Source organism: Aquarana catesbeiana, linkage group LG10, assembly GCF_042186555.1.
Source record: "Aquarana catesbeiana isolate 2022-GZ linkage group LG10, ASM4218655v1, whole genome shotgun sequence".
NCBI lineage: Eukaryota > Metazoa > Chordata > Amphibia > Anura > Ranidae > Aquarana > Aquarana catesbeiana.
The window spans coordinates 254,568,202-254,640,290 of record NC_133333.1 but is presented as its reverse complement, the minus strand read 5'-3'; the positions used below and the strand labels follow the sequence as shown (position 1 = coordinate 254,640,290).

At 44.8% G+C, this 72,089-nt stretch overlaps 2 protein-coding genes and 1 pseudogene across 2 annotated transcripts in view; 1 reads left to right on the top strand and 2 right to left on the bottom strand.

Moving 5' to 3' along the window:
• Positions 1 to 301: 301 nt before the first annotated feature.
• Positions 302 to 6,919, top strand: LOC141109926 (uncharacterized). Its single transcript, XM_073601179.1, has 4 exons — positions 302 to 533; positions 3,471 to 3,586; positions 4,460 to 4,917; positions 5,310 to 6,919. Exons 1-4 carry the CDS (start codon positions 302 to 304, stop codon positions 5,947 to 5,949), a joined length of 1,446 nt encoding a protein of 481 aa, XP_073457280.1. The 3' UTR covers positions 5,950 to 6,919.
• Positions 6,920 to 29,831: 22,912 nt separating this feature from the next.
• LOC141109925 (polynucleotide 5'-hydroxyl-kinase NOL9-like) lies at positions 29,832 to 53,312 on the bottom strand (annotated as a pseudogene).
• Positions 53,313 to 68,529: 15,217 nt separating this feature from the next.
• Positions 68,530 to 72,089, bottom strand: part of LOC141111397 (polynucleotide 5'-hydroxyl-kinase NOL9-like) — a gene marked incomplete in the record, with an annotated part of 14,092 nt that continues 10,532 nt past the window's right edge. Inside the window, 1 exon segment of the mRNA XM_073603656.1 lies at positions 68,530 to 69,778. Within this exon segment, the coding sequence (XP_073459757.1) occupies positions 69,668 to 69,778 (111 nt within the window).

The window sequence follows — 72,089 nt, the reverse complement described above, 5'->3', positions numbered from 1 at the left end:
CAATTTGCTAAGCAAATATTCAGATTTTTTCTGATTAGCTAAGCGAATACTTATAGATAAGATAAAAATCGAATTCTTTGTCACTTTTCTCTATTCTTTGTGACAAATTTGGAAAATGAGCCTTTTTAAAGCGTTTGTAGTTTTTTTCTGCTGTGTGTACCTGGCATGTGGTGTAGAATACGCTCATGCCCGACCAATATACACCCGTCTGGATGCTACAGCCGGCTCTAAAGTGGTGATCCCATGTGTGGTCACCACCAATCATCTCTCTGGTGCAAGTAGTGTTAGGATCGAGTGGGGAATGACTCCGGAAGGAGACGGTCCCTTCTCACCTATCCTGTACCAAGATATTATCAACCTGCAGGAGGACCAAAGTGAAAGGTTTCATCTGGGTCTGACCCGCTCAGATGAAGAGGATTGTTCCTTGGTCATCAGCCCGGTCCTGCAAAGAGACAGCGGAACCTACGAGGTCCGCCTCACCGTGGACAACGTCCCGCATCACCCATTCAAGAAAGTCATCATTCACGTGACTGGTAAGTGTTACAGGTTTTGGTTTATTGTTCATTCTATGGGGGTCTTCTCCTGCTTTGGGGGGAGGGGGATCTACTGAGGACCAGGCTGGGCAGGTACAGCTCAGAGTACTTTTGGGCTGCTGGGTAATATGATAACCCTTTCCCTGCCAGTTTTCTCCCCAAAACACACATCTTATACCTAAAAATCATCAACACAGGAGATGTCTGGTCATTACAATCTGATGTATTGTATCTCATCATCACTTCTCACACTATACAAATATAGGGACCATCACACTATACCACCTATAGGGACCAATACACTGTACACCTATAGGGACCAATACACTGTACACCTATAGGGATCATTACACTATACACCTATAGGGATCATCACACTATACACCTATAAGGATCATTACACTATACGCCTATAGGAACCATCACACTATACACCTATAGGGATCATTACACTATACACCTATAGGGACCATCACACTATACACCTATAAGGATCATTACACTATACACCTATAGGGACCATTACACTATACACCTATAAGGATCATTACACTATACGCCCATAGGAACCATTACACTATACACCTATAGGGATCATTACACTATACACCTATAGGGATCATTACACTATACACCTATAGGGATCATTACATTATACACCTATAGGGGCCATCACACTATACACCTATAGGGATCATTACACTATACGCCTATAGGAACCATTACACTATACACCTATAGGGATCATTACACTATACACCTATAGGGATCATTACATTATACGCCTATAGGGATCATTACACTATACACCTATAGGGATCATTACACTATACACCTATAGGGATCATTACATTATACACCTATAGGGATCATTACACTATACACCTATAGGGACCATCACACTATACACCTATAGGGATCATTACACTATACACCTATAGGGACCATTACACTATACGCCTATAGGAACCATTACACTATACACCTATAGGGACACTGACACTACGACCAAAAATGTCATCTATGGTCCAGTCTGCCACTATCAGTAATGCAGCAGTCTTTGTTTTCCTGAGTCCCCCATCCCCCATAATAGCTTATTACCTGTCAGGAAGTCTGTTTACTAAAACAAGCTCTCCAGCAAAAGTGACAGTTACAACGGTCAGCTGGTATTTATTTCTGAAAAAACCTTTATCGCAAAGGACACATACACACAAATTAACAGTGCTGCTGTCCAATGGTTGCTACATTGCTCCTCTATAGTTACAGTGGCAGAGTGAATGTAGCCACCGGTGGCAGCCCGTGCATTGTGGGCGCCCCCCTCTCTGACACCTCCGCCGCCCTCCCTATTCATGTGCCCGGCCCCTTTCAAGACAGCGGACACATGAAATACTACGACGGCGATAGGCGGGGGGTGTATTTTGAAGTATGTGATTAGAGCCAGAGGCTCTAATAGGCTTCAAAATAAGGTGGGCTCGGGGCGCAGAGCACTGTGTCCCGATCCCACCCTGTTGTGTGGCATTGCAAATTAATTTACGGTTCAGTATTTTTCAGTTTGTTTGCGCCCCCCCAAAAAATTATTTTTCGAGCACCAACCGCCACTGGTAGCCACCCTAGGACAGGAGGAGTGTTACTGGCCAATCACTGGCTGAAAATAAAGGAATAGTCTGTAAAAAGATAACTAATGCACCCACCACACCTAATGACTGTAAGCCCGGGTTCACACCTATGCGAATTAGATGCGGCTTACACCGCATCTAATTCGCAGGACATTTTAAAATACATTCATATGAATGTATCTGGTTCACATATGTGCGTTGTATTCGCATTGCGCATTGCACAAAAAACATGTGCGTTTTTTGGGCATTGCGGTGCGAACTACAAGCCTATTATCTCCTATGGGAACGCATCTGATTCGCAGATGCATTGCGTTCTGAACAAGGATTTTCTCTTTCTCCTCACTACACCTCCCCCTCTCCCCCCCCCCCTCCCTCCCCCTCTCCCCCCCCCCCCCTCCCTCCCCCTCTCCCTCTCCCCCCCCCCCCTCCCTCCCCCTCTCCCTCCCCCTCTCCCTGCTCTCTAATCCTGAGCAAAAACGCAATGAATCCGTTGAACAGGAGATTGTTATCTCCCCAGTGAAACCTGAGCTTCAATTCGCACCGCACATGTGTGAAACCAGGCTAAAGCTGTATGATACCTGACATTTTTGTTTGTATAACAGATTGTAATGACAAGTAGATGTATTGTTATATTAAAATGGGACCTGAATACACTTGAATATAATAAATAAAAAAAAACAAAACAAAACAAAAAAAAAACTATATATACCCTAACTGATTTGTAAATATATGAAAGATGATTTTATGTTGTGTAGATACCCAACATGGCATGTCAAACTACAATACTTAAAAAATCTCCATAGGCAATACAAGTTACAGAGGACAAAGGAGATCTATATTACCCTCGCTCTGACATTCATGGCGATATCTCACAAGTGTGAACACCGCTTACATATGTGGGCGCGACCTACGTATGCGTTCACCACTGCACATAAACACATAAACAGGGGGGGGGGGGGGGAGGGGGGACTTTATGTATATTATTATTGATATTACATTTTTTCGATTTTTATACTATTCCTTTACAAAAAAAGTGATCCCTTTCACAAGGAATGTAAACATCCCTTGTGATACAAATAAGCAGTGACAGGTCCTCTTTATGGAAAGATCTGGGGGTCAATAAGACTCTCCTCTACAATGGAAAGCATTAGATAAAAATAAAAAAATAATAAATAAAAAGACCTGATTTGTCCTTGTCATAGCCAATTGGATCAGGGACATTTGGAATAGATTTATAGTCATGAATGGAAACTGGTTTGTTGAACATTATAGCTCATTATTTGGACATTTAAGTGAATTTCCTTTGTTTTTATTTCATCAGATCCCATGTCCACTGAGACCGCTGATACCGAGACGGTCAGGGAGGACCAAAGAAACGTGAGAATACAATGGGAGACCCCTCCAGTCACTTCAACTGAGACCGCTGATACCGAGACGGTCAGGGAGGACCAAAGATACCTGGAAACACAATGGGAGACCCCTCCAGTCGCCTCCTCTGAGACCGCTGATACCGAGACGGTCAGGGAGGACCAAACCAACCTGGAAACACAATGGGAGACCCCTCCAGTCGCCTCCTCTGAGACCGCTGATACAGAGATGGTCAGGGAGGACCAAAGATACCTGGAAAAACAATGGGAGACCCCTCCAGTCGCCTCCTCTGAGACCGCTGATACCGAGACGGTCAGGGAGGACCAAACCAACCTGGAAACACAATGGGAGACCCCTCCAGTCGCCTCCTCTGAGACCGCTGATACAGAGATGGTCAGGGAGGACCAAAGATACCTGGAAAAACAATGGGAGACCCCTCCAGTCGCCTCCTCTGAGACCGCTGATACCGAGACGGTCAGGGAGGACCAAACCAACCTGGAAACACAATGGGAGACCCCTCCAGACGCTTCCTCTGAGACCGCTGATACAGAGACGGTCAGGGAGGACCAAACCAACCTGGAAACACAATGGGAGACCCCTCCAGTCGCCTCCTCTGAGACCGCTGATACCGAGATGGTCAGAAAGCACCAAAGAAACCTGGAAACACAATGGGAGACCCCTCCAGTCGCCTCCTCTGAGACCGCTGATACAGAGATGGTCAGGGAGGACCAAAGATACCTGGAAAAACAATGGGAGACCACTCCAGTCGCCTCCTCTGAGACCGCTGATACCGAGACGGTCAGGGAGGACCAAACCAACCTGGAAAAACAATGGGAGACCCCTCCAGACGCTTCCTCTGAGACCGCTGACACCGAGACGGTCAGGGAGGACCAAACCAACCTGGAAAAACAATGGGAGACCCCTCCAGACGCTTCCTCTGAGACTGCTGATACCGAGACGGTCAGGAAGCACCAAAGAAACCTGGAGATACAGAGGGAGACCCCTTCAGTCACTTCCACCGAGACCGCTGATACCGAGACGGTCAGGGAGGACCAAAGTGATGTGGAGATACAGAGGGAGACCCCTCCAGACACTTCCTCTGAGACCGCTGATACCGAGACGGTCAAGGAGGGACAAAGAAACCTGGAGATACAGAGGGAGACCCCTCCAGTCACTTCTACTGAGGAGGTCCCCATGATGTCTCCAACAATGACAGTGACAACGACAACAACAATGGAGACTACTACTACAGGAAAACTAGTCATTGATCCCGATGTGAAATTTATCACCAAGATCATCGATCAACTGCAGAGAAATAACCTCTCTCCATTAGTGTGGACCTTTGTTGGAGTCGGTGTTCTACTGCTAATCGTCTTCGTTGCAGTAGGACTTTACTTCAGGTAAGTTATTGCACATTCTTCATAGGTTTTCTCCATTACACGTCTTCATGCTATCACCCACTTTATCTGAGCCCTCCCCCCTCCCAATATTTACCACTTTTCCTATAGGTGGGCAGTTGATCAGACCGAGGCGGTGTGTTTTCTGTGATTATTGCCCGGGGTTTAGCAGCACAAGCCCCTCACTGGTCATCATGAGATTAAAGCACCTCTAACATTTGTTCTATGGGGGAGGGGTGAATGAACTGAGGCTGCTGGTAACAGTAACAAATGGGGTGATGGCGTGTGACTATTTGTTTTCTATCAAACACAGATTTAAGTGGCGTCAGCTATTAATTCTGAACATTTTTGCTGGTTTATGGACACATTCTTATAACATTTCTTTATCTCCACAGAATTTGTTGCTGCTGCAGAGCAAAAAAGGGGGACAGTCTAAAGACAATGGAAGAAGGACTCCTAGAGATGGGAGGCGCAGAGGAAAAAGATGTCCCGGCGGTGATGGAAGAAAGATGCACAGCAAAGGATGAAGTATGCATCGTGATGGAAGAAGAAGATGAAAGAAGCGGAGATATGGAAGGAGGAATCACTGAGAGGAACAAAATGCACACACAGCTGACTGAAGTGTGCACAATAATGGAAAAAAAACACACATCGACGGAAGAAGTTGCAGCGATGGAAGAAGAACTCTCAGTGACTAAACAAAAACTTGCAGAGGCGCAAGAACTGGTAGTGAGGGTACAAGAACTTGCAAAGATGCAAGAAAAATTAGCAGAAACTAGAAAAGAAGAACTGGCAGTGAAGGAAAATGAACTTACGGCAACGCAAAAAAGATTGGCAGACAAAGAAAAAGAGTATATAGAAATACTCATAGAGGTTGAAGAAGGAGTCACTGCAATGAAAGAAGAACTATCAGTGACTAAAAGAGAACTGGCGGCGAGGGAACAAGAACTCGCAGCGGCGCAAGAAGAACTTGCAAAGATGCAAGCTAAATCTGCAGAGAAAAAGAAGAGCCGGTGGTCACTAAGAAAGAAGTGAGGGAAGAAGACTTAGACTAAAGAGGAGGTCTGCCAAATTTTTTTTTTTTTAAAAGTCAGCAGCTACAAACACTGCATCTGCTGAGTTTTAAAATAAGGACACTTACCTGTCCAGGGCGCCCGCGATGTCAGCACCAGAAGCCGATCGATCCCTCGGCCCTCGGCTCTCGCCATCTTCGGTAAGGGATTCAGGCAGTGAAGCCTTGAGGCTTCACTTCCTGGTTACCTACTGCGCATGCGCGACTCGCGCTGCGCGATGTCACTGGTCCCTGCTGTCTTCTGGGACCTGAGTGTCTCCCAGAAGACAGCAGGTGGGGGGGGACGGACGGAAGGGGCGTAGATACCGGCGGCTGGCTCGGGTATCTATGCCCGGAAGTGAGAGCAAAATACCTGTATTAGACAGGTATCTGCTCCCCCCCTGAATGGTGCCTAATGTGAGACCGGAGGAGGGGAGGGTTCAGAAAAGCGGAAGTTCCATTTTTGGGTGGAACTCCGCATAAAGACTAAAAAAGAACTTGCAGAGAAAGAAGAAATGTATCAAAAAACAATCAAAATAATTGAACAAGGAGTCGCAGCAATAGAAGTAAACGTCGCAATGACAAAAGAACTAGTAGCCGTGACGAAAGAAGAACTTGGGGTTACAGAGGAAATGAATTACGAACGCATAATAATGGAACGAAGAGTTGCAGCGATGGAAGGACCAGAAGAGGAGTAAGGGAGGCCGTACATTATACTCATCAGCAGTCGGCGGCTTTCCCGCTGACAGCTGAATGAAAACCAAAGAATTGCCAGCTATAAAATTTTAAGATAAGATAAATCAGTGTGGGGGTCAATCCATACCAGGCCCTTAGGGTCTGGTATGGATTTTAAGGGGAACCTCACGCCAAAATTAAAAAAAATAATGCTTTGGAGGCCCAAAATCCATATCAGACCTTTATCCGAGTATGCAGCCTGGTAGTCCAGGAAAGGGGGGGGAGGGGGACGAGTGAGCGTCCTTTCCCCCCTACCTCCTGAACCACACCAGGCCACATGCCCTCAACATGGGGGGTGCTTTGGAGTATGGGGCTCCCCTCCCCCAAAGTACCCTGTCCCCATCAACATGGGGACAAGGTGCTTTCGGGGTGGGGGAGGGGAGCCCCTCTACCCCAAAGCACCCCCCATGTTGAGGACATGTGGCCTGGTATTGTTGGGGGTGGGGGACTGGGCGCTCGCTCGCCCCTCCCTTTCCTAGCCTGCCAAGTTGCATGCTTTGATAAATCTCTGGTATTCATTTTGGTAGAACCCACATAATTATTTTTTTAATTTTTGGAGTGAGGTTTCCCTTAAAATCCATACCAGACCTGATGGGCATTGTATGGATTGGGGGAAACCCCATGCTGATTTATCTTCAAATTTTAATGCTGGCAATTCTTTTGTTTACATTCAGTTAGGGATGCACCAATACCATTTTTTAAATACCGAGTACCAATACTTTTTCTCAAATACTCACCGATACCACATACCAATAGCTATCACCTAGGAAGAGTAGGTAGAGGGGTGGTTTGGTGGACAGTATTTTGGGGACTTTGTGTTTTACATTGTGTGGGGACATTGGGCCGGTGATCAGTGTGTAAAAAGCTGTAAAAAAACAGCTCATAATCACTGATCACCGGCCGGCTGCAGAGATCCACGGATGTTGTCAGTGAGGAGAGGAGAGCCGATCTCCTAGCAACCAGCTCTCTATTTACATCACATGACGTCATGTGATCAGGAGGGCCAATCACAGAGCCCTCCTGCCGATCAGAGATGCGCCGTGTCCAGGTGGCACGAGCGCATCAGGATCGCGCCACGAACGGCTTGCTATGGGTGGCAGATGCAGAAGAGGAGGAGCTGAAGAGTGCCAGTCGGTGACCCCAGAAGAGGAGGAGCTGAGGGTGCAAGATGAACTCCAAATGACTCCATGCTTTAGATAGATGTACACACACACACAACCAAATTAGGAGAGAGTAGATCGCACACACAGATTATAGGATGAGGCCGTACTACAAACATACATCCAACATTAGAAAAAGGATGACTAGCATCCAGTAGGGTAGCTTAGTGTAGTTAGTGTAGGTCCTGCCCTAGAAGAGTCTACCTTGCCGTGGTGGGCAGGCTTGGAATCTCTTGGTCAAAAGTGTGTCAGCGAATGGGGCGATCACTAGATCTTCACTTCTGGCCAATTGATTCTACCAAAGGACTCTTGGTTTAATCCGAGTATATAAAGTTGGAAAAGGAAAAAAAATGTGTACAGGTCCATAATTATACTTTCATAAACACACAATAAAAATTTGTTATATTTACATTTGAATTGCTTCCTCTTTTATTTAATCCTTTCATGACCGGGGTGGGGGGGGAGGGGTCATTACCACTTGGATGCACAGGCCACATTTGCAAGGCTGGAAGGGGCTCTATGGCTACTTCTTCCTCTTCTGGTGAGTGTAGGGATGTGTAATAGGCGTTTATGTATTAACATTAGGGGTGCGCATCTTCACTGGTCTCACCATTTAATTTCGATTATCCTGTCCACGATTCGATTAGATTCCGCGATGCACCACGATTAATACCCAAGTGCCCATGGTTTTCAACTTGTCATCAAAAAATTAATTCAAGCAGTCAGAAGCTGAAGAAATATATTTATTTTTATCTGCTATTTAAAAAAAAAAATTACACAATGTTTGTGAAAAGATCACCAAGACAAGACATAAACCAATAATGAAATAATAATAATTATAAAAAAGGTATTGTAATGTAAAATCATTTTTATAGAATGAAATATTATTATAATTGCACTTACTGAATAAAATATATGTGCGACTGACTGTATGGCCTGCGCTGCCGCCAGCCTGAGCCAATCTATTATTGACACAAATGAAATGACAACGTATTCCATTAATTATGGTTTTATGACTACAAGTCATTGTCTTAGTGATAGATTCACATCACACAACTTCATTGATACCTTTTTGTATGATTTTAGTTATGGTTTTGCTCATCGTCACACTACCTCACACATGCAATGCGTGGCATCATGGCTGCATACCATGCGTAACCACGATGCCATGCATTGCATGTGCGGGGCGGTGATGATGAGAAAAACCATAAATCATCAAAGGAAGCAATGAAGTTGCGATGTGAATCAAATCAATCACTATAATAAGACCTACCATAAACCATCATTAATTACATGGCACGGTCACTTTTATGTTTAGGTCCACCATCATTATTATTTCAAATTACTAGTCATAATTTGGCATTTTTTTTCACTGCAATGAAGTCCACATGAATGGTGGTGCATCAGATACAATATATATACTACTAGTAGAGTTATATATACTCAGGGCTTTTTTTTTTAGGTGCAGGAACTCAACCACGACCCCCAAAAAACCCTTCTCACCCCCCCCCACTGGATGATCACACCCACAATTTGATGCGATTTGGAGGTCAAATTCCACTAGCAGTGAGAGGGTCTTAAAGGGGCAGGATCATCCAGTGGGGGTGTTGGGATCTGCACTGTACCCTGGGCACCTGCATCTCTCTTGCCCCCATCTTGCACTCATTGGAAGACAAACTGTCACTTGTAAACAGAGAAGCCGGACTTCTGTGTTTACAAGCAAAAGAGGTGAACAGGAAGAAGAGGGCCTGAGCCAGAGGTGATGGAACTGAGTAGGCGCGCGCAAGGGGTGTGCCAGGTGTGCCTGGGCACACCCTAATCCTTGGGTTGGCAACCTGTCAATGGTGGGCAGGTGACTGGTAAACCAAAGTCCTTCCTTGCCAACTCTCAGAACCTTGACTGGAGAGGTGGCGGGGGTGGAATTTAGTGAAACCAATCTGTATTTTCCTCCTGCAGCATCTGAAGCTAGGCTTCTCCTCCTCTCCCTTTTGTCAACATTCAGCTGCCACAGGAGGAATATATAGGAGATCGGTACTAATACATGCCACCCCTCCTTTTCCTGTTCCTCTTCCTTCTGTTGCCCTGGTCCCCCATGTGCTCCCATGCTCCCCCTTCTTCCCGTTGTTTCAGGCTGGAGAGCGGGGAAGAGGCCGGTAAATATGTCAAACGCATATGTGTTGGAGCTTTGGGGTGCACACCCTAATGCAATAGGCTGCGCACACCTATGGCCCTGTATATACTACTAGTAGAGTTAGTTATGTCAAGACCGGACAGTGAGTGTCTGTTCTAGTAGAAGTGTACCTGATGAAGATGATGATTGATGATGATGCTGGCACTGCTGCCTGCTGGACATGGACGGTCTATCTCCTGCTGCCCACGGCAGCCTATGAGGACTCTGAGGAGGACAGTATTCTTCTGGGACTTGGCTTGGGTAGGAGGACGGAGGCTCGGGTCTCCCCCGTAGCAAGACACTGTGAGCCGAGGAGGAAGGCTCTGGGGACCGGGACTCGCCTGAAGTCAGGGACACTAGCTCGGCGCGCCGCTCCGGCTCCACGTGTCTCAGCCAGCGCAGTCCGTACACAACGCGACACAAGGAAGCAGGGGATGACGTCAGCGGGAGGCGGGCAAAGCCGGGGCGGCTTACTTCCACAGGTCTTCGGCGGCTTTCGGCTCCGTTCAGTCTCAGAGGCGGGGCATAGCACGGCACGAGTGTGACGTCATCCGAACATCGATTATTCCAGTCGTAGCATCGATGCTGCATCGTATATGGCCGAATCGCGATGCATCGATTAATTTCAACAGCCCTAATTACCATGTGTCTTAACCATGTGTGTACTGACAAGCCCCTTATGTGACAGTAGTGACAAGGTCCTCTCAATGGAGACATCAGGGGTCTTCTAGCTTCCCCCCAAGAAGAGGATATATGATTAAATCCTGTAATGAAACATTCCCCTTAAGGGCCGGTGCGGGAACCCTGCGAATCCACTGCCGATTCCCGCATCGCATGTTTCCCGGCAGTAGTTCACACTGCCCTATGCAAACTCCTGGAAGTGTCAGTTAAAAGTTAATGACACCCCCAAATCAGTTCGCATATCGCAGTGCGATCTGCAAACTCGGACAGGAATCAGATCGCAGGGGGGGGGTGTGAACACCCCCCCCTGCGATCCGATTCTGCTGCAGACAAAAAAAAAAGGGTCCTGTGCGAGTTTGATGCAAATTCAGCCATACGATCTTTATGTCTGAAATCGCATCGCACAGAGATCGCATGTGATTTTCACTGCAGTGCGGTGCGAATCGCATCCGATCTCTGACATCGCACCAGAGTGAACCTGCCCTAACTAGGAAAAGATATAAAGTTCTCAGGGAATTTTATATTAATATATATTCCTACACATTCCCCTCACAAAATATATAGGGAATTCCTTCTTGTTATCCAGGGCTAGAGGATCTGCTCTATTCAGAAGAAGTGTTTTTTTCAATTTTAAAATCTCTTGCTTCTTAAAGAGGAAGTAAATCCTAAAAAAAAAAATACACCCTGCAAGGCAAAGTCATAATGAGCTAGTATGCATAGCATACTAGCTCATTATGAATAACTTACCTCAGATCCCGGAGTGACTTCCGGGTATCAGGGCTCCGGCGCTGTGACTGGTGCGACTCCGGCGCATGCGCGCGGGTGCCGTCAGTGACGGCATGTTCGCCTTCACTAACGACATGCTCAGTGCACCTGCGCCGTTGTCTACGGCACGCATGCGGTTTTTGTAAAATGTCTCCTTAACCATGCAGGTTAAGGAGATATTTCTTGCCCCTACAGGTAAGCCTTAATCTAGGCTTACCTGCAGGTTAAAGTGGTCCCAGAGGGTTTCCAACCACTTTAAAGTGACTGTAAAGCTTTACATTTTTTTCATCAAAATAAACATGTTATTCTTATCTGCTCTGTGTAATGGTTTTGCACAGAGCAGCTCTGATCCTCCTTTTCTCAGGTCCCCCCCGTCGGCGCTCCTGGCTCCTCCCCTTGCCTGCTATGGGGCACTTGTGCATGCTCGATCCGGAGCCTCACTGTCTTTGTCAATTGTGTAAAAAAACTTCTGCACTTGGTGACTATTAAATGACACAGTGAAAAGAATTGTGACTCTCAGACAAAGCAACGCTCTAAAATGTGTTTAACCATTTAAGGACCGAGCCTCTTTCTGAGATTTGGTGTTTACAAGTTAAAAACTGTTTTGTTTTTTTTGCTAGAAAGTTACTTAGAACCCCCAAAAATTATATATATTTTTTGCTAACACCCTAGAGAATAAAACGGCAGTCTTTGCAATACTTTTTGTCAAACCGTATTTGCGCAGCGGTCTTAAAAGCTTTTTTGAATGAAAAAATAAGACAACAGTGAAGTTAGCCCAATTTTTTTTTTATATTGTGAAAGATAATGTTACGCCGAGTAAATTGATACCCAACATGTCACGCTTCAAAGTTGCGCCCGCTCGTGGAATGGCGACAAACTTTTACCCTTAAAAATCTCCATAGGTGACGTTTAACCACTTGCCGATCGCCTCACGCTGATATACGTCAGCAGAATGGCACGAGCAGACAGAATCACGAGGCGGTCGGCGTTTGTCCCCCGGCGATCGGAGGTGAGGGGGAGGCCATCCATTCGTGCCCTCCCCCCTCACGATCACTCCCAGCCAATGGGATCATTCCCCTGCCTCTGTATAGTACACAGAGGCAGAGGAAATGATGTCATCTCTCCTCGGCTCGGTATTTTCTGTTCCGGCGCCGAGGAGAGAAGACTGCAATGTGAGTGCACAACACACTACACACACAGTAGAACACGCCAGGCACACAATACACCCTCTTTTACCCCCCGATCACCCCTCCCCCCCCCCCCCGTCACACTGACACCAAGCAGTTTTTTTTTTCTGATTACTGCATTGGTGTCAGTTTGTGACAGTTAGAAGTGGTAGGACAGTTAGTGTTAGGCCCCCTTTAGGTCTAGGATACCCCCCTAATAAAGTTTTAACCCCTTGATCACCCCCCGTCACCAGTGTCACTAAGCGATCATTTTTCTGATCGCTGTATTAGTGTCGCTAGTTAGGGAGGTAAATATTTAGGTTCGCTGTCAGCATTTTATAGCGACAGGGACCCCCATATACTATCTAATAAATGTTTTAACCCCTTGATTGCCCCCTAGTTAACCCTTTCACCACTGATCACCGTACAACCGTTACGGGTGACGCTGGTTAGTTCGTTTATTTTTTATAGTGTCAGGGCACCCGCCGTTTATTACCGAATAAAGGTTTAGCCCCCTGATCACCCGGCGGTGATATGCGTCGCCCCAGGCAGCGTCAGATTAGCGCCAGTACCGCTAACACCCACGCACGCAGCATACGCCTCCCTTAGTGGTATAGTATCTGATCGGATCAATATCTGTTCTGATCAGATCTATACTGGCGTCCCCAGCAGTTTAGGGTTCCCGAAAACGCAGTGTTAGCGGGATCAGCCCAGATACCTGCTAGCACCTGCGTTTTGCCCCTCCGCCCGGCCCAGCCCACCCAAGTGCAGTATCGATCGATTGCTGTAACTTACAAAACACTAAACACATAACTGCAGCGTTCGCAGAGTCAGGCCTGATCCCTGCGATCGCTAACAGTTTTTTTGGTAGCATTTTGGTGAACTGGCAAGCACCAGCCCCAGGCAGCGTCAGGTTAGCGCCAGTACCGCTAACAACCACGCACGCACCGTACACCTTCCTTAGTGGTATAGTATCTGAACGGATCAATATCTGATCCGATCAGATCTATACTCAGATCTATATCAGCCCAGATACCTGCTAGCACCCGCGTTTTGCCCCTCCACCCGGCCCAGCCCAGCCCACCCAAGTGCAGTATCGATCGATCACTGTCACTTACAAAACACTAAACGCATAACTGCAGCGTTCGCAGAGTCAGGCCTGATCCCTGCGATCACTAACGTTGGTAGCGTTTTGGTGAACTGGCAAGCGCCAGCGGCCTAGTACACCCCGGTCGTAGTCAAACCAGCACTGCAGTAACACTTGGTGACGTGGCGAGTCCCATAAGTGCAGTTCAAGCTGGTGAGGTGGCAAGCACAAGTAGTGTCCCGCTGCCACCAAGAAGACGAACACAGGCCCGTCATGCCCATAATGCCCTTCCTGCTGCATTCGCCAATCCTAATTGGGAACCCACCACTTCTGCAGCGCCCGTACTTCCCCCATTCACATCCCCAACCAAATGCAGTCGGCTGCATGAGAGGCATTTTCTTTATATCCTCCCGAGTACCCCTACCCAACGAACCCCCCCAAAAAAGATGTTGTGTCTGCAGCAAGCGCGGATATAGGCGTGACACCCGCTATTACTGTCCCTCCTGTCCTGACAATCCTGGTCTTTGCATTTGAATGTTTTGAACGCTACTATTCACTAGTTGAGTTTTAGCGTAGGGTACAGCATTGCACAGACTAGGCACACTTTCACAGGGTCTCCCAAGATGCCATCGTATTTTGAGAGACCCGAACCTGGAACCGGTTACATTTATAAAAGTTACAGTTACAAAAAAAAGTGTAAAAAAAGAATAAAAACACAAAAAAATATATAAAATTAAAAAAAAATAGTTGTCGTTTTATTGTTCTCTCTCTCTCTATTCTCTCTCTATTGTTCTGCAGGTACAGGTTGTCTTCAGGTACGCCATTCACGACTTTGAGTGGTTATACCAGAATGATGCCTGCAGGTTTAGGTATCATCTTGGTATCATTCTTTTCAGCCAGCGGTCGGCTTTCATGTAAAAGCAATCCTAGCGGCTAATTAGCCTCTAGACTGCTTTTACAAGCAGGGGGAGGGAATGCCCCCCCCACTCTCTTCTGTGTTTTTCTCTGGCTCTCCTGTCTCAACAGGGAACCTGAGAATGCAGCCGGTGATTCAGCCAGCTGACCATAGTGCTGATCAGAGACCAGAGTGGCTCCAAACATCTCTATGGCCTAAGAAACCGGAAGCTACGAGCATTTCATGACTTAGATTTCGCCGGATGTAAACAGCGCCATTGGGAAAGCATTTTATCACACCGATCTTGGTGTGGTCAGATGCTTTGAGGGCAGAGGAGAGATCTAGGGTCTAATAGACCCCAATTTTTTCAAAAAAAGATTACCTGTCACTACCTATTGCTATCATAGGGGATACATTCCCTGAGATAACAATAAAAATGATTTAAAAAATAAAAAGGAAAGGAACAGTTTAAAAATAAGATAAAAAAAGAAAAAAAAAATGGAAAAAGCACCCCTGTCACCCCTGCTCTCGCGCAAAGGCGAACGCAAGCGTCGGTCTGGCGTCAAATGTAAACAGCAATTGCACCATGCATGTGAGGTGTCACCACGAACGTCAGATCGAGGGCAGTAATTTTAGCAGTAGACCTCCTCTGTAAATCTAAAGTGGTAACCTGTAAAGGCTTTTAAAGGCTTTTAAAAATGTATTTAGTTTGTCGCCACTGCACGTTTGTGCGCAATTTTAAAGCATGTCATGTTTGGTATCCATATACTCGGCCTAAGATCATCTTTTTTATTTCATCAAACATTTGGCCACTATAGTGTGTTTTAGTGCATTAAAATTTAAAAAAGTGTGTTTTTTCCCCAAAAAATGCGTTTGAAAAATCGCTGCGCAAATACTGTGTGAAAAAAAAAAATTAAACACCCACCATTTGAATTTTAATCTGTAGGGCATTTGCTTTAAAAAAATATATAATGTTTGGGGGTTCAAAGTAATTTTCTTGCAAAAAAAATAATTTTTTCATGTAAACAAAAAGTGTCAGTAAGGGCTTTGTCTTCAAGTGGTTAGAAGAGTGGGTGATGTGTGACAGAAGCCTCTAAATGTTGTGCATAAAATGCCAGGACAGTTCAAACCCCCCCCCCCATGACCCCATTTTGGAAAGTAGACACCCCAAGCTATTTGCTGAGAGGCATGTCGAGTCCATGGAATATTTTATATTGTGACACAAGTTGCGGGAAAAAGAAAAACATTTTTTTTTTTTGAACAAAGTTGTCATGAAATGATATATTGCTCAAAGATGCCATGGGAATATGTGAAATTACACCCCAAAATACATTCTGTTGTTTCTCCTGAGTATGGGGATACCACATGTGTGAGACTTTTTGGGAGCCTAGCCGCGTACGGGACCCCGAAAACCAAGCACCGCCTTCAGGTTTTCTAAGGGCGTAAATTTTTGATTTCACTCTTCACTGCCTATCACAGTTTCGGAGGCCATGGAATGTGGCCAGGTGGCACAAACCCCCCCAAAATGACCCCATTTTGGAAAGTAGACACTCCAAGCTATTTGCTGAGAGGTATAGTGAGTATTTTGCAGACCCCATTTTTTGTCACAAAGTTTTAAAAATTGAAAAAATAAAAAATAAATTTATTTTCTTGTCTTTCTTCATTTTCAAAAACAAATGAGAGCTGCAAAATACTCACCATGCCTCTCAGCAAATAGCTTGGGGTGTCTACTTTCCAAAATGGGGTCATTTGGAGGGGGGGGGGTTGTGCCACCTGGGCATTCCATGGCCTCCGAAACGGTGATAGTCAGTGAAGAGTGAAATCAAACACCCTTCGAAATCCTGAAGGCGGTGATTGGTTTTCGGGGCCCCGTACGTGGCTAGGTTCCCAAAAAGTATCCTCATACTCAGGAGAAGAAGCTGAATGTATTTTGGGGTGAAATTCCACATATGCCCATGGCCTGTGTGAGCAATATATCATTTAGTGACAACTTTTTGTAATTTTTTTTTTTTTTTCATTATTCAATCACTTGGGACAAAAAAAATGAATATTCAATGGGCTCAACATGCCTCTCAGCAATTTCCTTGGGGTGCCTACTTTCCAAAATGGGGTCATTTGGGGGGGGGTTTGTACTGCCCTGCCATTTTAGCACCTCAAGAAATGACATAGGCAGTCATAAATTAAAGGCTGTGTAAATTCCAGAAAATGTACCCTAGTTTGTAGACGCTATAACTTTTGCGCAAACCAATAAATATACACGTATTGAAATTTTTTTTACCAAAGACATGTGGCCGAATACATTTTGGCCTAAATGTATGACTAAAATTGAGTTTATTGGATTTTTTTTATAACAAAAAGTAGAAAATATCATTTTTTTTTCAAAATTTTCGTTCTTTTTCCGTTTATAGCGCAAAAAATAAAAATGGCAGAGGTGATCAAATAACATCAAAAGAAAGCTCTATTTGTCGGAAGAAAAGGACGCAAATTTTGTTTGGGTACGGCATTGCATGACCGCGCAATTAGCAGTTAAAGCGACGCAGTGCCAAATTGTAAAAAGTGCTCTGGTCAGGAAGGGGGTAAATTCTTCCGGGGCTGAAGTGGTTAAGTGTGAAAAATATGCAAAAAAAAAAAAAAATCGGAAAGGGGTAAATACTTTTTCAAAGCATTGTATATGACCATTCAGAAAAAAAAAGTCAAGTTCTTGTAATTCTATATTAGGAGGTATTTCTGATACACATCTGGAGTTGTCTTAAGACATTTTCTTATAGGCTCCCTTGGATGTTTTTACTGGACTGTCTCTCTGCGCCCATAGACAGTCCTGGGCTAGAACTCACCAAGTATTCATTGCATCACACGAGAGAAATGGAACTGAACAACATGTGCCTCCATATCTGGAAGTACTGAGTGTTTTCCAAGACTTCTGGAAATGTTGGATTCCTAGTTCCCCCTGCTCAAAGTGGATACTCCTGCCAGCTGCTACATAACTAGAGGACACAGTAGTGATGAAGGCATGAGAAGAAAAGAACTAACTGTGCTCCACCAGGTAGATCCGGTATAAGTGTGTAGGTGACGGTGCTGCGGCTAAGGCCCCTGTAATCCTTTCCAACAAATTGTATGCAAAAGCTGGCACTCAGCTTTAGGCTGAACAGTCTTTATTAGATCACAGGATAAAAACACCACAGGACAGTGCTAATGAGTTTAAGCCAGAAAAGGCATTAGTCTGGCAGAAACGCGTTAGCACTGTCCTCTGGCGCTTTAATCCCGTGATCGAATAAAGAAGATTGTAGAGCCCATAGACGAGTGCCGGCTTTTACATACAAGTAGTGACGAAGGGGCTAGAGGACTGTACCAGTGACCACAGCGGGGGGGAGCCACTCCTGGAAATGTGTCCATTTCTACAAATGGCAGTTAATGATCTTTACAGCAGGAATTGCCCTCATGGGTGGCGGGAGAGGTGAGAAGTTCAGGGTACATTCTCGGCATGGAGTCTTGGTGCCAGAATGAATGAACTCCTGTGCATGTGCAGGAGTTACGTCTTCCTGTCAAAATGGCAAAAGACCTGGCAACTTGAAGAGATAGGAGAGAAGGTACTAGGCACCAACAAGGGATTTTTGTGGATGTAGGTCTGTTGCTAGGGAGGTATTTTTAGACTTTAGTTCAGCGAACTTTAATGGTGCTTGGGTGCCGAACCCAAATCCCATTGAAATCAATGGGAGCCAAATCTGTCAAATCAAAAATGAACATTTTCTGGGCTAAAAGGGTTTTGCAAAAAAATAGCAGGGGGATGGGCACTGTACTGGGAAACATATGCCAGCACAAAAAGAAATTTCTTTTGGCAGGGAGCGTTAAGTCTGGTATGGATTTGAGGGGGGTGCCCCATGCAAAAAAAAACCCTGTGAGGTTCCCCAGGAATCCTTGTGCAAAAAAACTAAATAAAAAATGCCTCTAAAAATCCATACCAGATCCTTAATCCGAGCATGCAGCCTGGCTGGTCAGGAAAAGGAGGAACGGGGGGGGGGAGCAGGCGGCTTCCCCATCCTGAACCATACTAAGCCAAATGCCCTCAACATAGGCAAAATGCTTTCCCAGTGAGAACTCGCCTGGTAAAACACCTTGTCCCCATATTTATGAGGACAAAGGCCTCATCCCCATAACCCTGGCCTGGGGCTTATGGGAATTGGAAGCCCTCTTTATAAATAAGATACCGATACAAAGTGAATGAGTAAGGAGGTACATAGAAACAAAAAATGCATACAAAAAAATTGAACCTAGAAATAACACCCAAATATTTGCCAAGAAAAAAAATTGTCCCTCATTGTTAATCCATCATCAATAACGATGCCGGCTGACAACTAAATTAAAAACTCAACAAACCCGGTACACACAGCCAATCTGGAGGGTTCAGCTTGTCTTATAAAGGAAGAGGTGGGGATAGTAGTGACGGTGTTGAACAAATATGGCCATGGCCATGACTTAGGTTTGGAAGGAATCACTGGCTCGTCCCTAATCGAGACTGGCCATACAAAATTAAAATCTCCTGGCAGTAAAAACAGAAAGTTTATGCACTGATCCTATATGTTTAGCTGTGTGGCTGAAGTTCTGCTTTAAAATTCTTGTAAGTCCCAAAAAGAAGATTCCATAGGAATCCAAAAAAGTATAGGAAGAAATAACTGCTGCCACGGAACACCACTACTGTAGATCAGTAGCTGTTCTGGTGGAGAACAGGTTGGGAAAAGTGGACAGAGGAAAGTTGTATGGAAGGAACTGTACATATCGAGATCACTTCAAGTGAATACATTTCCTGGTGTCTATGAGGAAATTAGTTTTGGGTCGGCTTTGGGGCTTTTTATTTACAATATAACTTTATTTAAGTAAACAAAATCAACATTTATGTTCTCCAGATCTTTATTCGTGTCAACCTTGTGGAACTGACCAGTGGTCACCAATGAAAAGTGAAATCTGTTACAACCGAACCGTGGAATACCTACCTTGGACTGACTCATTTTCCCTCGTTCTTCTGACTCTTGTTACATTGTTGCTCTTAGTGACCATAGCAATAGCCGTTCTATTCATGATCAATCTAAACACTCCGGTAGTGAAATCGGCAGGAGGGAAGATGTGTCTGGGGATGTTAACGTCTTTAGCGCTCTCTCTTTGCACCTTATACTGCTATTTTGGCAAGCCTGGAATTATCACATGTATGGTGAGGCAACCCGTCTTTGCCGTGAGTTTCACCATCTGCTTTGCTTGCATCGTGGTCCATGCCTTTCAGATCGTGTGTATTTTCAAGATGGCTTCCCATATGCCAAGAGTATACGACATCTGGGTGAAGAAGAATGGCTCGGGCGTCTTCATTGCTGTCAGTTCCGCCATTCAGGTTGTGATCTCCGTTGTGTGGATCGTGGTGAAGCCTCCAAGGCCTGTAGCAGATTATTCCACCTTCCCGGATCAGATCATACTAAAATGTTCCGAGGCCGTATCTGTCGGCTCCATCGCTGAAATAATTTTTATTGCTTTCCTCAGCATGATATGTTTTATCTTCTGCTACATGGGGAAAGATTTACCGGCAAACTACAACGAGGCCAAGTGTATCTCATTCAGTTTACTGGTCTACTTCATCTCCTGGATTGGGTTCTTCACCACGTACATCGTCTATCAAGGGAAGTACCTTGCCGTGGTCAACGTTGGCGCCGTGCTCCTCAGCGTTTTTGGAATCCTAGCTGGATACTTTACTCCGAAATGCTACGTCATTCTGTTCAGACCAGGAATGAACACTACGGCACATTTCCAGAGTGCCATCCAAGATTACACCAAGAAACAGTCCGCACATGAGTAATGATCAGAGGAGCATTACTAAGTTCATTGGGCTGATGATTATGGAACTATGTAGACCAGGGGTAGGCAACCTGGGGGCCCTCAAGCTGTTGCAGAACTACAAGTTCCATCATGCCTCTGGGAGTAATTGAACTGCCAGCCTTGCAATGCCTCCTGGGAAATGTAGTTCTACAACAGCTGGAGGGCCCCAGGTTGCCTACCCCTGATGTAGACTGACTACCTAGAAAAGCATTTTTTTTTTAAATAAAATGTGATTGCAATACTCCATTGCCCGCTCCCGGGCCTCTCCTCTCATCAGCAGAAACTAGCTACATACTTATTCATCGCTGCCAAGCGAACAATAGCGAGGGCTTGGAAAAAAACCTTCTATCTCATTCGCAGAGGTAAAGAATACCTTGACGAACCTTATGATCCACGAAAAAATGTCCAGCGTCCTCCATGACTCCCATGCAAAATTTCTTAAGGTGTGGGCCCCGTGGTGGTCCTACGCACTCCCTAATCTAAATCCGACTAGTCTAGGACTGTGAATTCAACTTTATCTTGTCTCCAGCCTGGGGGACCCCCTTTTCTCCCTCCCACTTCCTCTCTGTCTCTGGGCTCTTCGCCCGCCGCTCTGTTATACACTTACCACCCTTCATCCCCCCTGCTGTGGTGTATGGGGTTTTTTTTTTTTTTCTCTCGTGTTTGTTCTGTCTTCCTCTTCCCCGTTCTGCTCCCCCTTGTCTGCCTTAGCCCCTGGGTCTCAAGGCTCGGGCATAGCGCACTGACCCCCGGCCCTGGCTGGCAGGTCGATGTCAGTTGATAATCAACACCCTCATAATATATGTTTTATTATGTACATTTATATCAACCTTTTTCTTATGTTTTATGTCCATTTCCCCTGCGTGGGAATTTGTTATCTGGTTTTCCCTTTTACATATTTCAATAAAAATATTGTACCAGAAAATAACATTTGAAAACTGGGGCTGGAGGAAACTGTGTCATAGAGCAACCAATCACATTCCAGCTGTAGTGTTTTTTGTTTTTTTAGCTTTATTGAATAGCCCAGTATTACATATTAGGGTGGAAAGTGCAAAATCTGGCGCAGCTCTACATGGTAGCCAATCAGCTTCTAACTTCAGCTTGCTCAATTAACTTGCAGTTTACAACGTTCATTGCTGAAGGCCCCCGTTCTCTCAGGGCTGCTTCCCTGAACTTCTGGTGGTCACAGGAATGTGGACAAGGCAGTTTCCAGTAAGTCTCTTAGTTTGGAGAAAGGGAGTGGGAGGAGCAGGAGATTGCCTTGCCATTCTAGTCTATCAGGCTGTGTGTTTCTACTGATGCACACAGTGTAGGGAGGCAGATCTTTAGTCGGAGTTGCTCCATACGATTCTGCGAGAGAAAGGAGCCACCCTGAAACAGGCAGTGGTCATGGCACCAGCCTAAACAGGAGCATAAACAAGGAACAATATGATAAAGACACTGCATATTCAGTGATTAAATCAGCCGCTGCAAGTGTCTAAAAACATAGGGTGTAAACCTGAATAGGGATAATGATATTTTCTGCATACTTACATTGGTCCAGCTTGGCACAATGCAAGTATACATACTGTATGCAGGGCTGCTGTTAGAAATCATGGGGCCCCGTACAGCCTTACCTGACAGGGCCCACGCCTTTGGTAAAATATCAGGGGTCTATTTGAGACAGAGTGGTACTGAGGATGGAGATTCCTCTGTCTCTTTCTCTCCCTGTCTCTTTCTCTGGAGATAAATGAATAGGGAGCCTCTGTGGCTTTCTGTTCATTCACAAACTGAAGTATAGTAAACACAAGTGACTATGCTTCAGTGATGAATGGATACAGGAGCGATTGGTACCGATAGCTCATTATGTTGATTCAGGAAAGGAAGAGGCCAGTAAATAGGGCATATTTACCTCTCCCCACTCTCCATCCTGAAACAATCCCCCCCCCCCGTGTGCCTGCAGCCGCAGCTAGCAGACGAGGAGAGGAGGGAAGCTGGCAGCGCTGCAAGGAAGGGGGGCCCAGACAGCAGGGTCGTAGGGGAACAAATACTGATCTCCCCGCAGGGCTGCCAGAGGGAGAAAAAGAAGGCGAAGCTGACAGCGCTGCAGGAGTAGCCACAACTATTGGCAATAAGGCAGTACAGCCGGCCCTTCTGCTCTACAGGTGCCCGGGCCCAGTACAGGAGAGCTGGCTGTACTGCCTTATCAGCGGCCCTGTACATGTGGGTTAACCAGTTGGCCTCTGTGGAAGCTGTAAATCACTATAGTAGCTCAAGCTACTACAGTGATGATCAAAATCTTCTTGGTGCCATGCCGAGCAGCTGTAAATGTTACTTATTAATAGGAAACCTTAACCTGGGATGATGAACACAATCGCTTAGATAAAATTAATTTCATATCAGAGGTCCTCCCCATTAGATCAGAGTTCACCCCTTCATGTCAGAGGTTTCCCATCTTATCAGAGGTCTCCCCCCCCCCCATCAGATAAGAGTTCACCCCTTCACATCAGAGGTCTCCCAATCTTATCAGAACCCCCCACCTTTTACAGCAGAAGTCCCCCATCATGTCAGAGGTCCCCCCCCCAACAGATCAGAGTTTACCCCTTCATGTCAGAGGTTCCCCCCCATCAGATAAGAGTTCACACCTTCACGTCAGAGGTTTCCCATCTTATCAGAGGTCTCCCAATCTTATCAGAACCCCCACCTTTCACATCAGAAGTCTCTCATCATGTCAGAGGTGCCCCTCAACAGATCAGAGGTTACCCCTTCATGTCAGAGGTTCCTCCATCTTATCAACTTATCAGAGGGCTCCCAATCTTATCATTTTGTGCATTGAGGTTGATAATCACATCATAGCCCCCCACTTCACACCAGAGGTTCCCCCATCATGTCAGAGCTTCTTCCATCACATCAGGGTCCTCTCATCCATCTCTGATCTGAAACGAATGCCCTGCTCACGGCTCCCCGGGGGAAACCCAAATAGTGTTTGCGAGGGAACAAACAAAATCAACAGAAATTTTTTAAATCGATTGCTAAGTTAAAAGGTTGAAGGTTGGACCCGGATCGAGCCAATTTGCTGAGATAGATTTTTATACATTTTTGGCCATAGTGACAAAAAAATAAAATAAAAAAAAACTACAGATTTTCTTGCATCTTGTGTATCAGTGCTACTCAATCACCCACACAACCTTTTCACTGTTTTTTTAACCTATTTAGAGTTACTTTGCTGTTGTTGTTCTGCACTAAATACAGTCTGTGTTGTGTACGATTTCTGAGTATATTGTGTGTTTGATGTGTTTGTATTGACTTTAATGCTGGATAGTTTTTGGCCAGTCCTAAACAACAACATATCTGTTAATCAGACACTTGCTTATCAACCTCAATGCACAAAAAAATTGTAAAAAGTTAATCTGTGGTCATAATGTTTATTGGAATTCCACCCAGTAGAATCTTGACTATCGCAATGAGCAAAGGGATCAGGGAAACCTTCTTAAACTCAGTATTCTGACCTTATCTGCTGGGCCATCACCTCTGGCAAGGTCTGGGAGCCTTAGCTGTGACAGCTCAAGTGTCCTGGTCCCCATGATGAACGATGTTGGAGTGTGCTATGCTTGACTAGACTGTTGTCCTTACAGACAAGACATCTCCACCTGTCTCTTACTGGTGGGCTCCACATAGGAAAAGGAGGATGTGTCACCTGGGCACGCCTCTTCTGCATGGCAGAAAGTACCCTTTGCCAGGTGGCCCTGTGCTCCCCTGGTTTGTCAGCAGGCTGAACACACTGGGGGGGGGGGGGGATATAGTACATCCAGAAGCCTTTATGAGATTCAGGCGATAGGTCCTCCTGCTGTGGCTGGTGTTTATTGAGGCAGTTCCTCCAGATACCTTCCTCGCTCCTATTCTTAATCACTTCAATACCGGGCACTTTCATCCCCTCCTTCCCAGGCCAATTTTCAGCACTGTCACACTTTGAATGATAGTTGCACGGTCGTGCAACACTGTACCCATATGACATTTACAGTATCTCACAAAAGTGAGTACACCCCTCACATTTTTGTAAATCTTTTCTTCTATCTTTTCATGTGACAACACTGAAAAAATGACACTTCGCTACAATGTAAAGTAGTGAGTGTACAGCTTGTATAACAGTGTAAATTTGCTGTTCCCTCAAATTAACTCAACACACAGCCATTAATGTCTAAACCGCTGGCAACAAAAGTCAGTACACCCCTAAGTGAAAATTTCCAAATTGGGCCCAATTAGCCATTTCCCCTCCCCCGGTGTCATGTGACTTGTTAATGTTACAAGGTCTCAGGTGTGAATGGGGAGCAGGTGTGTTAAATTTGGTGTTATCGCTCTCCCTCTCTCATACTGGTCACTGGAAGTTCAACATGGCACCTCATGGCAAAGAACTCTATGAGGATCTGAAAAAAACAATTGTTGCTCTACATAAAGATGGCCTAGGCTATAAGAAGATTGCAAAGACCCTGAAACTGAGCTGCAGCACGGTGGCCAAGACCATACAGCGGTATAACAGGACAGGTTCCACTCAGAACAGGCCTCCCCATGGTCGACCACGAAGTTGAGGTCACGTGCTCAGCGTCATATCCAGAGGTTGTCTTTGGCAAATAGACATATGAGTGCTGCCAGCATTGCTGCAGAGGTTGAAGGGGTGGGGGGTCAGCCTGTCAGTGCTCAGACCATACGCCGCACACTGCATCAAATTGGTCTGCATGGCTGTCATCCCAGAAGGAAGCCTCTTCTAAAGATGATGCACAAGAAAGCCCGTAAACAGTTTGCTAAATACAGAGTAAGGACATGGATTACTGGAACCATGTCCTGTGGTTTGATAAGACCAAGATAAATTTTTTTTGGTTTAGATGGTGTCAAGTGTGTGCGGCGACAACCAGGTGAGGAGTACAAAGACAAGTGTGTCTTGCCTGCAGTCAAGCATGGTGGTGGGAGTGTCATGGTCAGGGTATGCATGAGTGCTGCCGGCACTGGAGAGCTACAGATCATTGAGGAAACCATGAATGCCAACATGTACTGTGACATACTGAAGCAGAGCATGATCCTTCCCTTCAGAGACTGGGCCGCAGGGCAGTATTCCAACATGATAACGACCCCAAACACACCTCCAAGACCACCACTGCCTTGCTAAAGAAGCTGACGGTAAAGGTGATAGACTGGCCAAGCATGTCTCCAGATCTAAACCCTATTGATCATCTGTGGAACATCCTCAAATTGAAGGTGGAGGAGCGCAAGGTCTCTAACATCCACCAGCTCCGTGATGTCATCATGGAGGAGTGGAAGAGGACTCCAGTGACAACCTGTGAAGCTCTGGTGACCTCCATGCCCAAGAGGGTTAAGGCAGTGCTGGAAAATAATGGTGGCCACACAAAATATTGACACTTTGGGCTCAATTTGGACATTTTCACTTAGGGGTGTACTGTATTTTGGTAGTATTTAATCACCCCTGTTTTTTTTTTACTTCTTGCTTAATAAATGAAAAAAATACATTAAAAAAAGACTGAAAATTGTGAAAAAAAATGCGTTTTTCTTAATTTCTGTTATACAATTTTGCAAATAAATAATCTTTCTTCATAAAATTTAGGCCAAACTGTATTCTGCTCCATTTCTTTAGGGGAAAATAACCCAAATCAGTGTATATTATTTAGTCTGTAGTAAAGTTTTAGAGTCCACAAACTATGGTATATATATATATATATATATATCTGAAAATTGATTAGTACGGCGTCATCATATAACGTGTGGTGGTGATCAGGGACACTGACTGGTGACAGTATTGAGGGGAAAAAAATACGGGTGTCTTTTTTTATCAATCCCTTTCTTCGGTCAGTTTGAAGGGCTACTCTTACATTTTCTTTTTCTACTAATCCTAAGGGTTATTTGGCGATCTGTTGGTATAGCATGCTTTTATTGGCATCTTGCTGAGAGATTGTTTGCCTGACTTAGCATTATCTGCTCGACCATGGAAACTTCTTTCTCTTGTTCCAAAGTGTAGGAGTGATGAGGTTTGGTCCTTCTCCTGTAGATCAGATGGTCTGGTCTTTGCTTTTTTTTTTTTTGGACCTGTTCTTTGATTGTCCAAATACCCCATTTTGTTATTTTGAGAATTGTCGTAGTAGTCTTTTTTTTGTCGACCACACCTCGTTGTTACTCTTTTTTCAGGTTATGTTGTTCCAACTATTTTGGTGGATTGCTGATGGGTTCCCAGAGCCTTGTACCGAGTCAGGCTCAATATTCCTTAGGTAGCGTCATTATCTTTAGTGGTAGCATCTCTATCACGGTCTGAAGCACCAGGCTTGATCCTCTGGTCTCCCCTTATTCTTGCCAGCTCCCAGTTTGGGCATTGGTCCTTTAGGTACCTTTGTGTTACATACCATTTCCAATACCTTGTCAAAGGCTGTTGCCCAGTCCTCCATTGGACCAGTTTAGGACACTCCTATTCTTTCTGAATTCCTGTGTCTATTGATGGATGATGGAGAAAATAAGATTTTTGTACTTCCTGCAAAATCTTTTTCTTCAAGTTTATTGAGGGACACAGGTCTCACCTTTCTGATCCAATGTATTGCGTTCTCACTCTCCTGTTGAGTAGAGGAGGGTTTATACAGGGGCTGGCTTACAACTTTTGTTTGCCAGTGTCCCAGCCTCCTGGAGGCAGCAGTATAAACCTGTTTCAGAATTCCAGCGTCTCTCAAAATATTTAAAGAAAAAGATCTTACGCCAAGTACAAAAATCTTATATAACCACTTCCATACCGAGCCTATTCTGGCACTCCTCTCCTACATGTAAAAATCATCATTTTTTTGCTATAAAATTACTCAGAACCCCCAAACATTATATATGTTTTTTTGTTAGCAGACACCCTAGGGCAGTGATGGCGAACCTTGGCACCCCAGATGTTTTGGAACTACATTTCCCATGATGCTCAACTACACTGCAGAGTGCATGAGCATCATAGGAAATGCAGTTCCAAAACATCTGGAGTGCCAAGGTTCGCCATCACTGGCCTAGGGAATAAAATGGCGGTCGTTGCAACTTTTTATATCACACAGTATTTGCGCAAACAATATTCAAATGCTTTTTTTGGAAAAAAATAAATGTTTCATGAACTAAAAAAAAAAAAAAAAAAAAAAAACAGTACAGTTAGCCCAATTTATTTGTATAATGTGAAAGATGTTACTCCAAGTAAATAGATACAAAACATTTCACACTTTAAAATTGCACACACACTCGTGCAATGGCACCAAACTTTGTAACTCAAAAATCTCCATAGGCGATGCTTTAAAAACGTTTACAGGTTACCAGTTTAGAGTTACAGAGGAGGTCTAGCACTAGAATTGTTGCTCACGCTCTAACGCACGTGGCGATACCTCACGTTTGGTTTGAGCAGCGTTTACATATGTGGAGGACTTGCATGTAACGTAAACATCCCTTGTAATAGGAATGGCACGTGACCGGTCCTCTTTATGGAGAGATGTGGAGTCTATAAGACCCCACTTCTCTGCTCCAGGCTGGAAAGCATCAGATATAAAAAAAAATAAAAGACAAGCCTGACCTGATGCTTTCCAGCCGAGATCATCCGCGGCCTGTGCCTCCGACGCTCATAGATATGACTGGTGACCATCCGGCGGCAGCAGTTTCCTTCTCCGGGTCCCTGATGGCATGGGAGAGCCGGAAAAGCACCAGAGGGTGGGGGGGGGGAATGTCTCCTCCCGCTGCCTGCAAGAACGATTAATCGGCTGAACTGCCACTATGATAGTTCTTAGGTGCACAGAATCGCCAGCTGCAAAAGATATTTGAATGATGCCTGCAGCTATCATTCAGATATCACCACTGAAAGTCAAGGACGTCATGTGACCTCCTTGGGCTGAAAGTGGTTAAAATAGAAAAGCCAATTGTTTATGATGCATGGGGATTACATCTTCAAGTACTGAGGAGAAAAAAAAAAAAGACAGCTTTATTGAATTTAAATCTACAGCTAATCATGTATGTGTACAGCCAAATGTCCCTTTAATTTACTCTTAAGGCTCTGTTCACATCTAGGCGTTTTTCTGCTCTAAGCCTCAGCCCTTTAAATGCCCAACAAAACAAATCCCATTCATTTCAGTGGCCCCTGTTCACATCTGAGCAGTTTGTCGTCTAAAACAAAACGCCCATCGCTCAAAAAAGTACATGAGCTTCTTTTCTGGCAGATTACAGGCATTTTACATTGGTGACCTTTTAACTTTGAAGCCGCCTGTAAAATAGCAACACCTAGATGTGAACAGAGCCTTAACGTCTAAATTTGAAAACCTACGCCGTGTTTTAGGATGCCATTTGCCTCTGTGGAACACCTCCCTATTCCTGCTGCTATGGAACCCAAAAGCTTGCGCATATTCACATACATTATGTGGATTTTGTGGAAAGAGGTACAACATATATGGATTTGTCATCTACAGCAGTGGACTACAAACTGCGGCCCTTTGCTTGTCTCTATCTGGCCCTTGGGACACTATTCCTCCTACTGACATCAATGATGAGGCACCACTCCTCCCACTGACACCATTAATAGGGCACAATTCTTCTCACCGACACCATAGATGGGGCACTATTCCTCCTGCTAAGACTAATGATGGGGCATTCTTCCTCCCACTGACAACAGGGCACTATTCCTCCCATTGATGCCAACCATGGGGCACTATTCCTCCCATTGACGCCAACCATGGGGTATTCCTCCTATTGAGGCCAACCATGCGGCACCATTCCTCCTGTTAAAACCAGCGATAGAGCAGTGTTTACTACCAGGGATGCTGGAACATTTTCTATTCACACTGACCACATTTCAGCTCCCCAAAAGCCTGAAGGACAGTAAACTGGCCCTTTGGTTAAGTCTTGAGACCTCTGATCTACAGCAATGCAAATTGGCCTATAAAATAGACCACGGTGTCCAGAAATTCTTCAGCATCAGAAGATGCGATGCCGACCACCTTGAAGGAAAATACGATGTTGGGTATGCACTGTTTTCATGCATCCGATTATGGAAAAATGATGTGGAATTTAGTTCACCTGGAGATTTCATCCTCAGATGTTTATTCACGGTCCATGAAGCAGACGTCTCCATAAAGATCCACGTTTCTCTGACATTTGTTAAAGTTTAGAACATTATCACTTCTAATCTTTTGTTTCTAAATGCAAGGCTGCGTTTGAATTACACCGACACCCAATCGCAGCACCCACTGTGTTTTGAACACGATGCGGTAAAAGCTCACAAAACAAGGCTTCCCCGCACTGCGTTCTGACGTGAAAGGGCCCTTATTGTTTAGGCAAAGGTCACACAACGGGTAAATGAAATACACGTACCACTGCTCTGTTCCAGTTTTCCTTGTTTATTAACTCTTGAAACTACATTGTAGAAAGTCTTATTATTGTGGTCATTTCTTTATTACATGAAACATTTTATAAACATACACAGTAAACAGAAAAAATCTGAAAGGAGATTGTGACATTTACTGCTTTGATGATAGTGCGTTCGATGGACATATTGCAGGGACACTGCATAATCCATGACTGCTTTCTCTTCTATGTTATTACTATTACAATGCACTAAGTCTGGAGCACATTGGAGGACGCCTTCCTTGAATATTAGTCTGGGACACATGGGAAGAGTGCGCATTCTATGACTATTAGTCTGGAACACATTGGTTAAGTGCGCATTCTATGACTGTATTAGTGTGCCTCGTTAACTGTATAAGAATCTGGAACACTGGCTGAGTGCGCCTTCTTGACTGTATTAGTCTGGGACATATTGGACGAGTGTGCTTTCCTTGACTGGAATAGAATCTGGGACACATTGGACAAGTGCACTTTCCATGACTATTAGTCTGGGACAAATTGGATGAATGCACCTTCCTTGGCGGGGATAGAATCTGGGACACATGGGATGACTGCGCCCTCCATGACCGTACGTCTGGGACACATTGGTTGAGCGCGCCTTCCTTGACCCTACGTCTGGGACACACTGGTTGAGAGCGCCTTCCTTGATCCTACGTCTGGGACACATTGCTTGAGCGCGCCTTCCTTGACCCTACGTCTGGGACACACTGGTTGAGAGCGCCTTCCTTTGACCCTACGTCTGGGACACATTGGTTTAGCGCGCCTTCCTTGACCCTACGTCTGGGGCACATTGGTTGGGAGCGCCTTCCTTGACCCTACGTCTGGGGCACATTGATTGAGAGCGCCTTCCTTGACCCTATGTCTGGGACACATTGGTTGAGTGAGTCTTTCACTGTATTTAGTTTGAGACAATTTGACACCTCGTTGACTATTAGAATCTGGAACACTGGCTGAGTGTGCCTTCCTAGTGTGGGACACATTGGCTGGGTGCCCTTTCTTGACCGTATTTTCTCTATTTGTAACACTGATGCAATCTGAAGGCCTGATTTTTTTTTTAATCATTTTGTATATATTATTTTTTTTGGTAAGAGCCAGCTGTTTGGGCTCTATTTTAAGTGTTTTATAAGCTTTTTCAAAAACAGTCTAAAATGTAACAAAAAAATAAATTTAATCAAACAAAACAAAAGGGGTAAGACAAAAAAAAAAAACTTAGAGATGTTCGCGCCGTTTGAGGCGTTTCTCTTCATCTTCCCCGAGCCGTAGATTGTGAAGTCATAGTCTGAGGTGACGTAGGGAATCTCCCAATTAATTCCAGGCTGGAAAACAAGAGAGAAGAGAAATGCTTAGATAAGAAATCTTAAAGCGGCTACTGAACAATGAAAAAAAAAAAAAAGAGCTGATGTAACAGGTTCCAGCTCCAGAAAGACAACTATTACAGAGAAAGCTGTCAAAATACCTGTGTGAGAAGCCTCAGGCTAAAGCTGGCATTCTTCAATTCCTGAGCAGCACACTAATCTGACCTCTAGGTTTCGCTGAAGGTCCCGCCCTGGAACTAGCACAGGCAGTGTGATTGCCAAATAGCACAAGCATAGTCCTATGGATTCCGGAAAAACAACGCCAACTCTCAAACATGAACATAGGGTCTTACTTCGTAAACTTCGTATTGCTCTGGGACCCTTTCCATACTCATTTGGGATGGTCATACAACTCGCCAATTATTTCTTTACTTGGTCATACCTACTATTTTTTTTTCTTCTATATTAGATCAGGGTTCTCCAAACGTTCTAAACAAAAAGGGCCACTTTACTGTCCGTCAGACTTTAGAGGGGCCAGACGACTATGCTTGAAAGTAGAAAAGGCCCCATTGAGGGCGGGAAGGACGAGGTACCCCCCCCATCATAATGTGCACTAGCGGGCGGAACAGGGCACCCCCCCAATGGGGGCGTTGGCGGGAGAACAAGGTGCCCCCCCATCATGGTTGTCAGCAGGAACAAAGCACCCCCCCTCCCGAGCGTCAGCGGGATTAACAAGGCCACCCCCCCTCCCGAGCGTCAGCGGGAAGAACAACCTGCGCACCCTCCCCCCCATCGTGGATGTCAGCGGGAGGAAGCAAGCAGCAAAGAGCTGAATCTGGCCCCTGGGCCACAGTTTGGAGATGAGTGATATACACCATCAATGTCATGATAGTCACCTGACTGCACTTTTACTATATTACATTACTAAGCACTCTGATAATTTCCTTAGAGGAGACCATGGATTGCAGAAGAATATCAATCAGGAATAAATGGAGACACGCTCGTTTACTTAGCTCTCCCAAAACACATCCATTCATTTAAGGATTTGAACTCGGTTGAATGTGACTTTGCCTCAAAAGAACGCAATCTACAAGATGTCTCCTGTAAATGTATAAAGCCCTAAACATCGCAAGTCTGTTTTCCGGATATTTTCTACAGTGGGAAAAAGATTTCAGCACAAATATTACTGATGACCAAAAAAAACAATTATACTACAGCTATCACATGCTTCCTCTAAAAAATATATTTTTTTAAATTCCATACATTATGGCACTGCACTTTACTCCAGGCTTATTGGGATATATTCTTCCCATCATCGAAAAAGATTCAGGGCTCAACAGACCCCAGGAATTCTTGGTGCATGTTTCATTGTACAGGTGAACCAATAGGCCAACGTAAAACATTATACTCGGTCTACCATCCTCCACCTCGTCGTCTTTACAATATACTGAATACTTTTTGTCACAATAAGTTATTATTTATTAAGGTACTTATATAGCGCCGTCAATTTACGCAGCGCTTTACATATAAATTGTACATTCACATCGGTCCCTACCCTGAAGGAGCTTACAATCTAAGGTCCCTAACTCACATTCATATACTGGGGCCAATTTTTAGACAGAAGCCAATTAACCTCCCAGCATGTCTTTGGAGTGTGGAAGGAAACCGGAGTACCCGGAGGAAACCCACACAGGCACAGGGAGAACATTCACACTCCAGGCAGGTAGTGTCGTGATTCGAACCAGCGACCCTTTTTACGGCTGAGAGTGCTATCCACTACACCACTGTGCCGCCCAAGTTCAAGTATATTACATGCATTGTTGTATTAGACAGGAATCGGTGAGGCTGACCACATTCCCTCATTTTCATGGATCTTGGATCTACCTAGGTGATGCACCTTACCAGACTGACAAACAAAAGGTTACGCCATATATGGTCATGTTTGCACATTTCTGCACCTTGTGCTGCTATTTTCTATTTCATGTATGTTACGCTTAGGCTTGGTTCATACGACTTAGTGCCACTTTGCCAGGAGACTTCGAAGCAGGGAATATCTGTGTAATCTTCCTGTAATGTCAGATCCAGATCACATCAATCAAGACGAGGATCCGACTTAGCGGCAACTTCCATTAAAGTCTATGGGCACAAGTCAGATAGAAGTTGTCCTAAAGTAGTACAGGAACCTTTTCTAAAGTCAGAGCGACTTCAGTAGTGCCAATTAAGACTAATCTCATTATCTCATTGACCAACATTGGATTTCACATGTTATACGGCTTGGGGGTCTCACGTCGGATCCTAAATCACAGGAGCGTGAACCGAGCCTTACATGTATGTTATTCTAACTACAAAAAATAAGAAGAATGATAATCCCTCTCTGACGTTCACATTGATACCTCAAGTGTGGTGAAATCACTGTGTGTACACATATGCACGTGGAACCTACATGTATACATTTGCACGTGAGCATGGGGAGATGGGTGCTTTAAAAATGTTTTTACATAGTTACTCTGGTTAAAAAAAAAAAAAAAAAAAAAAAAGACATAAGTCCAATTCAAACAATAGAAGGGAAAATAAAATTATACAATCCTATACCCACAGTTGATCCAGAGGAAGGCATAAAAAAAAAAAAAAAAAAAAAACAACCCCTAAAAACCCCTATTTGCTACAGCAGGAGAACAAATTTCTCCCCAATCCCCCCAGGAGGTAATCAGATTTTCCCTCCTGGATCAGCTTTACCTATAAATGTCAGTACTCAGTTATATTATGTACATTTAGGAAAGAATCCAGGCCTTTCTTAAAGCAATCTACCGACTTGGCCAAAACCACCTCTGGTCTATTCCACATTTTCACATCTCTTACTGTGAAGAAACCTTTCCATATTTGGAGCTTAAACCTCTTTCCCTCTAGATGTAAAGAGTGTCCCCCTTGTCCTCTGTGATGAGCTTAAAGTGAATAACTCAACACCAAGTTCACAATATGGACCCCTTATGTATTTATACATGGTGATCATATCCCCCTTAATCTCCTCTTCTCAAGAGAATAAATTCAGTTCCTCTAATCTTTCCTCATAGCTGAGCTCCTCCATGCCTCTTATCAGTTTGGTTGCCCTTCTCTGCACTTTCTCCAGTTCCCTGATATCCTTTTTATGAACTGGTGCCCACAACTGAACTGCATATTTCAGATAAGGTCTTATTTATGATCTGTACAGGGGGGGCAAAATTATCTCTCTGGTGTCCATACCTCTTATACAAGAAAGGACTTTGCTCGCTTTGGAAACCGCAGCTTGGCATTGCATGCTATTATTGAGCTTATGATCTACCAAAACCCCCAAAAATTAGGAACAATGGCCTTGAAATGACAGAGCTCAATTCTTTTAGGATCTGTGTGGTTCTAAAAATAGGTTTTTATACCCTAATGCAATCTCTGCATTAGGATAAAAAACATCCTGTGTTCAGCTCCTGCTGATCTCAATTACAGCCAGTAAGGAGAGAGCTGGGCGAGCTCACACGAGTGCCCCCATAGCAAGAGGGTGGGAGGAGCCTAGAACATCAGTGGGGGACCCTAGGGGGAGGAGGATCAGGCTGCTCTGTGCAATGCTATTGCACAGAGCAGGCAAGTATGACATGTTTAGCATTTTTTTTTTTTTTTATTCCTAGAATATTTAAAAAAAATAAAAAATAAAAAATAAGGTGGGGATGGAGGTTCCTCCTCCTCAGTCAGCAGCCAGCCCGACAGTTTTTAGCAGACCCAGGCTTCCCAGAGAACAGTGCCCAGCAACTACGGTGCTGGGAGGGCGGCTGTAGAGCCACTTTGTTCACTTTTATATAAAAGCCCAACACCAGATGCAAATGGTGACACCTGGATCATGGCTACAGATCCTATAAACACTTGCCCCGATGATAAACCGGTATGTCCCAAGGCCTGGAAATGGTTAAGCTGGTGCCATGACCACCACCCCAGGTTTCTTATTTCACTCTTGATTGAAAAGAGACAATACCTGGTTCTTGAAGATGCTGTGGGGTATAGATATGTTTCCAATCGCAGAGCAGCTGGAGGGATGGGTGTAAGGATGTGGTAGACCTTTTTCTCCATATTAATTCCCCGAATAATACCTGGTGAGACAAGAACAATTGGTCAATGTAACCAATTACTGGCCGCCCAATGTTTTCGCTCTCCTCTCCTGGAGAAACAAAACAAGGAGCCCAAACGGGCATTTGACTCTTATGACTAGCCATGCAGATAGTTTTCCCCTCTGTCCCAACTCACCAAACCCCAGGCAGTCACAGACTGGCGTCTGTGTGAGGATCACCGGGCCGCTGCTCTGGCTGCCGACATCATCCAGAATGTGGCACAGGCCGACCCAGCTAGCGTTGGCTGTGTACAAGATGTGTGGTGGAGCGACATCGGCATGGATGACTCGAAGTGCTACAGCATTAAACGGCACCTGGAGAACACGAGGACACACGCTCCACGTTATACAGGTTTATTGGCTTGCCATAGAATACATTCACAGATTTCAGGTTTACAAAACCTCCAACTACTCTACTATGTGTATGTCAGCAAAAGTGGAGCAATGCAACAGACAGCACTTCACAGAGAGAGAGAAGAACTGACATTGTTCCTCCATCTCTCGGTGACCCCAGAAACTGAAAAGCGATGAGGATTTCATCACTTCCAGTTATGGCTCTCCGTTTACCTGGCTGTTACTGGGCAGGGAAGCAGCCAATCACATCGATCTGTGTCTGATCGGCAGCATTGGAGTCCAAAGGAGAGATCTGGGGTCTAAGACTCTAGATCTCTCCATTCAAGAAGATATATCACAACCCATTCACAAGGGATGTTGTTCATCCTTTGTTAAAGCAACAAAGTGGATAAAAAAATTAAAAATTTAAGACCGTGTAAAAAAAGAAACAAAAAAGTTTGGAAAAAAAATGTTTTAAAAAAATTTCAATTGCCCTCTCCCCCCCATGCTTACATGTAAAATTGTGATCATCCCATACAAGGTATCGCCGCAAATGTCAGAGCAATCATTTTAGCTCTAGACCTCCTCCAACACTAAACTGGTAACCTGTAAAGGCTTTTACAGCGTTGTTAATCAAGATTTTTAGGTATCGTAGTTTGGCGCCACTCCGTGGGTGCACGCAATTTAAAAGTGTGAAATGTTTGGCATCTATTTACTCAGCGCAAATACCGTGACACAAAGAAAACTGCATCACCCATTTTTTTTCCTCTAGGGTCTCTGCTACAATAAATTATATATATATATATTATATATATATATATATATTATATATATATATATATATATATATATATATATATATATACACATACATACATATACATACATACATATACATACACACACACACACATATATATATATATATATATATATATATACACACATATACATACACACACACTTTTTCATTTTGTTTAGGGGGGGTTCCAAGTAATTTTCTAGCAAAGAAAATACTGATTTTATCATGTAGGACAGGGATATGCAATTAGCGGACCTCCAGCTGTTGCAAAACTACAAGTCCCATCATGCTCTGGGTGTCTTGCTATGCCTCATGGGACAGAAAATCAAATCCTCTCATTTGTGCATTCCATCTTGAGATGTCTGCCAGTTCAAAACACTGAATTGCATCAAGTTTAGGTAATGACACTCAAGCTGGCCATAGATGGATTAACATTTGGCCGGTTCAGTAGGATCCCAGCTGAATTTCGATCAATCTATGGCCATTCCTGCTTGAACGATTGACCTCTGTCAAAGGGGAATGTAGGAAAGCGATTGTTAATCGGCAGCCTCTGATCAATGTATTCTGACAGGGAAGTCGTCATCCCCGCTGTCAGAATACAATGGTACAGCGGGGAAGATTCCTCCATCCACCTCACTTGTATGGATGGAGGAATCTTTTCTTTGATCAGCCCAGAATAAATTGCATCTACTTATCTAATTTATCACCAGAATGACATAATGTGCTGGCACTGCTCTACTTCTGTCTGAATTGTGAGAGAAAGAGAAAGACAGAATGAAAAAGGAAAGCGAGAGATGTGGGAGAAAGGAAAAAAAAAAAAAAAAAAAAAAAAAAAAAAAAAAGCAAAAAAGAGAAAGATTTAGAAAAAAAAAAAAGTGCTGTAGGACAGAGCAGGGAGAGAGAGTGCAAAGTGTTATTTACCAGGATCTCTATACTGACCTCGTAAGGCACGAAGCTGTTAAGAGGAATGATCTGCTCAAACTGCTGCAACTTGCCAATGTAGCCCAACATGGTGAGATCTCTCAGGATCCACCCGTGACGTCTGAAAGGGAAAAAATAAAGCTGAGAAGAAAAAAAAAAAAAAAAGACAGCTTATACAGCACTTCCTATTACTTGAAATATGTGAAGTACTAATGTCCCCTATTTTGTTCATAGTAACCCATCAGTATTGGTGTCAGTGGACACAATAACAACCTCCACTTATGTTGTCAATAAACGCAACAATAGGCCCCCAGCACTGGTGTCAGCTGACCCAATAAACACCTTCGGCAATTGTGTCAGTGGGCGCAACAATAACCCCTACTCATGTCACCAGTGGACGCAATAAGCCCCAGCATTATCTACCATCATTGGCGTCCATGGACGCAATAAGCCCCAGCATCCCCCCCCCCATCATTGGCGTCAGTGGACACAATAAGCCCCAGCATTGGTGTCAAAGCAATAACAACCCCCAGCTTTGTCATCAATGGACACAATAATAACCACCAGCTTTGGTGTCAGTGGATGCAATAATAAGCACCACCCCGTGACATTAGTGAATGCAGTAATTGCTGCCATCAGTACTATTACACCCCCCCCATATTGATGGTCAGCGGCAGTGAGCGTTAGTATCCCACCCACCCCACCCCCAAAATGGTGCCAGGGACAGTGAAACTTAAACCAACCCCCAACCTGCAATGGTAGTTACTAGCCATGAAATTCAACTCCTCAACCCCCTGCTTGCACTGGTGGTAAGGGCAGTGAAAGTTATCCCCCCCCCCTTACAATGGCAGTTAAATTTACCCCCAAACATTTGTGGTTACTGGCAGTAAAATTTACCTCCACCCCCTTAATTGGAGATGAGTGGTGGTAAAAGTTAAACCCCCCCATTGCTGGGCATGGCAGGGAAAGTTTAACCTTTCTCCCCCACAGACCAGGACTACATAACACCGCCCATAGTAATATCTCTCCGGTGCTGGAACAGAGCGTTTCAGTGACTAGCACCCCTCAGCCACTCGGGCTGCATACTGGGCACCAGGGGGTCTAGTAACTGGATTACTTTTAAAGTTGCTCATTTCAGACACCAAACCCTCACAAAAGTTACTTACACTGTCTCCGTCCCTCCAGCTCCACTATAACTGTTCTCTACTTGAAGCAATTCATGTCCTAATGAAGGCCTAAAGTGAAGGTCAGAGTCTTCCTCTTCATCGGAGGAGTCCAGCCCTTGGTTCTTGTACTTGGTGTCAGACGAGGCCTTTGTCATGTATCCAGCCGCGCTCTTCACATACTCAGGAGTGAGCGGCTCCATGCGTTCTCCTCCCTCTGTGACCATCTGTACGATGTGGCTGGGGGACAGCAGGTGGATTAGGTCTATCAGGAGTAGCAATCCAAACCCTGGAGGGGGGGGGATAAAGACATAGCAAGGATGTAAATATTAAAGGGCAACTCCAACCAGATGAAGGATTTTGCCATTTTTTTTCAAGAGAAGTTTCTCTACAAGGTTTAGTATAAATTCTGGATTGAACTAGATGGACTTGTGTCTTTTCAACTTAGCTATGTAACATATACAATGTGGTAATACATATGTGTTGCCGCAATTTGTTTTTGCTTAATACTGTGCATTGCGATAGGGCAGCCCATTCATTTCAACAGGCATACCGGTACATCTCTGTCTGTTTTTTGGGGTTTCAGGCGTGTGCATGCGCTCCCACTGTGATTATGCAGATGTTCGTTACAAAGGCAGATTGGCAGTCTGTAAGACAGATCGCTGTTCTGTCAGTAGGGAAGGTATTGATCCTGTTTTCCTGCAAAGCAGAGACATGGATCCATCTCTTCCCCTAGTAAAAGCACCTCCCACAGTACACAAACACTGGCTAGGCACACAGTTAACCCTTTGATAGCCCCTGATGTTAACCCCTTCACACCCAGTGTCATTAGTACAGTGACAGTGCATATTTTTAGCACCGATCACTATATACCGTATTTATCGGCGTATAACACGCACCTTAATTTTAAGAGGTAAGTTTCAGGGAAAAAAATAAATACATTTTAAATAAAGAATTTAGAAGCAAAATAAGGGTCAGTGCCCATCATTGCAGCCTAATCAGTGCCGGAATAGACAGACGGTTCTCCTGTGTACACGGCGTCAGGCCTAGTCCCACCCCCTATGATGGACATAACATTAGTCCAATGGCGGGACGTCAATACTAGGAGGCGGGACTGGGCATAAACTTCTAGACGAGCACACAGGAGATCGCGGCTCTATTTTGGCAGCGCCCGTTCTTTCCCCTCAGAGGCAGCCCTATATTGGCGTATAACACGCATACATGATTTACCTCTGATTTTAAGGGGGAAAAAAAAGTACATGTAATACGCCAATACGGTAAGTGTCAGCGATTCCCACCAAAGTGTCAGCTGGTGTCAGAATGTCCACTGCAATGTTGTAATACTGGGTACAAAAGAATTTCCAAGGCATTAGATATACCATGGAACATGGGGAAGAGTCATCATCAAGTGGAGAAAATCTGGCACAACAGGGACATGACCAAGAACTGGATGTCCCTCCAAAATTGATGAAGACGAGAAGAAAACTGGTCAGGGAGGCTGCCAAGAGGCCTACAGCAATATTAAAGGAGCTGCAGGAATATCTGGCTGTATGGTACATGTGACAACAACCTCCCGTATTCTTCATATGTCTGGGCTATGGGGTAGAGTGGCAAGACAGAAGACTTTTCTTACCAAGAAAAACATCCTGTGGGAAAATGTGTTCTGGTCTGATGAAACCAAGGTTGAACTTTTTTTAGCCATAATTCCAAAATAAATATTTGGTGCAAAAACAACACTGCACATCACCAAAAAGAACACCATACCCACCGTGAAGCATGGTGGTGGCAGCATCATGCTTTGGGGCTGTTTTTCTTCAGCTGGAACAGGGGCCTTAATCAAGGTAGAGGGAATTATGAACAGTTCCAAATACCAGTCAGTATTGGCACAAAATCTTCAGTCTTCTGTTAGAAAGCTGAAAATGAAGAGGAACTTCATCTTTCAGCACGACAACGACCCAAAGTATCCATCCAAATCAACAAGGGGGACGGCTTCACCAAAGGATTCAAGTTTTGGATTTGCCCAGCCAGAGCCCAGACCTGAATCCCATTGAAAATCTGTGGGGTGATCTGAAGAGGGCTGTGCAGAGGAAATGCCCTCGCAAGCGGACAGATTTTGAGTGTTTTTTGCAAAGAAGAGCGGGCAAATATTGCCAAGTCAAGATGTGCCATGCTGATAGACACATACCCAAAAAGACAAAGTGCTGTAATAAAAACAAAAGGTGCTTCAACAAAGTATTAGTGTAAGGGGTGTACACACTTATGTGACCATCATTTTTTTTATTTTTACTTCTCTTCACCTAAAATATTCCTTGCATTTAATGCAATAAAATAAAAAATGCCCTCAGATCTCACATTAAAAAAAAAAAAAAAAAAAAAAAGACACCTGTCATGCTTTTTTTTTCTATTACAAGGGATGTTTACGTTCCTTGTAATAGGAATAAAAGTGATCACATTTTTATTCTTTTTTAAAGGAACAGTGTAAAAGATATAAATAGGAGAAAAAAAAAAGAAATTTAAATTGCCCCGTCCTGCTGAGCTTGCGTGCAGAAGCATACGAAAAGTCACACCCGCGTATGTAAACGGTGTTCACACCACACATGTGAGGTATCACCGCGATCATTACTGCGAGAGCAATAATTCCAGCCCTAGACCTCCTCTAACTCAAAACTGGTAACCTGTAGAGATTAAGTGTCAAAGTTTATCGCCATTCCACGAGCGGGCGCAATTTTGAAGCGCGACATGTTGGGTATCAATTTACTCGGCATAACATCATCTTTCACATTATAAAAGAAAATTGTGCTAACTTTACGGTTTTATTTTTCAATTAAAAAAAGTGCAATTTATTTGGGAAAAAAATACGTTTGTAAGACCGCTGCGCAAATACGGTGTGACAAAGTATTGCAACGACCGCCAAATTTTATTCATTAGGATGTCTGGAAAAAAAAAAAAAAAAATAATAAATTATACATATTTAGGGGTTCTAAGTAATTTTCTAGCAAAAAAACCTCCGGGATTTTAACTTGTAAAACAAGTTTGAAAAATAGGCGCGGCCCATAAGTGGTAACTGAATGTGTAATTATCTGAATTATGAAAAGAATAAAAAAAAATAGAAAACGTGCATCGAAGGGCAGATAAATCAGCCGCCAGCTTTTATTTCTGTCAAAACTTGAATCCAAAGAGGAACAAAAAGTGTGAGTTGGAGTTTGGCTTCAATTAGTGTATCTAAATCTGCTAGTCCATCTAACACTCCCCTCCCCCACCCCCCCCAAGACTGATAATGCTGCTGTCCAAAGGCTCCTCTGTTGCTCCCCCAAGCAGAGTGCTGGCACTCCGATACAGGAGTTGTTGGAAGGATCGCCGGGTGAAACAAGCCCAAAAAAATAGTCGGGGGGGGGGGGAGGGACTCGTAGTCGGGGGGGGAGGGAGGGGGGGGACTCGTAGTCGGGGGGGGAGGGAGGGGGGGGACTCGTAGTCGGGGGGGGAGGGAGGGGGGGGACTCGTAGTCGGGGGGGGAGGGGGGGACGCTGGGACTTGTAGTCAGGGAGGGGAAGGGGGACTTGTAGTCAGGGAGGGGGGGGATGCTGGGACTTGTAGTCAGGGGGGAGGGGGGGACGCTGGGACTTGTAGTCGGGGAGGGGGGGACGCTGGGACTTGTAGTCGGGGAGGGGGGGACGCTGGGACTTGTAGTCGGGGAGGGGGGGACGCTGGGACTTGTAGTCGGGGAGGGGGGGACGCTGGGACTTGTAGTCGGGGAGGGGGGGACGCTGGGACTTGTAGTCGGGGAGGGGGGGACGCTGGGACTTGTAGTCGGGGAGGGGGGGACGCTGGGACTTGTAGTCGGGGAGGGGGGGACGCTGGGACTTGTAGTCGGGGAGGGGGGGACGCTGGGACTTGTAGTCGGGGAGGGGGGGACGCTGGGACTTGTAGTCGGGGAGGGGGGGACGCTGGGACTTGTAGTCGGGGAGGGGGGGACGCTGGGACTTGTAGTCGGGGAGGGGGGGACGCTGGGACTTGTAGTCGGGGAGGGGGGGACGCTGGGACTTGTAGTCGGGGAGGGGGGGACGCTGGGACTTGTAGTCGGGGAGGGGGGGACGCTGGGACTTGTAGTCGGGGAGGGGGGGACGCTGGGACTTGTAGTCGGGGAGGGGGGGACGCTGGGACTTGTAGTCGGGGAGGGGGGGACGCTGGGACTTGTAGTCGGGGAGGGGGGGACGCTGGGACTTGTAGTCGGGGAGGGGGGGACGCTGGGACTTGTAGTCGGGGAGGGGGGGACGCTGGGACTTGTAGTCGGGGAGGGGGGGACGCTGGGACTTGTAGTCGGGGAGGGGGGGACGCTGGGACTTGTAGTCGGGGAGGGGGGGGAGCTGGGACTTGTAGTCAGGGGGGGGGAGCTGGGACTTGTAGTCAGGGGGGGGGAGCTGGGACTTGTAGTCAGGGGGGGGGAGCTGGGACTTGTAGTCAGGGGGGGGGAGCTGGGACTTGTAGTCAGGGGGGGGAGCTGGGACTTGTAGTCGGGGAGGGTGGGACGCTGGGACTTGTAGTCAGGGGGGGGGAGCTGGGACTTGTAGTCAGGGGGGGGGAGCTGGGACTCGTAGTCAGGGGGGGTGGGACCCTGGGACTTGTAGTCAGGGAGGGGGGGACGCTGGGACTTGTAGTCAGGGAGGGGGGGACGCTGGGACTTGTAGTCAGGGAGGGGGGACGCTGGGACTTGTAGTCAGGGTGGGACGCTGGGACTTGTAGTCCTCCTCCGGGGGGAGACACACCTGTCCGGGGCCCAGTAGCAGGACACACACTCCCTCCTCGGCCAGCACGGCGGACATGGAGGGGGTCGGGCTCTCCTGGGAGGTGGATGGCCGGGACTCGGAACTCTCCGGGCCGCTCATCTTCTTCCTCCTCTTCGCTCCGGTATGCCGAGCCCGCTGTGATCGGCTCTTCCCCGGGCGGACCTTCAGGACGGCTCCGGACCGGGCGGGGAACATCCGGGGATCCATCTCTCTCTCTCTGTCTGAGGAAAAGACAGGAGACGCTCGGCGCTTTCCCGCTCCTCCTGTACGCCGCTGGGACCCGCCCCTCCGCGCCAGCGTCTGGACGTACAACGCAGCGTGTGTCCGGGTCACATGACCCGGAAATAGTGCCACAGACTGGAGCTCCAGTCTACAGCCCGATATTGGATCTCGCGAGATCTCGTGCCAGGTGACCTTCAGGAGTCCCACAGGGCGTCCGGACTCTGGCCGCCATCTTGGTTGTGGCAAACTGTATGTTGAAATCCCCGCTATCTCGGCCGCTGTACCGGGAATGTTATCCTCTTACAGGATACATCTATCCCTGCTCTGGTCTACCAGCCCGCAGGAAAGGAGCCTGGCTGCGGGTTTAACGTGGACGGTGGATAACGGGCGCCATCTTGGTTGTGGCAGCCATGTTGGCATTAGTAGCAAATCTCTGAGGAGGAGGAATTTTTTATTTCAAATTATTAAACTAAAGTGAAGGGCCATGGAGGTGTTCAGTGTAACATTACAACATTTCCAGGGTCTGTTTACAGCTGAGAGGCTCACTTTTGTTGCCAGCGGTTTAGACATTAACCACTTCCCTACCAGGCCAATTCTGACATTTCTCTCCTACATGTAAAAAATCATTTTTTTGCTAGAAAATGACATAGAACCCCCAAACATTATATATGTTTTTTTCTTTTTTTTTTTTAGCAAAGACTCTAGAGAATATAATGGCGGTTGTTGCAAAAAAAAAGTTTTGTGTTTTTAAAAAAAAATTAAAACAGTAAAGTTAGCCCAATGTTTTTGCATATTGTGAAAGATGAAGTTACGCCGAGTAAATAGATACCTAACATGTCACGCTTCAAAATTGCACACGGTCGTGGAATGGCGCCAATGTTGGGTACTTAAAAATCCCCATAGGCGACGCTTGAAATTTTTTTACTGGTTACATGTTTTGAGATACAGAGGAGGTCTAGTGATGAAATGATTGCTCTTGCTCCAACGTTCGCGGCGATACCTCACATGTGTGGTTTGAACACCGTTTTCATATGTGTGCGGGACTTACGTATGCGTTCGCTTCCGCGTGCGAGCACACGGGGACAGGGGCGCTTTAAAAAAAAAAAAAATTTATTGTTAACCAGTTGCCGACCGCCGCACGACGATGTACGTCTGCAGAGCGGCACGGGCAGGCAAAAGGGCTTACAGGTACGTCCTTGCCTGCCCGCGGGGGGGGGGTCCGATCGGACCCCCCCCCCCCCCCCCGTGCCTGCGGTGGTCGGCAAATCCTCCCCGGCGATCGGTGGTGAGGGGGAGGCCATCCATTCGTGGCCCCCCCCTCGCGATCGCTCCCAGCCAATGGGATCATTTCCCTGCCTCTGTATAGTACACAGAGGCAGAGGAAATGATGTCATCTCTCCTCAGCTCGGCATTTTCCGTTCCGGCGCCGAGGAGAGAAGACTGGAATGTGAGTGCACAACACACTACACACACACAGTAGAACACGCCAGGCATACAATACACCCCGATCCCCCCCCCCGATCACCCCCCAATCCCCCCCCCTGTCACAAACTGACACCAAGCAGGTTTTTTTTTTTTTCTGATTACTGTATTGGTGTCAGTTTGTGACAGTTAGTGTGGTAGGGCAGTTAGTATTACCCCCCTTTAGGTCTAGGATACCCCCCTAACCCCCCCTAATAAAGTTTAAACCCCTTGATCACCCCCTGTCACCAGTGTCACTAAGCGATCATTTTTCTGATCGCTGTATTAGTGTCGCTGGTGACGCTAGTTAGGGAGGTAAATATTTAGGTTCGCCGTCAGCGTTTTATAGCGACAGGGACCCCCATATACTATCTAATAAATGTTTTAACCCCTTGATTGCCCCCTAGTTAACCCTTTCACCACTGATCACTGTATAACCGTTACGGGTGACGCTGGTTAGTTGTTTATTTTTTATAGTGTCAGGGCACCCGCCGTTTATTACCGAATAAAGGTTTAGCCCCCTGATCGCCCGGCGGTGATATGCGTCGCCCCAGGCAGCGTCAGATTAGCGCCAGTACCGCTAACACCCACACACGCAGCATACACCTCCCTTAGTGGTATAGTATCTGAACGGATCAATATCTGATCCGATCAGATCTATACTAGCGTCCCCAGCAGTTTAGGGTTCCCAAAAACGCAGTGTTAGCGGGATCAGCCCAGATACCTGCTAGCACCTGCGTTTTTCTCCTCCGCCCGGCCCAGCCCACCCAAGTGCAGTATCGCTCGATCACTGTCACTTACAAAACACTAAACGCATAACTGCAGCGTTCGCAGAGTCAGGCCTGATCCCTGCGATCGCTAACAGTTTTTTTGGTAGCGTTTTGGTGAACTGGCAAGCACCAGCGGCCTAGTACACCCCGGTCGTAGTCAAACCAGCACTGCAGTAACACTTGGTGACGTGGCGAGTCCCATAAGTGCAGTTCAAGCTGGTGAGGTGACAAGCACAAGTAGTGTCCCGCTGCCACCAAGAAGACAAACACAGGCCCGTCGTGCCCATAGTGCCCTTCCTGCTGCATTCGCCAATCCTAATTGGGAACCCACCACTTCTGCAGCACCCGTACTTCCCCCATTCACATCCCCAACCAAATGCAGTCGGCTGCATGAGAGGCATTTTCTTTATGTACTCCCGAGTACCCCTACCCAACGAACCCCCCCAAAAAAGATGTTGTGTCTGCAGCAAGCGCGGATATAGGCGTGACACCCGCTATTATTGTCCCTCCTGTCCTGACAATCCTGGTCTTTGCATTGGTGAATGTTTTGAACGCTACCATACACTAGTTGAGTATTAGCGTAGGGTACAGCATTGCACAGACTAGGCACACTTTCACAGGGTCTCCCAAGATGCCATCGCATTTTGAGAGACCCGAACCTGGAACCGGTTACAGTTATAAAGAAAGTGTAAAAAAAAAAAAAAAATATATAAAATAAAAAAAAAATAGTTGTCGTTTTATTGTTCTCTCTCTCTCTATTCTCTCTATGGTTCTGCTCTTTTTTACTGTATTCTATTCTGCAATGTTTTATTGTTATTATGTTTTATCATGTTTGCTTTTCAGGTATGCAATTTTTTACACTTTACCGTTTACTGTGCTTTATTGTTAACCATTTTTTTGTCTTCAGGTACGCCATTCACGACTTTGAGTGGTTATACCAGAATGATGCTTGCAGGTTTAGGTATCATCTTGGTATCATTCTTTTCAGCCAGCGGTCGGCTTTCATGTAAAAGCAATCCTAGCGGCTAATTAGCCTCTAGACTGCGTTTACAAGCAGTGGGAGGGAATGCCCCCCCACTGTCTTAAGTGTTTTTCTCTGGCTCTCCTGTCTCAACAGGGAACCTGAGAATGCAGCCGGTGATTCAGCCAGCTGACCATAGAGCTGATCAGAGACCAGAGTGGCTCCAAACATCTCTATGGCCTAAGAAACCGGAAGCTACGAGCATTCGATGACTTAGATTTCTCTGGATGTAAACAGCGCCATTGGGAAATTGGGAAAGCATTTTATCACACCGATCTTGGTGTGGTCAGATGCTTTGAGGGCAGAGGAGAGATCTAGGGTCTAATAGACCCCATTTTTTTCAAAAAAGAGTACCTGTCACTACCTATTGCTATCATAGGGGATATTTACATTCCCTGAGATAACAATAAAATAATTTAAAAAAAAATGAAAGGAACGGTTTAAAAATAAGATAAAAAAATAATAAAGAAAAAAAAAAAAAAAAAAAAAAAGCACCCCTGTCCCCCCCTTCTCTTGTGCTAAGGTGAACGCAAACGTCGGTCTGGTGTCAAATGTAGACAGCAATTGCACCATGCATGTGAGGTGTCACCACGAACATCAGATCGAGGGCAGTAATTTTAGCAGTAGACCTCCTCTGTAAATCTAAAGTGGTAACCTGTAAAGGCTTTTAATGGCTTTTAAAAATGTATTTATTTTGTTGCCACTGCACGTTTGTGCGCAATTTTAAAACATGTCATGTTTGGTATCCGTGTACTCGGCCTAAGATCATCTTTTTTATTTCATCAAACATTTGGGCAATATAGTGTGTTTTAGTGCAATAAAATTTTAAAAAGTGTGTTTTTTCCCCAAAAAATGCGTTTGAAAAAGCGCTGCGCAAATACTGTGTGAAAAAAAAAAAATGAAACACCCATTTTATTCTGTAGGGCATTTGCTTTAAAAAAATATATAATGTTTGGGGGTTCAAAGTAATTTTCTTGCAAAAAAAAAATAATTTTTCATGTCTTCAAGTGGTTAGAAGAGTGGGTGATGTGTGACATAAGCTTCTAAATGTTGTGCATAAAATGCCAGGACAGTTCAAAACCCCCCCAAATGACCCCATTTTGAAAAGTAGACACCCCAAGCTATTTGCTGAGAGGCATGTCGAGTCCATGGAATATTTTATATTGTGACACAAGTTTAGGGAAAGAGACAAATTTTTTTTTTTTTTTTTGCACAAAGTTGTCACTAAATGATATATTGCTCAAACATGCCATGGGAATATGTGAAATTACACCCCAAAATACATTCTGCTGCTTCTCCTGAGTACGGGGATACCACATGTGTGAGGCTTTTTGGGAGCCTAGCCGCGTACGGGCCCCCGAAAACCAAGCACCGCCTTCAGGCTTTCTAAGGGTGTAAATTTTTGATTTCACTCTTCACTGCCTATCACAGTTTCGGAGGCCATGGAATGCCCAGGTGGCACAACCCCCCCCCCCCCCCAAATGACCCCATTTTGGAAAGTAGACACCCCAAGCTATTTGCTGAGAGGTATAGTGAGTATTTTGCAGACCTCACTTTTTGTCACAAAGTTTTGAAAATTGAAAAAAGAAAAAAAAAATTTTTTTTTCTTGTCTTTCTTCATTTTCAAAAACAAATGAGAGCTGCAAAATACTCACCATGCCTCTCAGCAAACAGCTTGGGGTGTCTACTTTCCAAAATGGGGTCATTTGGGGGGTTTTGTGCCACCTGGGCATTCCATGGCCTCCGAAACTGTGATAGGCAGTGAAGAGTGAAATCAAAAATTTACACCCTTAGAAATCCTGAAGGCGCTGATTGGTTTTCGGGGCCCCGTACGCGGCTAGGCTCCCAAAAAGTCCCACACATGTGGTATCCCCGTACTCAGGAAAAGCAGCTAAATGTATTTTGGGGTGCAATTCCACATATGCCCATGGCCTGTGTGAGCAATATATCATTTAGTGACAACTTTTTGTAATTTTTTTTTTTTTTTTTCATTATTCAATCACTTGGGACAAAAAAAAAATGAATATTCAATGGGCTTAACATGCCTCTCAGCAATTTCCTTGGGGTGTCTACTTTCCAAAATGGTATAATTTGGGGGGGTTTTGTACTGCCCTGCCATTTTAGCACCTCAAGAAATGACATAAATTAAAGGCTGTATAAATTCCAAAAATATGTACCCTAGTTTGTAGGCGCTATAAAACTTTTGCGCAAACCAATAAATATACACTTATTGACTTTTTTTTACCAAAGACATGTGGCCGAATACATTTTGGCCTAAATGTATGACTAAAATTGAGTTTATTGGATTTTTTTTATAACAAAAAGTAGAAAATATCATTTTTTTTCAAAATTTGCGGTCTTTTTCCGTTTATAGCGCAAACAATAAAAACGGCAGAGGTGATCAAATAACATCAAAAGAAAGCTCTACTTGTGGGAAGAAAAGGACGCAAATTTCGTTTGGGTACAGCATTGCATGACCGCGCAATTAGCAGTTAAAGCGACGCAGTGCCAAATTGTAAAAAGTGCTCTGGTCAGGAAGGGGGTAAATCCTTCCGGGGCTGAAGTGGTTAAGTGTGAAAAATATGCAAAAAAATCGGAAAGGGGTAAATACTTTTTCACAGCATTGTATATGACCATTCAGAAAAGAAAAGTCAAGTTCTTGTAATTCTATATTAGGAGGTATTTCTGATACACATCTGGAGTTGTCTTAAGACATTTTCTTATAGGCTCCCTTGGATGTTTTTACTGGACTGTCTCTCTGCCCCCATAGACAGCCCTGGGCTAGAACTCACCTAGAAGTAGAGCTAGAAGTATTCATTTCATCACACGAGAGAAATGGAACTGAACAACATGTGCCTCCATATCTGGAAGTACTGAGTGTTTTCCAAGACTTCTGGAAATGTTGGGATTCCTAGTTCCCCCTGCTCAAAGTGGATACTCCTGCCAGCTGCTACATAACTAGAGGACACAGTAGTGATGAAGGCATGAGAAGAAAAGAACTAACTGTGCTCCATCAGGTGGATCCGGTATAAGTGTGTAGATGACTGCGGCTAAGGCCCCCTGTAAACCTTTCCAACAAATTGTATGGAAAAGCTGGCACTCAGCTATAGGCTGAACAGTCTTTATTAGATCACAGGATAAAAACACCTCAGGACAGTGTTAATGAGTTTAAGCCAGAAAAGGCATTAGTCTGGCAGAAACGCGTTAGCACTGTCCTCTGGCGCTTTAATCCCGTGATCGAATAACGAAGATTGTAGAGCCCATAGACGAGTGCCGGCTTTTACATACAAGTAGTGACGAAGGGGCTAGAGGACTGTACCAGTGACCACAGCGGGGGGGGGAGCCACTCCTGGAAATGTGCCAGAATGAATGAACTCCTGTGCATGTGCAGGAGTTACGTCTTCCTGTTAAAATGGCAAAAGACCTGGCAACTTGAAGAGATAGGAGAGAAGGTACTAGGCACCAACAAGGGATTTTGTGGATGTAGGTCTGTTGCTAGGGAGGTATTTTTAGACTTTAAAGAATAAACTAAAAAGAATAAGATTATTCCCACGGTATAATGTATGGAGGACGGCTAGAACGGGAAAAGCTGCTAGCACCGATTCGGGTACACACCTAACCTTCAGAGTAAAAAGCATAAAAATAAGTGATGCAGCGCTGATCCACACTAATCAACCATGTGTAAAATGGTGAATATAAAATCCCAGTGTCAGATATTAATATCATAAGAAAAAATCAAAGATGAGTAAAAATGAGTAAAACCAAATTGGGTGACAAGTGACAAATTACAAACCTAATAAAAATAATATTAGTAATAATCAATATAATAGGTGAATATAAATCATTGAAGACTCTACGTAATTAGATAAACCTCACAATACAGTGATGAAAACATCAGGTAGACATATATAAATAAAGAGGAATGGTATAACTTTGTGCAAATGACGCTGAAGAAGGTGACAATGTGAAATGAATGTGCAATGGATAATGACAATCGTATGGGTCTAAACCCCTTATCAATAGGTGACAAATGTGCAAAAAACACCCATCCAAGTGGGTAGGGTATAATAAATAATATATATATCCCAAACATTAAAGTGCAATACAGTGCTATACACAAAAAGTCCTTCAAAAAATGAAATATGTAACAGCAACGGGGATCCCCTGATGAAGTCACGTGTGGTGTGACGTCACGCGTAGGGACGAGACAGGCTACAGAGACTGCCAGAGGCTTACGAGCTCACCGCTCGTCGGATACAAAGCGCTGTTTTTAAAATTGTGATGTGAGTACCCTATCTTTTTTCATAAATAAAAGTGATTTGATTAAAGGGTATCACACTATTGGGACCCTTCCTACTTTTCATATACTCACCCCCCCCTGCACTACACCTGAGGGATTACATCCTGGATCCAGGAACGTGAGGGACGCACTGGAGCCCCTAGGTGGACACCCCCCCCTGCACCACACCTGAGGTATTACATCCCGGATCCAGGACCGTGAGGGACGCGCTGGAGCCCCTAGGTGGACACCCCAAAGGCTTATCTATCATATGCGCATGCCCTATTACCTTAAGGTAAGGGGCCATTGCTCACCTGTGTGTTTGCACACGAAGACACTTGTGATGTTACCCAGGCTGAGCACGTTTATTACAACGGCCGCATGCTAAACCGTTGCTGTCACATATTTCATTTTTTTAAGGACTTTTTGTGTATAGCACTGTATTGCACTTTAATGTTTGGGATATATATATTATTTATTATACCCTACCCACTTGGATGGGTGTTTTTTGCACATTTGTCACCTATTGATAAGGGGTTTAGACCCATACGATTGTCATTGTCCATTGCACATTCATTTCACATTGTCACCTTCTTCAGCGTCATTTGCACAAAGTTATACCATTCCTCTTTATTTATATATGTCTACCTGATGTTTTCATCACTGTATTGTGAGGTTTATCTAATTACGTAGAGTCTTCAATGATTTATAGTCACCTATTATATTGATTATTACTAATATTATTTTTATTAGGTTTGTAATTTGTCACTTGTCGTCACCCAATTTGGTTTTACTCATTTTTACTCATCTTTGATTTTTTCTTATGATATTAATATCTGACGCTGGGATTTTATATTCACCATTTTACACATGGTTGATTATTGTGGATCAGCGCTGCATCACTTATTTTTATGATTTTTAGACTTTAGTTCAGCGAACTTTAATGGCGCTTGGGTGCCGAACCCAAATCCCATTGAAATCAATGGGAGACAAATCTGTCAAATCAAAAATGAACATTTTCTGGGCTAAAAGGGTTTTGCAAAAAAAATAGCAGGGGGATGGGCACTGTACTGGGGAACATATGCCAGCGCAAAAAGAAATGTCTTTTGGCAGGGAGCGTTAAGTCTGGTATGGATTTGAGGGGGGTGCCCCATGCAAAAAAAAAACCCAGTGAGGTTCCCCAGGAATCCTTGTGCAAAAAAACTAAATAAAAAATGCCTCTAAAAATCCATACCAGATCCTTAATCCGAGCATGCAGCCTGGCTGGTCAGGAAAAGGAGGAACTGCGGGGAGCATGCGGCTTCCCCATCCTGAACCATACTAAGCCAAATGCCCTCAACATAGGCAAAATGCTTTCCCAGTGAGAACTCGCCTGGTAAAACACCCTGTCCCCATATTTATGAGGACAAAGGCCTCATCCCAATAACCCTGGCCTGGGGCTTGTGGGAATTGGAAGCCCTCTTTATAAATAAGATACCGATACAAAGTAAAGGAGTAAGGAGGTACACAGAAACAAAAAATACATACAAAAAAATTTAACCTAGAAATAACACCCGAATATTTGCCAAGAAAAAAAATTGTCCCTCATTAATCCATCATCAATAACGATGCCGGCTGACAACTAAATTAAAAACTCAACAAACCCGGTACACACAGCCAATCTGGAGGGTTCAGCTTGTCTTATAAAGGAAGAGGTGGGGATAGTAGTGACGGTGTTGAACAAATATGGCCATGGTCATGACTTAGGTTTGGAAGGAATCACTGGCTCGTCCCTAATCGAGACTGGCCATACAAAATTAAAATCTCCTAACAGGAAAAACAGTAAAGTTTTGTGCACTGATCCTATATGTTTAGCTGTGTGGCTGAAGTTCTGCTTTAAAATTCTTGTAAGTCCCAGAAAGAAGATTCCATAGGAATCCAAAAAAGTATAGGAAGAAATAACTGCTGCCACGGAACACCACTACTGTAGATCAGTAGCTGTTCTGGTGGAGAACAGGTTGGGAAAAGTGGACAGAGGAAAGTTGTATGGAAGGAACTGTACATATCGAGATCACTCCAAGTGAATACATTTCCTGGTGTCTATGAGGAAATTAGTTTTGGGTCGGCTTTGGGGCTTTTTATTTACAATATAACTTTATTTAAGTAAACAAAATTAACATTTATGTTCTCCAGATCTTTATTCGTGTCAACCTTGTGGAACTGACCAGTGGTCACCAATGAAAAGTGACATCTGTTACAAACGAACCGTGGAATACCTACCTTGGACTGACCCATTGTCCCTCATTCTTCTGACTCTTGTTACATTGTTGCTCTTAGTGACCATAGCAATAGCCGTTCTATTCATGATCAAAGTAAACACTCCGGTAGAGAAATCGGCAGGAGGGAAGATGTGTCTGGGGATGTTAATGTCTTTAGCGCTCTCACTTTGCACCTTATACTGCTATTTTGGCAAGCCTGGAATTATCACATGTATGGTGAGGCAACCCGTCTTTGCCGTGAGTTTAGTTTGGAGAAAGGGAGTGGGAGGAGGGAGGAGCAGGAGATTGCCTTGCCATTCTAGTCTATCAGGCTGTGTGTTTCTACTGATGCACACAGTGTAGGGAGGCAGATCTTTAGTCGGAGTTGCTCCATACGATTCTGCAAGAGAAAGGAGCCACCCGGAAACAGGCAGTGGTCATGGCACCAGCCTAAACAGGAGCATAAACAAGGAACAATATGGTAAAGAAACTGCATATTCAGTGATTAAATCAGCCGCTGCAAGTGCCTAAAACCATAGGGTGTAAACCTGAATAGGGATAATGATATTTTCTGCATACTTACATTGGTCCAGCTTCGCACAATGCAAGTATACATACTGTATGCAGGTCTGCTGTTAGAAATCATGGGGCCCCATAAAGCCTTACCTGACAGGGCCCACGCCTTTGGTAAAATATCAGGGGTCTAAACGGACCCCTGATGTCTCATATTTGAGACAGAGAGGTACTGAGGATAGAGATTCCTCTGTCTCTTTCTCTCCCTGTCTCTTTCTCTGGAGATGAATGAATAGGGAGCCTCTGCGGCTTTCTGTTCATTCACAAACTGAAGTATAGTAAACACAAGTGACTATGCTTCAGTGATGAATGGATACAGGAGCGATTGGTATCGATAGCTCATTATGTTGATTTAGGAAAGGAAGAGGCCAGTAAATAGGGCATATTTACCTCTCCCCACTCTCCATCCTGAAACAAACCCCCCGTGTGCCTGCAGCAGCAGATATCAGACGAGGAGAGGAGGCGAAGCTGACAGCGCTGCAGGAGTAGCCACAACTATTGGCAATAAGGCAGTACAGCCGGCCCTTCTGCTCTACAGGTGCCCGGGCCCAGTACAGGAGAGCTGGCTGTACTGCCTTATCAGCGGCCCTGTACATGTGGGTTAACCAGTTGGCCTCTGTGGAAGCTGTAAATCAGTGATGACCAAAATCTTCTTGGTGCCATGCCGAGCAGCTGTAAATGTTACTTATCAATAGGAAACCTTAACCTGGGATGATGCACACAATCGCTTAGATAAAATTAATTTCATATCAGAGGTCCTCCCCATTAGATCAGAGTTTACCCCTTCACGTCAGAGGTTCCCATCTTATCAGAGGTCTCCCAATCTTATCAGAACCCCCCACCTTTCACATCAGGAGTCCCCCATCATGTCAGAGGTTCCCCCCCCCCTCCCCTAACAGATCAGAGTTTACCCCTTCACGTCAGAGGTTCCCCATCTTATCAAAGGTCTCCCAATCTTGTCAGAACCCCCCACCTTTACATCAGAAGTCCCCCATCATGTCAGAGGTCCCCCCCCAACAGATCAGAGTTTACCCCTTCATGTCAGAGGTTCCCCCATCTTATCAACTTATCGGAGGTCCCCCCCCCCCCCCATCAGATAAGAATTCACACCTTCACGTCAGAGGTTTCCCATCTTATCAGAGGTCTCCCAATCTTATCAGAACCCCCCACCTTTTACATCAGAAGTCCCTCATCATGTCAGAGGTGCCCCTCAACAGATCAGAGGTTACCCCTTCATGTCAGAGGTTCCTCCATCTTATCAACTTATCAGAGGGCTCCCAATCTTATCAGAGCCCCCCATCAGATAAGAGTTCACACCTTCATGTCAATTTTTTTGTGCATTGAGGTTGATAATCACATCATAGCCCCCCACTTCACACCAGAGGTTCCCCCATCATGTCAGAGCTTCTTCCATCACATCAGGGTCCTCTCATCCATCTCTGATCTGAACCGAATGTCCTGCTCACGGCTCCCTGGGGGAAACCCAAATAGTGTTTGCGAGGGAACAAACAAAATCAACAGAAATTTTTTTAAATCGATTACTAAGTTAAAAGGTTGAAGGTTGGACCCGGATCGATCCAATTTGCTGAGATAGATTTTTATACATTTTTGGCCATAGTGACAAAAAAACTAAAAATAAAAAAACAACAGATTTTCTTGCATCTTGTGTATCAGTGCTACTCAATCACCCACACAACCTTTTCACTGTTTTTTTTTAACCTATTTAGAGTTACTTTGCTGTTGTTGTTCTGCACTAAATACAGTCTGTGTTGTGTACGATTTCTGAGTATATTGTGTGTTTGATGTGTTTGTATTGACTTTAATGCTGGATAGTTTTTGGCCAGTCTTAAACAACAACAGATCTGTTAATCAGACACTTGCTTATCAACCTCATTGCACAAAAAAATTGTAATAAGTTAATCTGTGGTCATAATGTTTATTGGAATTCCACCCAGTAGAATCTTGACTATCGCAATGAGCAAAGGGATCAGGGAAACCTTCTTAAACTCAGTATTCTGACCTTATCTGCTGGGCCATCACCTCTGACAAGGTCTGGGAGCCTTAGCTGTGACAGCTCAAGTGTCCTGGTCCCCATGATGAACGATGTTGGAGTGTGCTATGCTTGACTAGACTGTTGTCCTTACAGACAAGACATCCCCACCTGTCTCTTACTGGTGGGCTCCACATAGAAAAAGGAGGATGTGTCACCTGGGCACGCCTCTTCTGCATGGCAGAAAGTACCCTTTGCCAGGTGGCCCTGTGCTCCCCTTGGTTTGTCAGCAGGCTGATCACACTAGGGGGGGATATAGTACATCCAGAAGCCTTTATGAGATTCAGGCGATAGGTCCTCCTGCTGTGGCTGGTGTTTATTGAGGCAGTTCCTCCAGATACCTTCCTCGCTCCTATTCTTAACCACTTCAATACCGGCACTTTCATCCCCTCCTGCCCAGGCCAATTTTCAGCACTTTCACACTTTGAATGATAGTTGCACGGTCGTGCAACACTGCACCCATATGACATTTACAGTATCTCACAAAAGTGAGTACACCCCTCAGTCACATTTTTGTAAATATTTTCTTCTCTTTTCATGTGACAACACTGAAGAAATTAAGCTGTGTGAAGTTGGCACCCCATGTTTGTAAAACCCGAATAAAAATATACCATTCGTTTGTGCCGCGTTTGTGCTGATTTGTGCCGCAAAAATGAGCGTTTGTGCCGGTTCGGTTTCTGAGATATTAAACATTCAATTTAATGCAAGCCCCGCCCACTTTGCACCCCATGTCCCTGAATTTTAAAAACAAACGTGCCATTCGTTTGTGCCGCGTTTGTGCTGGTTTGTGCCGCAAAAATAAACGTTTGTGCCGCTTTGGTTGCGGAGATATTGTGCGTTATAGTTGCTGTAACCCCGCCCATTTTGCACCCCATGTTCCTGAAATTTAAAATCAAACGCGCCATTTGTTTGTGCCGCGTTTGTGCTGGTTTGTGCCGCAAAAATAAACGTTTGTGCCGCTTTGGTTGCGGAGATATTGTGCGTTATAGTTGCTGTAACCCCGCCCATTTTGCACCCCATGTTCCTGAATTTTAAAAACAAACGCGCCATTCGTTTGTGCCGCGTTTGTGCTGGTTTGTGCCGCAAAAATAAATGTTTGTGCCGCTTTGGTTGCGGAGATATTGTGCGTTATAGTTGCTGCAACCCCGCCCATTTTGCACCCCATGTTCCTGAATTTTAAAAACAAACGCACCATTCGTTTGTGCCGCGTTTGTGCCGCAAAAATAAATGTTTGTGCCGCTTTGGTTGCGGAGATATTGTGCGTTATAGTTGCTGCAACCCCGCCCACATTGCACCCCATGTTCCTGAATTTTAAAAACAAACGCACCATTTGTTTGTGCCGGGTTTGTGCTGGTTTGTGCCGCAAAAATAAACGTTTGTGCCGCTTTGGTAGCGGAGATATTGTGCGTTATAGTTGCTGCAACCCCGCCCACATTGCACCCCATGTTCCTGAATTTTAAAAACAAACGCACCATTTGTTTGTGCCGGGTTTGTGCTGGTTTGTGCCGCAAAAATAAACGTTTGTGCAGCTTTGGTTGCGGAGATATTGTGCGTTATATGTTGTCAAACCACATTGACTTTGTTATTAAAGCTTACATACAGAACCTAAACTCAGCTTGGGTTTCCTTAATGTAAAGCTCCTCCCACTGTACTGGCACTGCACTTCATATTGTACCCTGAAAAAGGCACCTCTGCCGGGTTAGCCCCCCCATATCAAAATTTTTGAAAAAATCTTATGCAGTTTGTTAGATCTTTGTTAGATCAGGTTAGATCAACCGTTGTTTGCGTTAGATCTCACACAGAAGAAGCGATATTAACAGTTATTTGCTGGGGGGGCTAACCCGTCATCAGCCCCCCCTTATCAAAAAATTGACCAAACAGTTAGCTATTTTGGAAGCAATTTGTTAGATCCGGTATGATCAAGTGTTTTTAACGTTAGATCTCACATAATTAGGGACTGATTAAGTGATTAATGTGGGGGGGCTGGCCCCCCCTTATCAAATTTTCAGCCCAAAAATCATTCAGGCTAATAGATATTCGTTAGATCCGGTAAAATCAAGTGGTTTTAACGTTAGATCTCACATCATTTCAGAGATATTCCACATCAAAATAGAGATATTAGGTGGTACATATGGACGGGCTGGCCCCCCCTTATATTCAGCGCAATGAAAATCACACCCAACTTTTGCTGCGGCACAAAAACTTTTCCTCAGCTGCGGGGGCCCAACTTATGATCCTGCACACAAGCCCACTGCTTTCAGAAAATGCCCCTGACCTGAGCTCATCATTGCACATCCATTCCAGATGCTCGTATGTGACATCCCATACATCACATACATCACACATACATCCCATACATCACATACATGCACGTGGGCTGGATGCGAGAGGTGAATCAGCAGGATGAGTGTGCCAGGACAAGTAGATGTGTCTCATCTCTGCTTCCTTTTACCACTCTGCATATCACACATATCATAGATGAGAAGAGGGTACATTGGTGGGAAAAATGAGCAGGAGGGGTTTAGATGTGGGACAGAAGAACAGGAGGGTACAGCCGTGGGGCAGATGTGCAGGGGGGGTTCAGTTTTGGTGCAGATGAGAAGGAGGTTCAGTGGTGGGACAGAAAAGCAGGGGGGGGTAGAACAGTGGGGCAAATGTGAAAGGAGGTGTATTGGTGGGACAGATGAGCAGGAGGTTACAGTGATGGGGCAGGAGAACAGGGGGAACATAGGTGGGGCAGAAGAGCAGGGGGTACAGAGGTGAAACAGATGTGCAGGAGGTACATTAGTAAGGCAGATGAAAAAGCGGGTTACAGTGGTAGGGCAGATGAGAAGGTGATTCAGTAGTAGACAGAAGAGCATGGGAATATGGCGGTGGAGCAAATGTGCAGAGAGGTACAGTGGTGGGGCAGATGAGAAAAATGGTACATTGATGGGGTAGATGAGCAGGGGGGTTACAGTGGTGGGGCAGAAGAGCAAGGGGGTACAGTGGTGGTGCAGATGTGCAGAAGGTGCAGTGGTGGGAGGGATGCGAAGGGGGTTCAGCAGTGGGACAGAAAAGCAGGGGGGTACAGTGATGGGGCAGATGAGCAGGGGAGGGGTTTAGTGTTGGGCCAGATGAGAAGGGGGTTACAGTGGTGGGAAAATGAGCAGGAGGGGTTCAGTGTTGGGGCAGATGAGAAGGGGGTTTAGCGGTGGGACAGAAGAGCAGGGGGGTACAGCGGTGGGGCAGATGTGAAAGGAGGTGCATTGGTGGACAGATGAGCAGGGGGTTACAGTGGTTGGGCAGAAGAGCAGGGAGAACAGAGGTGGGGCAGATGTACAGGGGGGTACAGTGGCGGGGCAGAGGAGAAAGGAGGTACATTAGTGGTACAGATGAGCAGGGGGTTACAGCGGTGGGGCAGAAGAGCAGGGGGAACAGAGGTGAGACAGATGTGCAGGAGGTACAGTGATGGGGCAGAAGAGAAAGGGGGTTACAGAGGTGGGGCAGATGAGAAAGGGGGTTACAGAGGTGGGGCAGATGAGAAAGGGGGTTACAGAGGTGGGGCAGATGAGAAAGGGGGTTACAGTGGTGGGGCAGATCAGAAAGGGGGTTACAGAGGTGGGGCAGATGAGAAAGGGGGTTACAGAGGTGGGGAAGATGAGCAGGGGGAACAGAGGTGGGACAGATGTGCGGGAGGTACAGTGGTGGGGCAGATGAGAAAGGGGTTTACAGTGGTGGGGCAGATGAGAAAGGGGGTTAGAGAGGTTGGACAGATGAGAAAGGGGGTTACAGTGGTGGGGCAGATGAGCAGATAAGTTCAGTGTTAGGACAGATGAGAAGATGGTTCAGCAGTGAGACAGAAGTGCATGGGGGTACGGTGGTGGGGCAGATTTGCAGGGGGGTACAGTGGTGGGGCAGATTTGCAGGTGATACAGTGATCTGAGGTGTGAAGGTGTATGAATTGGGGTTGATCTGAGGCGTGAGAGTGCAGGATGTTAATTTCTCACTACTAAAGTAGTTTACAGCATTTACTTTATAAAAAATCCTTTTCGTGATTGAGATTGTGAAGTTGACTTTTTTGTTATAAAATCGGCACGCTCAATTTCTCTGAAAACATTTTTCGGCACACTGTTCAAAAGGCTGCTTACCTCCTGGCCTATCAGTTTTTATTAAAGATGGAAAATGGGCTGTGGAGCAAGACCCGCAAAGAAGGTAAGGAAAAAAGGATGGAAAAGGTAAGAGGAGAGAAGGGGGGGGGGAGGTAAGGCTGGGGGGGTGAAATGGCGTTGGTTCAGGATAACTATGGTGACCGGGCTCCGGAACTGATCTGTGACATTAAGTCCCAAGAAGGGCAGTACCCTCTGCGGAAACGACAAACTGGTTCCATAGTCCCCAAGTTTTATGGGGCGTACACACGGTCGGACTTTTCGTCTACAAAAGTCCGACAGCCTGTCCGACAGACTTCCGGCAGACTTGCGGCAGACTTTCTAACGAACGGACTTGCCTACACATGACCACACAAAAGTCCGACGGATTCGTACGTGATGACGTACACCGGACTAAAATAAGGAAGTTGATAGCCAGTAGCCAATAGCTGCCCTAGCGTCGGTTCTTGTCCGTCGGACTAGCATACAGATGAGCGGATTTCGGGGTCTGTCGTAGTTACGACGTAAAGATTTGAAGCATGTTTCAAATCTAAAGTCCGTCGGATTTGAGGCTGAAAAAGTCCGCTGAAAGTCCGGAGAAGCCCACACACTATCGGATTACCAGCCAGCTTTAGTCCGTCGGCGTCTGTTGGACTTTTGTAGACGAAAAGTCCGACCGTGTGTACGCCCCATTAGAGTATTTTTCCTGTTGGTGTTGTGCAGTGAGTACTAGATCTCCCATCTCATTTGGAATGGAGTTTTTATAGAGTTTGGCTCAGATGGAGGAGACATGTAGCAGGAAAAAGCTGGATCACCAGGAACCTTGTATTCCGTAAATTTTTGCGTGGTTTATCTGTCTCCCAGAAGTGGATCAATTTAGGACACGACCAAAATATGTGAAGTCGTGTTCCTCCATCCCCCTGGCATCTCCAACATTGGTCAGTAGTTGCAGGGTGAGGTACCACCTTGTTAACAGTTTATAGTTGGTCTCTTTAATTTTCGTAAAAACCGATGATTTCAACGAAAATCTGAGGACATGTTGTATCTGAGCAGATGTAAATGTACGCCCCAGCTTACTTTCCCATTTGTTCAAGAACGGTAAGTGTGGTTGTTCAGCCGGACAGTTCAAGAGGGCGTATGTTTTGGATAGAGCCTGTGGAAGGGAACCCTCTTTGGAACAGTATGCTTCAAAGGACGTCAGGGGACGATTAAATCCCTGTGGATTAGGCAAAGTATTGAGAAAGTGTTGTAATTGTAGCGCTGTCCACAAGGAAAGTTTGAAGGGCTCATTAGCACTACTGTGGAAGGCCATTGGCCTCCCGTTAGGAAGTGGGATGCCTGGACCCTACCTGTTTGGCTTAGGGTCCGAAACATTTGCGGTTCCAGACCAGGGAGGAACCACGGTTTTTCTATGATAGGGAGCAATGGGGAATCAGGGAAGAAAGCCGGTTCTGTGTGCTGACCTGGGAGCATATGCGGAGTGTCGTACCCATTATGGGGTGTGACTTCAGCACAGGCGGTAGTTGGTCATAGCACCACAGAGCCCCTGGCAGCAGAATGTCAGTCTGGGCCTGTTCCAGTTGTGCCCACAATTTAGAGCAGCGATGCCAAAATTTATTAATTTTAAGCTATTGCCACGGGGGCCTAACTTCTCATATAAAATAACGAACTGTTATGTATTTATCATAGATTAAATAAAACATCTCACTGATCAAACTGCAACAAGCTTTTATCCCTACTTACATTGCGATTATTACTGATTTCTGCCATGTGCATGCTAGGTTTAATGCAATAATAACTTCATCTAACAATTATCTACTAACTTGGATGTTGTTATTGGCAAAGAATATGAAATCTCTGAAATGATGTGAGATCTAACGTTAAAACCTCTTGATCTTACCGGATCTAACGAATATCTATTAGCCTGAATGATTTTTGGCCAGAAAATTTGATAAGGGGGGGGCTAACCCGTCCATATGTACCACCTAATATCTCTATTTTGATGTGGAATATCTCTGAAATGATGTGAGATCTAACGTTAAAACCACTTGATCTTACCGGATCTAACGAATATCTATTAGCCTGAATGGGGGGCCAGCCCCCCCACATTAATCACTTAATCAGTCTCTAATTATGTGAGATCTAACGTTAAAAACACTTGATCATACCGGATCTAACAAATTGCTTCCAAAATAGCTAACTGTTTGGTCAATTTTTTGATAAGGGGGGGCTGATGACGGGTTAGCCCCCCCAGCAAATAACTGTTAATATCGCTTCTTCTGTGTGAGATCTAACGCAAACAACGGTTGATCTAACCTGATCTAACAAAGATCTAACAAACTGCATAAGATTTTTTCAAAAATTTTGATATGGGGGGGCTAACCCGGCAGAGGTGCCTTTTTCAGAGTACAATATGAAGTGCAGTGCCAGTACAGTGGGAGGAGCTTTACATTAAGGAAACCCAAGCTGAGTTTAGGTTCTGTATGTAAGCTTTAATAACAAGGTGTAAAGTCAATGTGGTTTGACAACATATAACGCACAATATCTCCGCAACCAAAGCGGCACAAACGTTTATTTTTGCGGCACAAACCAGCACAAACACGGCACAAACGAAGGGCGCGTTTGTTTTTAAAATTCAGGAACATGGGGTGCAAAATGGGCGGGGTTACAGCAACTATAACGCACAATATCTCCGCTACCAAAGCGGCACAAAGTTTTATTTTTGCGGCACAAACCAGCACAAACGCGGCACAAACGAATGGCACGTTTGTTTTTAAAATTCAGGAACATGGGGTGCAAAATGGGCGGGGTTACAGCAACTATAACGCACAATATCTCCGCAACCAAAGCGGCACAAACATTTATTTTTGCGGCACAAACCAGCACAAACGCGGCACAAACGAATGGCGTGTTTGTTTTTAAAATTCAGGGACATGGGGTGCAAAGTGGGCGGGGCTTGCATTAAATTGAATGTTTAATATCTCAGAAACCGAACCGGCACAAACGCTCATTTTTGCGGCACAAATCAGCACAAACGCGGCACAAACGAATGGTATATTTTTATTCAGGTTATACAAACATGGGGTGCCAACTTCACACAGCTAAGAAATTACACTTCGCTACAATGTAAAGTAGTGAGTGTACAGCTTGTTTAACAGTGTAAATTTGCTGTTCCCTCAAATTAACTCAACACACAGCCATTAATGTCTAAACCGCTGGCAACAAAAGTCAGTACACCCCTAAGTGAAAATTTCCAAATTGGGCCCAATTAGCCATTTTCCCTCCCCCCGGTGTCATGTGACTTGTTAATGTTACAAGATCTCACGTGTGAATGGGGAGCAGGTGTGTTAAATTTGGTGTTATCGCTCTCACTCTCTCATACTGGTCACTGGAAGTTCAACATGGCACCTCAGGGCAAAGAACTCTATGAGGATCTGAAAAAAAAAGAATTGTTGCTCTACATAAAGATGGCCTAGGCTATAAGAAGATTGCAAAGACCCTGAAACTGAGCTGCAGCACGGTGGCCAAGACCATACAGCAGTTTAACAGGACAGGTTCCACTCAGAACAGGCCTCCCCATGGTCCACCAAAGAAGTTGAGGTCACGTGCTCAGCGTTAGATCCAGAGGTTGTCTTTGGCAAATAGACGTATGAGTGCTGCCAGCATTGCTGCAGAGGTTGTAGGGGTGGGGGTTCAGTCTGTCAGTGCTCAGACCATACGCCGCACACTGCATCAAATTAGTCTGCATGGCTGTCATCCCAGAAGGAAGCCTCTTCTAAAGATGATGCACAAGAAAGATCGCAAACAGTTTGTGAATACAGAGTAAGGACATGGATTACTGGAACCATGTCCTGTGGTTTGATAAGACCAAGATACATTTTTTTTGGTTTAGAAGGTGTCAAGTGTGTGCGGCGACAACCAGGTGAGGAGCACAAAGACAAGTGTGTCTTGTCTACAGTCAAGCATGGTGGTGGGAGTGTCATGGTCAGGGGCTGCATGAGTGCTGCCGGCACTGGGGAGCTACAGACCATTGAGGGAACCATGAATGCCAACATGTACTGTGACATACTGAAGCAGAGCATGATCCCCTCCCTTCAGAGACTGGGCCGCAGGGCAGTATTCCAACATGATAACCACCCCAAACACACCTCCAAGACGACCAATGCCTTGCTAAAGAAGCTGAGGGTAAAGGTGATGGACTGGCCAAGCATGTCTCCAGACCTAAACCCTATTGAACATCTGTGGGACATCCTCAAATGGAAGGTGGAGGAGCGCAAGGTCTCTAACATCCACCAGCTCTGTGATGTCATCATGGAGGAGTGGAAGAGGACTTCAGTGACAACCTGTGAAGCTCTGGTGACCTCCATGCCCAAGAGGGTTAAGGCAGTGCTGGAAAATAATGGTGGCCACACAAAATATTGACCCTTTGGGCTCAATTTGGACATTTTCACTTAGGGGTTTACTGTATTTTGGTAGTATTTAATCACCCCTGTTTTTTTTACTTCTTGCTTAATAAATTAAAAAAATTAAAAAATAAATAAAAAAAAAGACTGAAAATTGTGAAAAAAAAAGTGTTTTTCTTAATTTCTGTTATACAATTTTGCAAATAAATAATCTTTCTTCATAAAATTTAGGCCAAACTGTATTCTGCTCCATTTCTTTAGGGGAAAATAACCGAAATCAGTGTATATTATTTAGTCTGTAGTAAAGTTTTAGAGTCCACAAACTATGGTATATATATATATATATATATATATATATACATATACATATACACACACACATACATACACATATATATATATATATATATATATATATATATATATATGAAAATTGATTAGTACGGCGTCATCATATAACGTGTGGTGGTGATCAGGGACACTGACTGGTGACAGTATTGAGGGGAAAAAAATACGGGTGTCTTTTTTTTTATCATTCTCTTTCTTCGGTCAGTTTGAAGGGCTACTCTTACATTTTCTTTTTCTACTAATCCTAAGGGTTATTTGGCGATCTGTTGGTATAGCATGCTTTTATTGGCATCTTGCTGAGAGATTGTTTGCCTGACTTAGCTTTATCTGCTCGGCCATGGAAACTTCTTTCTCTGGTTCCAAGGTGTAGGAGTAACGAGGCTTGGTCCTTCTCCTGTAGATCAGATGGTCTGGTCTTTGCTTTTTTTTTTTTTTTTTGGGACCTGTTCTTTGATTGTCCAAATTCCCCATTTTGTTATTTTGAGAATTGTCGTAGTAGTCTTTTTCTGTCGACCACACCTCGTTGTTACTCTTTTTTCAGGTTATGTTGTTCCAACTATTTTGGTGGATTGCTGATGGGTTCCCAGAGCCTTGTACCGAGTCAGGCTCAATGTTCCTTAGGTAGCGTCATTATCTTTAGTGGTAGCATCTCTATCATGGTCTGAAGCACCAGGTTTGATCCTCTGGTCTCCTCAGTTCCCAGTTTGGGCATTGGTCCTTTAGGTACCTTTGTGTTCCATACCATTTCCAATACCTTGTCAAAGGCTGTTGCCTAGTCCTCCATTGGACCAGTTTAGGACATTCCTATTCTTTCTGAATTCCTGTGTCTATTGATGGATGATGGAGAAAATAAGATTTTTGTACTTCCTGCAAAATCTTTTTCTTCAAGTTTATTGAGGGACACAGGTCTCACCCTTCTGTGTCTCCTTCTGATCCGATGTATTGCGTTTTCTCACTCTCCTGTTGAGTAGAGGAGGGTTTATACAGGGGCTGGCTTACAACTTTTGTTTGCCAGTGTCCCAGCCTCCTGGAGGCGGCAGTATAAACCTAACTGTTTCAGAATTCCAGAGTCTCTCAAAATATTTGAAGAAAAAGATCTTACGCCAAGTACAAAAATCTTATATAACCACTTCCATACCGAGCCTATTCTGGCACTCCTCTCCTACATGTAAAAATCATCATTTTTTGCTATAAAATTTCTCAGAACCCCCAAACATTATATATGTTTTTTTGTTAGCAGACACCCTAGCGCAGTGATGGCGAACCTTGGCACCCCAGATGTTTTGGAACTACATTTCCCCATGATGCTCAACTACACTGCAGAGTGCATGAACATCATAGGAAATGTAATTCCAAAACATCTGGGGTGCCAAGGTTCTCCATCACTGGCCTAGGGAATAAAATGGCGGTCGTTGCAACTTTTTATATCACATGGTATTTGCGCAAACATTTTTCAAATGCTTTTTTTGGAAAAAAATAAATGTTTCATGAACTAAAAAACAAAAAAACAAAACAGTACAGTTAAACCAAATTTATTTGTATAATGTGAAAGATGTTACTCCAAGTAAATAGATACAAAACATTTCACACTTTAAAATTGCACACACTCGTGGAATGGCTCCAAACTTTGTAACTCAAAAATCTCCATAGGCGACGCTTTAAAAACGTTTACAGGTTACCAGTTTAGAGTTACAGAGGAGGTCTAGTGCTAGAATTGTTGCTCATGCTCTAACGCACGTGGTGACATCTCACATGTTTGGTTTGAGCAGCGTTTACATACGTGGGGGACTTGCATGTAATGTAAACATCCCTTGTAATAGGAATGGCACGTGACCGGTCCTCTTTATGGAGAGATGTGGGGTCTATAAGACCCCACATCTCTGCTCCAGGCTGGAAAGCATCAGATATAAAATAAAAAGACAAAAGACTGACCTGATGCTTTCCAGCCGAGATCTCGGCTTTGTTTACATCCGCGGCCCGTGCCTCCGACGCTCATAGATATGACTGGTGACCATCCGGTGGCGGCAGTTTCCTTCTCCGGGTCCCTGATGGCATGGGAGAGCCGGAAAAGCACCAGAGGGTGGGGGGGGGGGGGGAATGTCTCCTCCCGCTGCCTGCAAGAACGATTAATCGGCTGAACTGCCACTATGATAGTTCTAGCTGCAAAAGATATTTGAATGATGCCTGCAGCTATCATTCAGATATCACCACTGAAAGTCAAGGATGTCATGTGACCTCCTTGGGCTGAAAGTGGTTAAAATAGAAAAGCCAACTGTTTATGATGCACGGGGATTACATCTTCAAGTACTGAGGAAAAAAAAAACACAGCTTTATTGAATATAAATCTACATCTAATCATGTATGTGTACAGCCAAATGTCCCCTTAATTTACTCTTAAGGCTCCGTTCACATCTAGGCGTTTTTCTGCTCTAAGCCTCAGCCCTTTAAACGCCCAACAAGACAAATCCCATTCATTTCAGTGGCCCCTGTTCACATCTGAGCGTTTTCTCGTCTAAAACAAAACACCCATCGCTCAAAAAAGTACATGTGCTTCTTTTTTGGCAGATTACAGGCATTTTACATTGGTGACCTTTTAACTTTGAAACCGCCTGTAAAATAGCAACACCTAGATGTGAACAGAGCCTTCACGTCTAAATTTGAAAACCTACGCCGTGTTTTAGGATGCCATTTGCCTCTGTGGAACACCTCCCTATTCCTGCTGCTATGGAACCCAATAGCTTGCGCATATTCACATACATTATGTGGATTTTGTGGAAAGAGGTACAACATATTATATGGATTTGTCATCTACAGCAGTGGACTCCAAACTGCGGCCCTTTGCTTGTCTCTATCTGGCCCTTGGGACACTATTCCTCCTACTGACATCAATGATGAGGCACCACTCCTCCCACTGACACCATTAATAGGGCACACTTCTTCTCACCGACACCATAGATGGGGCACTATTCCTCCTGCTAAGACTAATGATGGGGCATTCTTCCTCCCACTGACAACAGGGCACTATTCCTCCCATTGATGCCAACCATGGGGCATTATTCCTCCCATTGATGCCAACCATGGGGTATTCCTCCTATTGAAGCCAACCATGGGGTATTCCTCCTATTGAAGCCAACCATGGGGCACCGGATCCTGCTGCTAAAACCAGCGATAGAGCAGTGTTTACTACCAGGGATGCTGGAACATTTTCTATTCACACCGACCACATTTCAGCTCCCCAAAAGCCTGAAGGACAGTAAACTGGCCCTTTGGTTAAGTCTTGAGACCTCTGATCTACAGCAAAGCAAATTGGCCTGTAAAATAGACCACAGTGTCCAGAAATTCTTCAGCATCAGAAGATGCGATGCCGACCACCTTGAAGAAAAATACGATGTTGGGTATGCACTGTTTTCATGCATCCGATTATGGAAAAATGATGTGGAATTTAGTTCACCTGGAGATTTCATCCTCAGATGTTTATTCACGGTCCATGAAGCAGACGTCTCCATAAAGATCCACGTTTCTCTGACATTTGTTAAAGTTTAGAACATTATCACTTCTAATCTTTTGTTTCTAAATGCAAGGCTGCGTTTGGATTACACCTACATCCAATCGCAGCACCCATTGTGTTTTGAACACGGTGCGGTAAAAGCGCACAAAACAAGGCTTCCCCGCACTGCGCTCTGGTGTGAAAGGGCCCTTATTGTTTAAGCAAAGGTCACACAACAGGTAAATGAAATACACATACCACTGCTCTGTTCCAGTTTATCGTTTATTAACTCTTGGAACTACATTGTAGAAAGTCTTATTATTGTGGTCATTTCTTTATTACATGAAACATTTTATAAACATACACAGTAAACAGAAAAAATCTGAAAGGCGATTGTGACGTTTACTGCTTTGATGATAGTGAGTTAGATGGACATACTACAGGGACACTGCATAATTCATGACTGCTTTCTCTTCTATTTATGTTATTACTATTACAATGCACTAAGTCTGGAGCACATTGGAGGACGCCTTCCTTGAATATTATTCTGGGACACATGGGAAGAGTGCGCATTCTATGACTGTATTAGTCTGGGACACAATGGATGAGTGTGCCTCGTTATCTGTATAAGAATCTGGAACACTGGCTGAGTGCACCTTCTTGACTGTATTAGTCTGGGACATATTGGATGAGTGTGCTTTCCTTCACTGGAATAGAATCTGGGACACATTGGACAAGTGCACTTTCCATGACTATTAGTCTGGGACACGTTGGATGAATGTGCCTTCCTTGGCGGGGATAGAATCTGGGACACATGGGATGACTGCGCCCTCCATGACCGTACATCTGGGACACATTGGTTGAGCACGCCTTCCTTGACCGTACGTCTGGGACACATTGGTTGAGCGCGCCTTCCTTGACCGTACGCCTGGGACACATTGGTTGAGCGCGCCTTCCTTGACCGTACGCCTGGGACACATTGGTTGAGCGCGCCTTCCTTGACCCTACGTCTGGAACACATTGGTTGAGTGAGTCTTTGACTGTATTAGTTCGAGACAATGACACCTCGTTGACTATTAGAATCTTGAACACTGGCTGAGTGTGCCTTCCTAGTGTGGGACACATTGGCTGGGTGCACTTTCTTGACCGTATTAGCCTGGAGCACATTGGCTGGGTGCACCTTCTTGACTGTATTTGCTCTATTTGTAACACTGATGCAATCTGAAGGCCTGATTTTTTTTTTTTTTTTATCATTTTGTATATATTTTTTTTTTTTGGTAAGAGCCAGCTGTTTGGGCTCTCTTTATTTTAAGTGTTTTATAAGCTTTTTCAAAAACAGCCTGAAATGTAACAAAAAATAATTTAATAAAACAAAACAAAAGGGGATATGACAAAAAAAAAAACTTAGAGATCTTCGCGCCGTTTGAGGTGTTTCTTTCTCTTCATCTTCCCCGAGCCGTAGATTGTGAAGTCATAGTCTGAGGTGACGTAGGGAATCTCCCCATTAATTCCAGGCTGGAAAACAAGAGAGAATAGAAATGCTTAGATAAGAAATCTTAAAGTGGCTACTGAACAATAAAAAAAAAAAAAGGGAGCTGATGTAACGGCTTCCAGCTCCAGAAAGACAACTATTACAGAGAAAACTGTCAAAATACCTGTGTGAGAAGCCTCAGGCTAAAGCTGGCTTTCTTTAATTCCTGAGCAGCACACTAATCTGACCTCTAGGTGTCGCTGAAGGTCCCACCCTGGAACTAGCACAGGCAGGCTGATTGCCAAAAAGCACAAGCATTTTCCTATGGATTCTGGAAAAACACCGCCAACTCTCAAACATGAACATAGGGTCTTACTTCGTAAACTTTATTGCTCTGGGACCCTTTCCATACTCATTTGGGATGGTCATACAACTCGCCAATTATTCCTTTACTTGGTTATACCTACTTTTTTTTTTCTTCTATATTAGATCAGGGTTCTCCAAACGTTCTAAACAAAAAGGGCCACTTTACTGTCTGTCAGACTTTAGAGGGGCCAGACTATGGCTGAGAGTAGAAAAGGCCCCATTGAGGGCGGGAAGGATGAGGTACCCCCCCCCCCCCCCATCATGTGCACTAGCGGGAGGAACAGGGCACCCCCCAATGGGGGAGTTGGCGGGAGAACAAGGAGCCCCCCTATTGTGGTTGTCAACGGGAAGAACAAGGCCCCCCCCCCCCGAGCGTCAGCGGGAAGAACAACCTGCGCACCCTCCCCCCATCGTAGATGTCAGCGGGAGGAAGCAAGCAGCAAAGGGCTGAATCTGGCCCCTGGGCCACAGTTTGGAGATGAGTGAACTACACCATCAATGTCATGATAGTCACCTGACTGCACTTTTACTATATTACATTACTAAGCACTCTGATAATTCCCTTAGAGGAGACCATGGATTGCAGAAGAATCTCAATCAGGGATAAATGGAGACATGCTCGTTTACTTCGCTCTCCCTAAACACATCCATTCATTTAAGGATTTGAACTCGGTTGAATGTGACTTTGCCTCAAAAGAACGCAATCTACAAGATGTCTCCTGCAAATGTATAAAGCCCTAAACATCGCAAGTCTGTTTTCCGGTTATTTGCTACAGTGGGAAAAAGATTTCAGCACAAATATTACTGATGATCAAAAAAACAATTATACTACAGCTATCACAGGCTTCCTCTAAAAAATATGTTTTTTTAAATTCCATACATTATGGCACTGCACTTTACTCCAGGCTTATTGGGATATATTCTTCCCATCATCGAAAAAGATTCAGGGCTCAACAGACCCCAGGAATTCTTGGTGCATGTTTCATTGTACAGGTGAACCAATAGGCCAACGTAAAACATTATACTCGGTCTACTATCCTCCACCTTGTCTTTACAATATACTAAATACTTTTTGTCACAATAAGTTTTTATTAAGGTACTTATATAGCGCCGTCAATTTACGCAGCGCTTTACATATACATTGTACATTCACATCGGTCCCTACCCTGAAGGAGCTTACAATCTAAGGTCCCTAAACTCACATTCATATACTAGGGGCCAATTTGTAGACAGAAGCCAATTAACCTACCAGCATGTCTTTAGAGTGTGGGAGGAAACCGGAGTACCCGGAGGAAACCCACGCAGGCACAGGGAGAACATGCAAACTGCAGGCAGTGTCGTGATTGGGATTCGAACCAGCGACCCTTTCTACTGCTAGGCGAGAGTGCTAACCACTACACCACTGTGCCACCCAAGTTCAAGTATATTACATGCATTGTTGTATTAGACAGGAAACGGCGAGGCTGACCACATTCCCTCATTTTCATGGATCTTGGATCTACCTAGGTGATGCACCTTACCAGACTGACAAACAAAGGTTACGCCATATATGGTCATGTTTGCACGTTTCTGCACCTTGTGCTGCTATTTTCTATTTCATGTATGTTACGCTTAGGCTTGGTTCATACGACTTAGTGCCACTTTGCCTGGAGACTTCGAAGCAGGGAATATCTGTGTAATCTTCCTGTAATGTCAGATCCAGATCACATCAATCAAGAGGAGGATCCGACTTAGCGGCAACTTCCATTAAAGTCTAAGGGCACAAGTCAGATAGAAGTTGTCCTAAAGTAGTACAGGAACCTTTTCTAAAGTCCGAGCGACTTCAGTAGTGCTAATTAAGGCTAATCTCATTGACTAAACATGGGATTTCACATGTTATGCGGCTTGGGGGTCTCACATCGGATCCTAAGTCACAGGAGCGTGAACCGAGCCTTACATGTATGTTATTCTAATTACAAAAAATAAGAAGAATGATAATCCCTCTCTGAC

Excerpts from the sequence above, each read along its gene's own strand:
- LOC141109926 (XM_073601179.1), top strand. The coding sequence starts at position 302 with ATGACTCCGGAAGGAGACGGTCCCTTCTCACCTATCCTGTACCAAGAT. Across the intron at positions 3,587-4,459 it reads AGACCGCTGATACCGAGACG|ACTGCTGATACCGAGACGGT; the intron begins GTCAGGGAGGAC and ends GCTTCCTCTGAG. Across the intron at positions 4,918-5,309 it reads GCAGTAGGACTTTACTTCAG|AATTTGTTGCTGCTGCAGAG; the intron begins GTAAGTTATTGC and ends TTATCTCCACAG.